General features: G+C 45.2%; 1 protein-coding gene across 1 annotated transcript; it reads left to right on the top strand.

Moving 5' to 3' along the window:
• The first annotated feature begins 32583 nt into the window (after positions 1 to 32583).
• On the top strand, positions 32584 to 43100 carry FGF4 (fibroblast growth factor 4). Its single transcript, XM_066610110.1, has 3 exons — positions 32584 to 32893; positions 37225 to 37328; positions 42924 to 43100. Exons 1-3 carry the CDS (start codon positions 32584 to 32586, stop codon positions 43098 to 43100), a joined length of 591 nt encoding a protein of 196 aa, XP_066466207.1.
• Positions 43101 to 72089: the final 28989 nt, after the last annotated feature.

Genomic DNA, 72089 nt, shown 5'->3' on the forward strand with positions numbered 1-72089 from the left:
GAAATGGGCTTTTTTACAAACAGCAGCCCCCCAAAAGAATCATGTAAATATCTTCAAACATGCAGTGTCTCCCAATGATTAGTTGAAAAGCGGTATATAAATACTGTTAATAATAATGTTAATAATAATAATGATACCTGCATTGATTCAAAATTGATTGATTCACAATCTTCAACTACTAAAATGCATAGAAAAACATAGAATGCGATGCATCGCAACCATATACAAACCATAATTTGTTACAGTGCATGTAATCACTCTAAATCACTGACTGAAATAATCTTTCTTTCTTTCTTTCTTTCTTTCTTTCTTTCTTTCTTTCTTTCTTTCTTTCTTTCTTTCTTTCTTTCTTTCTTTCTTTCTTTCTTTCTTTCTTTGAAATCTTCAGCTGTCTCCCTGGCCTCACAGGATACAGTGGTGGTCATTTCACTGTACCATGAGACAGGCAGGTCAATTAGGATTGGGTTGTGAATCCATTAGGTTTAGTACTTATAATCAAGGGGCCAGGGCTTCTGAGAGGAATTTTATCAGGGGGTACAAAGTTTCTTTTGGGCCCCTTTGCAAAGGGGGAGGGGTGAAACAGTAGGGGAGGGTGGTGACGGGTGAGCAGAATAGGAGCGGGGTGGGGTGAAGCAGGGTGAGGGGAGGGTAAGACAGCTGGAAAAGTCTTAAGTGCCCAGGCCTACCCACCCAGGTGGTATCAGTAGTGTCCCCAGCATCCCGTACGGGCAACAAGTCTGAATAGATAGGAAAATGTCAGAACCTAGGAAATTTCTGGGCCCCCTCCTTTGGCTTCTGGGCTCCCCTTTACACCCTGGGCCCAGGTACAAATTACCCCCTTTACCCCCTCTCCTAGGCTCTGCTAGGTACTGTATCCTGCTAAACCAGAGTGAATGAAAGTATTCTTCAATCTCAATACAAGCATACATTTGCATGCTGTATCACAACCACCCTCCCCCCACACACATGTTACATCACACTCATACCCATTCAGTTTGATGTTTGACCTGGTGTGAGTATGTATGACATGGGGTGGATCCAAACTTACCACTCCACTCTTGGAAGCATCTCTTGGGAGCAGCATCACGGAAGAGGTTCTTCCACACATGGAAGACTTATGTGACTGTACCTCTTCTTCCCTTCATGGGAGAAGCTTCTGTGAGTGCGCGAGTATGTTGTGATCCAACCTATGTTGTATATATATTAAGTATATACAATGTGAGTGACTCTGTGTGTGCGTGTGCGTGTGATGCAATGTGTAATATGCATGAATGTGAGACATGGAGTGTGTGTGACAGTAGCTGTGTGCTTTATGAAACAGTGCATATGTAAGGTATGAGATGTATTCATGTGTGCCTGTATATGCATAAAACATGGGGCATGATATGAGATGTGGCATGTGGGTATTATTGCGCTGCAATATATATAATGGAATAAATATTAACCACTTAACCACTTGCATTTTAATGACTTTCTGACAAAATTAATTTAGGGCGCAATCCTAACCAACTTTCCAGCACTGACGAAGCTGCATTGCAGCCCCAAGTTAAAGTAACAAACATGCCCTTACCTTGAGGAGGCTCCCTTGACTGCCTCCCCACTCACTGCAGGATGCAGTGCACATCACATTGGAATAGCTATGTCAGTGCTGGAAAGTTGGTTAGCATTGCACCCTTAATTGCTTTCACACAAAAAATCTGTGTTCCTGTTGCAGAGAATCATTAGCATGTATTGAACAATTAAATTTAAACCTCTACATACATCAAAGATAGTGCTGCAGCTATTGCACGACTGCAGAGTACTGATGAGTTGACGTTGTTAGCTATCTTCAGTGGCGAATGCTCTCTTCAGTGGTTGAAGAATGCGCTGAGAGGCACATCCCCTGATCCACGCAAGCTTATTCGAAGTTCTGTAGAAAGCTCTTGTACGCACAACTGTATGTGCAGCCAGCTCTAAGCAAAACCAGGAACCCTGCAAATGGTTAGGTGAAGGCCCCCTGCAGATGTTCTAATTAATGCACACAGATCTGAGTGGGGCCTGTCCCCTTCCATGTGTGTTCATCATCCATTGGATACTGCATAATTGAAAAAGGATAGTGTCTATCTAACGGCGCACATGAAATGTAAGTAAAACAGACCACAGTACAATAGTGGGGGATCCATTCTGAAACAGTAGTTTAAGAAGTACTATAGGAGACAAGGTAAGAAACTGGCACTGATTGGCCAGAATACATTGACCTCATTCACTACAACAGCTGGCAGTCAATCCAGGATGCAAAACGGTGTAGCAAAACAATGTTAAAGGAAGTGGCATCAGAGGTATTACTGTATTCTGAAAAATCAAAGACAAAATACAAGGCAGGAAAAAATGTTAGGATCTACTCACTGCATTCGATTGGCTAACTACCACTGTTCAAAAATATATTTGTTTTCAGTTAGGTGACCTTATTAGGAAGCTGCAGCCAATTTTGGCCACATGACAAATGTACTGATACGGTACTTTTTTTTGTAAGCACTTTTCACATGCTCTTTGAATTTTTTTTTAATGTAGATTTAAAAAACCTTCAGTATACATGGACTATTCCAATGTACTCCCCTATAAAATATAGAATTTGATATTGTCCTATACAGAAAAGTCGTCCCCCCCTTTATAGATTACCTTTGTGTAGGCTGGAGCACACCACAATGGCAGCTACTGACCACCACCCATGGGGGGAAAGTGCTGTAACCAGGTAACATCTTTTGACATCAGAGGTGATGCATTTTCTGATGATGATGATCATGATGATGATTAACAGTATTTATATACCGCTTTTCAACTAAAAGTTCACAAAGCGGTTTACAGAGAAAAATCAAATAACTATTGGCTTCCTGTCCCAAAAGGGCTCACAATCTAAGAAGATGCAAAAGAACACCAGCAGACAGCCACTAGAAAAGACACTACTGGGGTGAGGAATGAGACTAGTCTGCCTCATTCATTCAATGTTTTTCCAGAAAATGTGCAGGAGTGTATTTCCCAGCAAGAAGAATAAGCAAAGAGTTTCATTATTGAATCAAGAGAATTGGCCATATACTACTGGGGAGACTGAAGGAGGGAGAACTTCTGAGGGTCATCAGGGCAATGTTCTTTACTCCAAATATTCTTTCTAGACTCAACAGGCCTTTGGATGAAACTTAATTGAATTCCATCAAAGAAGATTCCAGATCAAAATCTTCTTGTGACAGGAATAAAGCAGCCGTGTTACTCATAGCAGAAATGCCCATCGTTTCAGAGAGTTGTAAAAGCCTTGTACAAATAGGGTTATAAACAGTTGGGGATTGCTGAGACGTCCATTTTCTGTGTCAGAGAATATGGAGATATGGTAGGAAAGTAAACACTGCCTTGTTTCTTTACATCCCCAAAATTTTACTGCCTCTAGAGCAGTGTTTCTCAAACTGTGGGTCGGGACCCACTAGGTGGGTCGTGAGCCAGTTTCAGGCAGGTCCCAGTTCATTTCAATATTTTATTTTTAATATAATAGACTTGATGCTACCATGGTATATGACTACATTTGGGGAAATGTTACAGATCTGTACTTTTAACAAGCTACTATGTATATACTTTTAACAATGATAATAAATGAGTCTTACTCCTGGGTAAGTGTGGGTAGGATTGTAGCCTAGGATTGTCAAAAATGTTCCTGCTTGATGATCTCACTTCCAGTCAAGACATCACTTCTGGTGGGTCCTGGCAGTTTCTCATTCTAAAAAGTGGGTCCCAGTGAGAACCAATGCTCTAGAGAGTCTTCTGGATAGGCAAGATACCATTTAATAAATCTAATCTGTTTTAATGTTTGTCCCATTCAGTATCTTCCACTGTTTGCACTAAATAAATCACTCTGGATAGAGAGAGCAGTGGATTCCAATTTGCGCTGGAGTTTGAGAAGAGAATATAGATTGACTGTGTAAGGAGGGATGGAGTTTCAGTCCCATCCTATGAGGAACAACCATAGTTTGGTGGCATAGCACATAAATTTACATGCAATCCCTGGCATATCCAGGTAGGGCTGGGGAAAGACCCCTCTGAAATTCTACAGAGTCACTGTCAGTCTGTACAGATTCTGAGCTAGATGAGCCACTGGTCTGACTCAGGTTAAGGCAGCTTCCTGCCTTAAAATCTATACCATTTTAAGAGAGGATGCATGTCTCCATCACCTCCCCTGTTGTGGGTACATGTCATGATATTCATGACATCAGATTCTATTCGGTATTCAGGAAACCTAGATTCCCTATGGTAGTGTTTCTGCGTGTCAGGACCCACAAGATGGGTCACGATCCAATTTCAGGTGGGTCCCCATTCATTTCAATATTTTATTTTTAATATATTAGACTTGTGCTAATAAGCACAAGCTTATTGTGGTAGCTTGCGGTATTGTGCTTGTGGGAATTGTGGTAGCTTGTGGTATTGTGCTCGGTAAAGCAGCTACCACGTTTTCCAGACTCACAAAGAGAGTCTGGTCCAACAAGAAGCTGACGGAACATACCAAGATCCAGGTCTGCAGAGCTTGCGTCCTGAGTATACTTCTGTACTGCAGCGAGTCATGGACTCTTCACTCACAACAGGAGAGGAAACTGAACACTTTCCACATGCGCTGCCTCCGACGCATTCTCAGCATCACCTGGCAGGACAAAGTTCCAAACAACACAGTCCTGGAACGTGCTGGAATCCCTAGCATGTATGCACTGCTGAAACAGAAACGCCTGCGTTGGCTCGGTCATGTCGTGAGAATGGATGATGGCCGGATCCCAAAGGATCTCCTCTATGGAGTACTTGTGCAAGGAAAGCGCCCTACAGGTAGACCACAGATGCGATACAAGGACATCTGCAAGAGGGATCTGAAGGCCTTAGGAATGGACCTCAACAGATGGGAAACCCTGGCCTCTGAGCGGCCCGCTTGGAGGCAGGCTGTGCAGCATGGCTTTTCCCAGTTTGAAGAGACACTTGGCCCACAGACTGAGGCAAAGAGGCAAAGAAGGAAAGCCCATAGCCAGGGAGACAGACCAGGGACAGACTGCACTTGCTCCCAGTGTGGAAGGGATTGTCACTCCCGAATTGGCCTTTTCAGCTACACTAGACGCTGTTCCAGAACCACCATTCAGAGCATGATAGCATAGTCTTTCGAGACTGAAGGCTGCCAACAACAAAACTTGTGCTACCATGGTACGTGATTGCATTTGGGGAAGTGTGACAGATCTGTACTTTTCACAGGCTATGCTTTTAACAATGATAGTCAAAGGGGCTTACTCCTCAGTAAGTGTGGATAGGATTGCAGGCTAGGATTGTTAAAAATTTTCCTGCTTGCTGATGTCACTTCTGACCATGACATCATTTCCAGAGTAATGATATCACTTCCAGTGGGTCTTGACAGATTATCATTCTGAAAAGTGGGTCCCGGTGCTAAAAAGTCCCTCTGGCATTTTAATAGTTCTGCAGATGTCTACAGCCTATGGCAATGAATTGAAGATATTACTACTACAATACATTATTGCATGGTCCAACTTCCTACACTAGCTTTTGAGCACCTAGATCTGACTTGCTGAATGGGGGTGGGTGGGGACATCTATCTTTTGTCACAGTCTTTTCACCATTGATAAATATTTGGTTTAGTACTTTCAGTCCATGCTTTCCTTGTTTTTCTTTTTTCAGATTCCATGGGACATAAAAATAAAAGAGCGCTTCTTTTGCAAATAGCAGCACATAGAAGACAGAGAGATGATATTTCAATTGCTCACAAGTCCAGCTCTGAACCTTCCCAGGAATGAGGAGAATGAAGATTGATCTCAGCATTGGAGCAGGCCTGTGCTCTTTAATGAGCGACATCAAAAGTAACCAGGCAGAGCAGAGGGCAGGGACATTACTGAGGTTCGGAAGGTTGCACATAAGAGACAAGAAGCGCAGTTCCAGTTGCTGTTTCACACAGGAAGTTCCTGAGTATCTCATCAGCCTTCAGCCCCATTCCAGGATGACTTATGAAGCTGAATTCTGCCCCTGAGTGTTACACCTGTGTCACCCTGATGCAACTAGCAAAAAAGGGTGGGTGTAGCTGATAGCAGAATGGAGAGCTTTAGATGAACTCTTGGCTGATGCATACATTAAAGGCAAATGCTGGTATTAACTTCAACAGGGACAGACTTTCACCTTGATGTTGCAAGTATCAACTATGTTGTCTTGGGAAATGTTGCCTGTGGTTGCCATGCAGTGGTAGCCATTTTGGCATCTCTGCATTGGGAGGGGTGGGGGTGGGGTGGTAGCGGTTAGAATTGGGCTGTGAGCGGAGAAAGTATTTTATACTCAAAGACCCGCTTATATACTTCTTTTTCATCCACATTCACATCTCCTTCAACCATCTCTTACAAATCATGAGTGCAGTGCAGTACCTGCGGTGCAGGTAATTCTGCAAGTGTCGCTCTTTTGTTGCACAGCAGGGGAAAGAAGGAATCAGGAAGAATCAGACACATCCCAGCTGTGAATAAAGTGTGACTATGGGACATGAATCAATGGGACTTAAGCCTTAGATTTTTAATTCATTTATTCCTCACAGCACACCTGCATTGTCTTGTGGCACACTGATATCACCCAGCACCCACCTAAGGTAATTATCCATATGGGTAACAGTGCAGTTGGCAGAGTCCACTGCTTGATATTTATTTACTTATGACATTTAGGGTGCAATCCTGAATCCCGGTTAGGCTGGCACAAGTCCCTTGCGCCAGACCAGGAGGGTTGCAAATGTGCCGTAACGCACATTTGCAACTCCTCAGGAGTAGGCTGGGCTGGTGCAGGGATGTGTGCCGCCCCACAGAACCTGTATCCAGCCTCTGCACCAACTTGGGGAGGGAGGGTTGCATCGGTCTAGTTCGGCCAATGCAAGGGTCTGGGGAGGGTGGGGAGGAGGTGGGAGGGAGGCGTTCCGGGAAGGGGGAGGGTGGGTGGAGGGCAGACCCAGGGACGGGTGGGGTGGGAGGCAGGGCTGGGACCCAGCTGTTACTCCAGATCCCAACCCCAGTTCCTGAGCAGTGTGGAGCGGCTCCAAGCGTGCCTCCTGAGGTGGCACACCCAAGGAGACCCATTGGGGCTGTGGTGGCTTACCCAGGAGAAAGGGGAAGAGTTTCCCCTTGCCTCTTGCTGAGGCACTTTTGGCCCCAATCTTGGGCTGGATACAGTGTAGGCCTCCTGACCTGCCTGTTCCAGCGCAAGATAGGATTGTGCTGCTATTGTGGCTTACAATATAAAACCACAATTAAAACAAGGGCAGCCCAATTCTAACTAGTGCTGGTGCAGCCAGGCCACATGGCCTGTGCTGTATCCAGTGCTCATTAGGAGCTGGCTGGAAGTCTCCTCAGTTTAAGGGGATATTTTTCCCCTTATTCTGAGTGGTTCTCCAGCCTACCCTATGGGGCTACTCAGAACTTCACCAGCTATATAGCTGGTAGAAGTTCAAGTAGTCACATGTAGGGCTGCCTGGAAGGAGGTTAGGATATGAACTATGATAGAAAATCATAATAAAACAAAAAACCAGCATATGATATATCTAATTTGGAACTCTGTGCCTTGCTGACATTAGTTTGTTATGATTTTGTCTGGCTCTATAGGCTTATGCTTTAGCCAACCTACAGCATGGCTCCTACTATTGGGCAGCCCACATTTCCTGAGGTTTGGCAAGTTGAACAAAAACAGCATTACAGCTTCCTGGGAGTAAGGTCAACTAGCCACATGAAGCCCAACAAAAACAATATTGTCAATTAAAATAAAGATTATGTCGCTGGAGGAGGGGAGTAAACCAGCTGCATTGGAGTACTTTGCTTAAGGATGCTAATTAGGCCATTGTTCACCCAATATCTACTTTTCTCCTATAGGTGGCATCAACATTCCTGAAACAGTCAGAAAAATTTACAGCTGTCAAAATAGACTGGAGATTTTATTGAATGGATAGCAAATAAGCATTTGGCTGGTAAGTGGGGCAATGTGTTATTTTGAAGTTTTTTTAATGGCTCTTTTGCTTAAATAACTATTGTGCATCCATTTCCTCCCATTTTTTTTCTAGGACAGAGCAATTCATAGAAACTTTGGAAGTGTTTTTCTCTTGCAACCCACCAAAGGGTATACAAGGATCGACAGTGCAATCCTGGCAGGGCCGGAGGTAGCTGCCATGCAATTCAGCAAAAGGGGATTTATTTCCCTTTACCTATGGCATGCAGCAGCCACCCCAATTGAGCTACTTGAATCTCTGCCAGCAAATCAAGCTACCTGGTTTCCTATGATCTATAGGGAACCAGACAGCTCGGTTCGCTGGCACAGATCCAAGTAGCCCAATTGGCTACTCACATCTATGACAGCTCTTTTGCTGGTATAGATCTGAGAAGCAGCATGGAGCATGTCCGGACCATGCCAGGAGTTCCAGCAGATATTGCTGCTGTTGAAATCCAACCCATCCTGCCCCAATCTGCCCTACAACAACGACTGTGCCAAGGCACAGATTGTTTGGAACTGCTGCTGGTGCACAGCCTCCTCGCCGTTACACTAATGGCCACACTCTGCAGACCACTGGAAATGACAGCAGACCATGCAGTGCGCTGGTAGAGTTCAGGATCCGCCAGCATACCACATAGATAGGAACAGGTTGTAAGTCATTCACCCTTGTTTTGGATGCAGTTCTGCCCACAGTTCCTCATATGCTTCATCCATTGAGATCTGTTATTCTTCCCAAATATGTGTGTTTTCTTCCATACAACATTATCCTTTTGCTCAGATTGCAGGATAGCTAAATAAATCCTATGTAATCTGTTCATTTTGAACAAACTGGGTTTCCATTGCATTTGTTTTTGGGGATGTGGAGAGAGTGATACATTTAAGTTATTTAAGACTATGGGGAGACTTTGGGGCTCGAAGGGCTTTTTCTGGCCATGTCTCTGAGTGGAATATTTTGTGCCTGTATATATAGCATGTGGCAAATAGCACAGCAGTGACTGCACAGTCACTGTCTGAATTCCCTAGTCAGGAAGGTTTAGCTTCATTAAAACATCATTTGCAGCCTTATTGAATGATTCTAGAAGCCCAGAGTTTTATAATCTAATCATATGAGCATAGGCAAGGGATATAATTAATCCTATGTAGACCTTTGGTCAGACTAAGGAGGTTAGAAGGAGAAAGCCAGGATGGTGTAGTAGTGACAGAGTTGGACCTAGACCTGGATGATCCAGGTTTAAACTCCTGTTAAGCCAAGAAGCTTCCTGGCTGACCTGGGCCCAATCACCACCTCACAGCCTCACCTTCCTTGTGGGGTTGTTGTGAGGACAAAAGGAAAGGAGGAACTATGCACACCACCCTGAGCTCCTTGGAGGAAAGATACTATTTTTTAAAAAAGGGAAACGTAAATAAATAAAAATATCCGCTGGCTTTGGGGCAAACTACACGTTACATGCGCAGCAATGTATAATTCTTAACTTCTACATTGCAAAATGCCCTCAAAAGGGGCAATTTGTATAAGAGGAGGAAAAAGGCATGCTTCATTTTCCTTTACTAGCTGCTTTTCTTCCTGAAACTTCCTCCCTACCCCTACCGCCACCACCACTACCATGAAATTCCAAACCCATCTTTGCAAGTGTTGAGTTTGGAATACTGGCAGAGGCAAAAGCAGCTGTGGGAGTGAGAGTTTCTGGTGAAAAGCGATGGAGAGAAAAAGAGTGAAGAATTTCCTTGTCTGTTCTCTAATGCAAGGCTCCCTCTTGAGTCTTTCCAAAGGACAAGGTCTGTCGGAATTTTCTTAGAGGTGACTGAACTGTAACGTTCATTTGTGCCCAGTCCTAACCAACTTCCAGGGTTGATGCAGCCGCAATGAGCCCTGAGGTAAGGGAACAAGCTTACCTTGAGGAGGCCTCCATGATGCCCCCTCCCGCAACAGGATGCAGGATGTGCCCCATTGGCACAGCTACATCAGCCCTGAAAAGTTGGATTGGATTGGGCTCTTGCAAATCACACAAACAAAATGCATAGGTAGTGCACTTGGGCGATCCAAGTACCTACGGATGACATGATGGCCATTCCAGTGAGCAGGGATTGCATTACCCACAGTGCTCCCTGCACATGGAAGCATTCATTGAACTCCCAGCACTCCTGCATCCACCACAAATATTTCCCCCCCCCCCACATTACAGCAGTGATACAGTAGACTGCTCCCATGAGCACCTATTTGCATGAATAAGTCAGTGGATAGAGCATCTGAACCAGCTCTGAGAAGTTTGCTAATAAATATTGCATTTGGAAAAGGCTCCAGACCTTTCCAGGTGATTAAAAAAAAACTCCTCTGGGGTTGCCTCCACAGGCTTCCCTCCCATATTCACAATCAACAGCTCTAGTTTACATCCAGTTAAGTGTCCCCCTATTAGCACATGGTTCTCAAATGGTACAATGAAGGACATGGTTCGGAAGTGTGCAGTACTGAAACATGTAGCAAGATATGAGGAGGAAGGAGTGCCACGACTGTGATCGTATCATTGCACAGTGTTTACATTAAATGCTTGTGCAGTTATGCATCTAAAGACAAGCCCATGGTATTCCGTTTCCTATTAATGGAAAGTGAGGCAGTCATGTTTGTTATGTGTTCATTAATGCTGATTTTAAGTGCTGCTTATTATATGTTGGTTTTATTTTGTTTAATCTATTCTTTTAACCTTGTACTTCCTGCTTTATGTACCTATTTTGTGAAATGCACTGTGAGGATTCCCTCCTCTTTTAAAAAGCAGTATGTCAATCAATCAATCAATCAATCAATCAATCAATCAATCAATGTGATTATTGTAGGGTTATATCCCCAGCTTTCTGCACAAGTATTCAGGACAGTTTGTACGTAATAAAATGAGTACAATAATGCTGTACAAATAAACAATATACAAAACACAGCACATCTTAAAATTGGCAACAACAGTAATGCTATTGTTTTAAGTATTACTAAATACTAACTATATTATTATAGTATTACTATGGGGAGGAGAAGGGCTGTAACTCAGCGGGTAGATCACATGCTTTGCATTCAGAAGGGTACTGATTCCGGTAAGGCAGAGGAAAATTTATGCCTGAAACCTTGATGAGTTCCTGCCAGCCTTTATTGACAATACTGGTCTAGAGATATGTGATCTGATTCAGCATAAGACAGTTTCCTATGGAAACTCATCAGAACACATCATCATCATCATCATCATCATCATCATCATCATCATCATCATCATCATCATCATAACAACTTTATTTTTACCCTGCCTTTCTCCCCGAAGGGACTCAAGGCGGCTTACAACATATTAAAAACAATTTAAAAACAAATAAAAACATATTAACACATCATAAAAAACAGCAGTCAGAGTAAAAAAATAGGTAAAAAGAGCATAGAGCAGCAGCAAGTCATAAAAGAATCAGGCCTGTAAAAAATATTAAAAGATGTTAAAAAGATGTTAAAAGGCCGAGAACTCAGAAGGCCTGTTTAAACAGAAGGGTCTTCAGGCCTTGCCGAAAGGTCTCAAGAGAGGGAGCCATTCTTAAGTCAAGGGGAAGGGAGTTCCATAGCGTTGGTGCCACTACTGAGAAGGCCCTATTTCTTGCAGCCGCCCCACGTACCTCCCTAGGCGGCGGCACTTGTAAAAAGGCCTTCTCTGATGACCTGAGAGGGCGAGCCGGATTGTACGGGAGCAGGTGATCTCTAAGATACCCTGGTCCAGAGCAGTATAGGGCTTTAAAGGTCAATACCAGCACCTTGAATTGGGCCCGGAAATGAATGGGCAGCCAGTGCAGCCGCTGGAGAAGCGGACTGACAGAGTCGAACCGTCTACCTCCAGTAACCACGCGGGCCGCCGCATTCTGCACTAGTTGCAGTTTCCGAACCGTCTTCAAGGGAAGCCCCACATAGAGCGCGTTACAGTAATCTAATCTCGATGTCACCGAGGCATGGATCACCGTGGCCAGGTCTGCATGATCCAAGTACGGCCGCAGCTGGCGCACCAGCCGAAGCTGAGCGAAGGCCCCCCTTGCCACAGCCGCCACCTGGGAATCCAGGAGCAGCTGCGAGTCCAGGTGGACCCCCAAGCTGCGGACCTGCTCCTTCAGAGGGAGTGCAACCCCATTCAGCGCAAGCCGATAGTCCAGCACCTACATTGAGGATTTCCGAACCAGGAGAGCTTCTGTCTTATCCGGATTTAATTTCAGCTTGTTAGCCCCCATCCAGATCCTCACTGCCTCCAGACAGCGCTCCAGGCCCTCAACCACCACCCTGGAGTCTGGAGGAAAGGAGAGATAGAGCTGGGTGTCATCAGCATATTGATGGCACCCCACTCCAAACCCCCGGATGACCTCTCCCAGCGGTTTCATGTATATGTTAAATAGCATGGGGGACAGAATTGAGCCCTGTGGCACCCCACATCTCAAGGGCCAGGGTGTCGAACAGGCATCCCCCAGAACCACCATCTGGGACCGACCCTCCAAGTAGGAGCGGAACCACCGCAAAACAGTGCCTCCAGCTCCCAACTCGGCCAATCGGCCCAGAAGGATACCATGGTCGATGGTATCGAAAGCCGCTGAGAGGTCCAGCAGGACCAACAGGGACGCACTCCCCCTGTCCAGTCCCCGGCGTAGGTCATCCACCAAGGCAACCAAGGCGGTTTCCGTCCCAAAGCCCGGCCTGAAGCCAGATTGAAAAGGATCCAGATAATCCGCTGGTAATCATCAGCAGTAATATTTTAAATCCTGGTTGGCAAAGTTCTGAGAAAGTCTATTGAAATAAATTGTTTCCAAGGCCCATCTATAAGCAAGTAGTAAGGGGAGCAGGTATAGCAAAAGCTGTTGGAGGCAAAGTTGAAGATGCCCTCTCCCAGGAACTCCCAATGGTAGGAAATGCAAGGGGGGAAGAGGATGTCACTTGATATGGAGGTGAGCTCTTGGGCAGGCACGCATAGGAGGAGACAGTTTTCTAGATTATAATCCCATTAACTGAATTATACTAATTGTGCCTGCTTCTTCTCTTCTTATAAAAGGTTTTGTAAGGCACAAACAAGTGGTGCTGAAAAATGGCATTAATAGAGGTGAATCAACAGGAGACCTATTGAACCATATTCGGGAGCCCCAGACTTAACTTTCTATAAACCACACCCCTCTGTCTCACGTTACACCAGAGCACAGAAGCTATTGTACAGATGCTGAATTCCACTCCTGGAATTGCTTATAAGGAGAGAATCTGTGTGTGGGGATGAGAGGTGGGGGGGGGATATAGCCAGTTCTTCCACCTTATGAGCATAGTGACTGTTCCCACAGAGACCTGGTTCACGCATGACATTCTTCCTTCCCAGAGATCCATAGAAAGAGCTGTAGTTCATTGACAGAACACGTGCTTTGTATGCCGAAGGGCCTCAAACACAAGCCCAAGGCTGAACTTGACAAGACCCCTGTCTGAAGCCCTAGAGAGCTACTGCCAGTCAGTGTAAGACAACGCAGAGCTGGACGGACCAATGAGCTGACTGGGCCATGATGGGAGCTACTTCTTTCACTGTGTTTGGCTGTAGGAGTGGACTAGGTCTATGTTGCAGGTTACACACAGGTCCTTCGCTGTCTCCTGGGCTGACTCCAGCAAACATGAAGACTGATGGAGGCAGAGGCATCGGTATCTAGGGGTGGGGGGGAGGTCCGCCCCAGGTTCCAGCCCACAGAGGGTCTCCTGAAGGTCCCTCCCAAGATGGCTGCCCACAAGATGACAGGAGAACCAGAAGGGACGTAGCTGCTTCTAAGCCCAGGCTTAACTGAGGAACGCTTTGTGAGGGGCGTAAGAGCGGCCACTTGAGCAGCAAGGAACTTGTCAGTCAGCGCCAGCTCCAGGTCTGAGCCCAGGAACAGGGGCTCACTGAAAGCTCATTGTTCAATTGTTCACGTGGTCATTGGGGGACTTGGGATGCAATGCAAGCATTAGGCGCAACGAGAAGGAAGAGAAGAGGGAGCCCCCCTGGCGCACAGTGATTGGGAAGTGGGGACAAGGTTGGGAAGTGACTTCTCTTTGAGCAGCAAGTGCGAGGAATAGTGTCTTCATCTGTTCCACAGCTTCCTCAACATCTCTGCTCTCTAAAGACAGGTAATTCAGAAGCTAAGAGGAGCATTAGTTTGCTGTGTTTACAGCATAATTTCATGCTGTGTGTGTGTGTGTGTGTGTGTGTGTGTGTGTGTGTGTGTGAGAGAGAGAGAGAGAGAGAGAGAGAGAGAGATTTCATAGATTTCCTCCCCCTTTGCTCCCCTGGGGTGTGTATGGGGGGAGTCAGGTGCTACTTTTACCTCTGGTTGCAGTGTGTTGATGTGATGCACTTCTGGATGTATGGGGGAGGGTGCCTGGAAAGTTTCTTTTGTACCTGTAAATCAATTCTCCTGTGCAGTGGCCAGGTGCTACTTTTACCTGAGCTGCTTATAGGAAGGGTGGTATAAAAATGTGAATGAATCAATTAATAATTAATATATTTAATTAATTAATTATGTCATATGGGGTGACAAAAATTTATGCGCCCCGCATGTCAAATGACCTAGCTATGCCACTGGGTGGAGGGGGACCAGTGGTAGTTGTTATATAGTGGGTCCATGCGAATAAAGGAAGGCATACAGATAACAACTCAATATGTTCATTCCATCTTCAGAACAGAACCAGGCAATGAGAACACAAGGCAAACACCCCTGGTTTTTATACCCTTTTGCTCCACCCAGATTCCCCATGATTGGTGCTGTTGAAACACGAACTAGAGGGCCAATCGGATGGTAGAATTTCAATCCACCACCCGATTGGCCACTCATAAGACTGGGCCAATCAGTTATGCAGGATTTTGATCCTACATAACTTGCATACATAACACCCCTCCCCCCAAAATACAGTTCAAGATTAACAAACATAGTCCTCTAAGTGGCGGGGCCATACCCGCATTTGCAAGGAGTGGCGAGGCTTTGGTATCAGGACCTCTGGTTCCTTAGTCAGCTCTGGGGTTGGCACAGCTATGGCAGAGGGTCTCCCCATAGGTACACTGACATCAGGTGGCTCAGATAAGTACAGGGAGGGCTCCAGTACCCACAGTAACACATCAGGAGTGATGGCCTCTCCGGACTGTGGCAAGACCTGATGCTGGTTACCAGGGGCTGGAATCGGCGTGGCGGATGCTGAGTTAGCCAGGTGGAGGCGCATCTGGTGCACATGACAGCAGAGAGTCCAGCCGTCTGGGATGGCAACCTTGTATGAGACAGGACCAGTGACTCTAATGATGGTTGCTGGGATCCATGCTGGGCCACTTGCATAGTTCCAGATGTACACTGGGTCACTCGGGCAGAACCCATGAATGGCCTCTCGTATCTCAGAAGTTGGTGGTCTTTCCAAAGTCCTGTCTGGTGCAGGATGAATGCTGTCAGCATTGATGAGGTATCCTAGAAACTCAACTTTCGGGACCCCCAAGATGCACTTCTCTTTCTTTACCCTAAGGCCGGCAGACTGGAATCGATAAATGACCTCGCGAAGGCAACTAGCAAATTTTGAATCTGATGCCCCAGCAATCAGCACATCATTGAAGAAGGGAATGACCCCAGGAATTCCTTTGAGAAGAGTGTCCATGAGGCCCTCAAAAATTCCTGGTGCTACGCAGACGCCAAACTGCAAACACTTGACCCTAAAGGGGCCCTGGTGGGTAACTGTGCCTCCACTGTGTCATCATCAACTGGCAACTGCTGATAAGCCTGGGCTAAGTCCAATTTTCCAAAAACCTTGGAGCCTGAAAGAAGGCAAGGAGATGGCTGATGACCGGCACCGGGTACACATGCTGCTGCAGAGCCTTGTTGATTGTACATTTGCAATCCACACAGATCCTTACATTCCCATTAGGCTTGAGAGGGGTAACAATTGGAGTCTGGCAGCGTGCGTGGGCCCCTGGCTCTAAGACCCCCTGAGCTACGAGGCGATCCAGTTCCTCGTCTATCTTGGGCTTGACTGCAAACAGAACCCACCGTGCCTTCATGCGGATGGGCGTGATGGCTGGATCTAGGTGCAGAGAGACCCGGAGGCCAGTGTAATAGGAAAGGGCCCTCTCAAAACCTGGGTGAACTCTTGGCAGACTGCATCAAAGTCTAATTTGCTGATACTCTGGACCCCAGTCACCTGGATGCCGAAAGGATCAAACCATGCAAGACCGAGGAGACTGGTGCAATGGCCCTCAGTGACCACCAGATCCAGGAGCCTACCAAAGTGTTTATAACAAACCTGAAACTTACCTGCACCCCAAACGGGGTCACGGTTGCCCTGAAAAATCCATAAGGAAAAGTCCAGTCAGCTCCAGGCTGGGGTCTTTTCTAGGGCAAAGATGCTGAAAAGTCTCTGCAGAAATAACAGAGCGCTGATCCAGAGTCCACTTCCATTACACAGAGACCCTTGAATTTCTACTGTCACATGTATCTTTTCCTTGGCTGGCAAACGGACACTCTGGATGGGGTGTACTGAAGTAGTGCAGAGCTCTTTCTGGCTGACAAACTGCCTGGTTCCGAGCCGCCAAACTTCCCACCATTTTCCAGGAAAGCTTACTGCAACAAACACGGGCAATATGGCCCCTCTTTCTGCAGGACCAACAAGTCATGTTGCAGAACTGATAGCTCTGATGTTCATGTGGTTCCCCACAGCTAGCACAAGGGCCTTGACTGGAGACATCGGAGGTTCGCCAGGTCCTGGGTCTAGGTGCTTGTGGTTCCTGGCAGTCATTGTGTCTCAACATACCTTGGTTAATTCGTAGCACCTCCCCCTCTTCCGAACAGTCTGAGGCCTCAAGGTGGACTGCCTCTGCTTTTCTACTTGTGACCGGACTGCGAGAGGCACGAATCTCCCTCACTGCTTCTTCAAATGCCAGCGCCTCCTTGACAGCCTCTTGAAAAGTCATCTCTTCCTTAGCGAAGAGCTTCCTTTGAATCCTTTTGTCCTGAAAGCCACACACAAACCAGTCAAGAAGCATTTCTTCCAGGTCTTGGAATTCACATCTTCAGCAAGATGACAAAGCATAGCCACATAAGCTGGAACAGACTCACTGGCGGCCTGATCTCACTTGTAGAAGGCATGGTGGTGTGCAATACAAGACGGCTGGGGCGAGAAGTGATTCTTCAGGAGAACCATGATGTCCTTACACTTTGTAGCCCTTAATTCTGCTGGAGCCACGAGATTCCGGGCGATTTCAAAAGTGGCAGAGCCACAGACGCTGAGCAAGGTGGCCCACTTTAGGGTGGCATCTTTAACTGTGTTGGCCTCCAGAAAGAACTTGAGACATTCTGCATAAGTGTCCCATAGCTCCAGGGATGCTATATCAATTTCCTAGATGTGACCTTGGGTGGTCATCGTGGCAGCTCAGCAGGCTTAAGGAAGCCGGTCCTTCTTTCTTCGTCTGGGGCGACAATTCCCCTGTGGTGAATCAGCTCTAAGTGAATCAGCTCTTGGTTCCAGTGTTGTTAAGCATGGAGGAATCAAATCCCATCTTCGTCGCCATTGTTATATAGTGGGTCGATGCAAGTAAAGGAAGGCATACAGATAACAGCTCAATACATTTATTACATCTTCAGAACAAAACCTGGCAATGAATATACAAGGCGAACACCCTGGTTTTTATATCCTTTTGCTCCACCCAGATTCCCCATGATTGGTGCTGTTGAAACACTAACTAGAGGGCCAATTGGACGGTAGTATTTCGATCCACTACCCGATTGGCTAGCCATAAGACTGGGTCAATTGGTTATGCAGGATTTTGATGCTGGGGCACCTTCCTTATGAGGAAAGGCTACGGCATTTGGGCTTCTTCAGCCTAGAAAAGAGACGCCTGAGGGGGGACATGATTGAGACATACAAAATTATGCAGGGGATGGACAGAGTGGATAGAGAGATGTTCTTTACACACTCACATAACACCAGAACCAGGGGACATCCGCTAAAATTGAGTGTTGGGAGAGTTAGAACAAACAAAAGAAAATATTTCTTTACTCAGCGTGTGGTCAGTCTGTGGAACTCCTTGCCACAGGGTGTGGTGATGGCGTCTGGCCTGGATGCCTTTAAAAGGGGATTGGACAAGTTTCTGGAGGAAAAATCCATTACGGGTTACAAGCCATGATGGGTATACACAACCTCCTGATTTTAGAAATGGGCTATGTCAGAATGCCAGATGCAAGGGAGGGCACCAGAATGAGGTCTCTTGTTATCTGGTGTGCTCCCTGGGGCATTTGGTGGGCCGCTGTGAGATACAGGAAGCTGGACTAGATGGGCCTATGGCCTGATCCAGTGGGGCTCTTCTTATGTTCTTATGTACATAACAGTAGTGGTGATGGTACCTCCTTGTTGGTCCTGCCCTCTGCTCCAGGACTAGTGGATGCATATGCCATGGGAGAGATTCAAGCAGCCACATTCACCCTCATGCATTTGAGATGCACTCTTGCCTCCACTCTTGGCTTTTTCTTCACTTGTATCCCTTGGCCCTCAGCATCCTGCCAGAGGCCTGCTCTGGTTCCTGGAGCCCAGATCCAGTCTCTGTGCCAGTCGAAGAGGGTGAGTTCACGTGGGTCCAGACAGGCCGGTACCAGTGGCAAGACAGGGTGGCGGGAGGGTGTTATGGAGGCAGGGAGGGTGAGTTTTGCTGGGGGAGGGTAGACGGGAGGACAAACTGGGCTGGGAGGAGGGTGGGACCAGCCATAGCAGCCTGCACTGAATCCTAAACCCCGCCCCGGCCCAAGCAGCCTTTCCTGGACTGTTTGAATTTGTGCCAGTGAATTTGCTGGTGCAGATCCAAGTAGCCTGATGGGGTGGCTGGGGCTTGACATGGGGTAAGGGAAAAAATATCCCCTTAACCCAAGTTGCCCTTCAACCACTTCCTAGCTTGCACCACTTACAGAACAGGCCAGTCAGCGTGCCTGTTCTAGCTCAGGTTAGGTCTGGACTGCCCATGTGACCAAATACACTTCTGCCTCCCAGTCACTTCCTGGAAAGTAGAGCAGCCCTCAAACTACACAAGTTTTCTATCCTACACCACAACAACTTTAATCTGTACAGCATATTTAGGTTGAAGCCTGCTTATAAGCAATCAGGGATCGGATTGGATGGATGGGCAACTTTAAATGAAGATAGTTCTGTATCTCTTATGGCTATGGAAAGAAATCTCAATTAGCAAACTTTGTGTGTGTGTGTGTGTTTGTGTGTGTGGTGGGTGCGGGTGCGGGTGCGTGTGTGTGCACCGTTCAAGGTGGTTATGAATTGTTCTGTTATCTCTTTATGCATACTGACAGATATAACATCAAACTATACGGCAAAGGTTTAAAAAATCAGCAAGAGGCGTCATTTGCTTACAACAACTACTTTGCTGCGTAAGTGGCTGAAGATGAATCATGAAATAGAGGTCACCACATGTGGAGAACATCACTTGTCTAAGGAACTTACTCTGCACTGTAAGGTTGACTTGCAGAAAGCAGAAATTCTCACCAAGCTAAAAAGGTTACTATCTCCCACAAGAAAAAGCAGAAATAACTAAAAAATATTTTATAAACACACACTTTATATTTCCATGTTTGTTTTGTTTTTCTTGATTTCTCACTGAAAGATCAGAAAAATAATGCATTTTAAAAACTGGCAAGAGGACAGGATACCTATCTGAATTCAGAAATAGTTCATTTCATATAGAACAGGGAACAAACAATGTAAGCACAAGAAATGAAAAACAAATCAAGAATGATGATAAGAAGCACAAGAAAAATGTTAATGTAATATGCTGATGAGCTATTGAAAAGAGTGCATTGAACAGAACACATAACAAAAACCCAATGAAAAATGTCTCCAGACTAGTAGTTTCTGAAACACAGGCACTTTCCATATGGAAATGAATCCAACCAATTTTTTCAAAACAGGACGAGAAAGACCTAAGAGCAGTTTGCAGTATCTTTCTCAGAGAGCAAATGTGACCAAGGGCACAAGTTCACAATCCTAGGGCATAATCCACTTCTCTTGCACAAGCCCCACTGGGAACTGAAGCAAGGGCACCGTAGTGCATCCATTTCAAGGAGCTCAAATGATTGCGCCCAGCTAAGGACAGGTCTGTTACCATCACAGATCCCTGCATCCCTTAATAAAGCATCACAGATCTCTTCTATATGCTAAATAAAAAATTCAGCTTCTAGATAAACCCCGATAAAGTTTTCTTAACAGAATTTGCTTAACAGCACTCGGTGAAGTTGGAAAGCTTTGTACATTTTTGTGAGCAAATATTACACCAATAATGGGAACCAACTTACCTCTTTTCTTACAAGGACAAGAGTCTATCTCCCTCTGCAGACCATTTATTTGACTATAAATTAGAGCTTCCTGTATTCACTTTATATAATATTTTTATTTAATATACATTTCAAATATATTTTTATTTACAGTACTTTTAATTGTAGAAACTTATTGTTTCTGGCATTATATGGAACTAATAGACCATGAAATAAACAGAGGTGTAAGTGTCATCTTTAGGAATAGGCTTCAAATGAAGAATTTGGAACTCTGGCTCATAGGATACCAAGAACATGCATCTGAACCATTTTAACAGAAACCAGAATATTTTAGACATTTTCCAAAATTGTTCTGCCCTGCTTTCCAAACAGATGTGTGACTGAGATTTTCAACAATTCAAATACCATCCAGACAAGAGGAGACAGCAAGAAAGAGTGGTAGAGCATTATAAAGGATGAATAATTACTGGAGAGAAAATTCAGAAGCAACGTATAGAAAGACTGGGAAAGGTGTCCTCTGTAGTGCTTACTGACTTCATCAGAACTCTCTGACCACTAGTTATTCCCCGTCTGTCTGCTGGTCATATAATACTTGTCTCCAGGGGTTTGGCTGCTATTCTTAAGACCTAATCCTATGAAATTGGCTCACAACTCACCTAGTGGGTCCCGACCCACAGTTTGAGAAACACTGACCTAGTGGGTCCAGACCCACAGTTTGAGAAAGAGTGAACTAGAAGAATCACCTTCCAAACCAGCCTGAAAACATCAATCATAAGAGCCACTGGACTTGCAGACAAAGCTTTGAAATATTCAGAAAGACAGACTCATTTTCCACCACATTGTTAACAAATGTCTTTTAAAAGAAGCATTTGACAGCAGTATCACCAATGTGGAGAATGAGGTAATAACTCCCAAGATGGTCTACATACAATACACAAAAAAGTGGGGAAACAGTTACTCCCATTAAGGCTGTCGTGACTCTCTAAACACATTTTGTCCCTCTTATTATGGTCTCTTGCTCAATGCTCTATTGTGGCTGGCCAGCCATTGCTATCCTCCACTGCCCCTGTCCAGCATATTACAGCAAGATGAGTTGTCTGAAGTTCTATGGTTTTGATCAGACCAAGGCGTTAACAACAGCAGGCAACAAAGGAGCACAGAGATCAAATAGGGCAGCGGCACAAAGAAGAAAGAGGTTTGTGTGCCCATAGCCCAATTGTTGGCATGTGTATGTGACTGAGTGTGTGTCGGTAGGTAGGGCAGCCTCCACAGGCCTAGCCGGGGTGGGTCTCCCAGCGACGCTTGAGCCATTCCAGGCTTGGGCCCCCAAGTCTGTTCTGCATTCCAGCCTGTTCTCTCCCAGCCGCACCACTTTGACATAGAGAACCAGCCAGACGTGAACATGAGAAAGCTTTGGCAGATGAGTCTCTTCAACTGATGGCCGCCCGGTGGCTTCCAAAGCGATAATCATCAAAAGAGGCATGCGCAAGGGCCTCAAGAGGCATGAGTTGAGGAACGGGCCTGCTTGTTTGCACTGACCTAGTTACATACAAATATGAGGTGGGGGGAGAGAATCTTCCTGACAATATATCTCATGAAAGGTCGATCCATTTACTCGGCTTGCTCATTGAGGGAGATCAAAGGGTGCCCGGACAATGTTTTCCTTCAGTATCGGGGCTTACAAATTATGTCAACATTAACATCCCTTTAGCAGAGTTGCCACAATAGACAACAGATAGTTAGAATCCACGCATAGACACACACTACAAATAAACAAAACAGAGATAATGTACAACTTTTTAGTTCGACATTTGAAGAAGGCCGACGCGGCGGCGTCCAACTGAAAAGTTACGTTATCCAATTATGCATATAATCTTACCATTTTGTGTTTGACAGCGTCTTCTCGGGACCCATAAAATGTATTTCTTTGTTTTAAAATACATATCCTGCTTTTCCATCCCCATGTTTGATACCAGAGGGGCTAATGACCATAAAATTAGAAGCAATAAAACAAATGACAACACAATAACAATTCAGTGTTTGCATGCATCCACATGTCAAGAGGACAAATGATCCAGAGAGGTGGAACTTATAACTGCAAAATCAAGAATAAGTGGTAAAATTTGTGACATTGTTTGGGTGAACTGCACAGCAAAGTCCTTCCCCCTCACTTGGATGGAAAGGAAGGTCCACGTGTAAATAGGTGTGAACAGGGAATCCTTTTCCCAACAAACTCAGGTGCACATGATGACATCCATACAACAAGGCACTGCCACAGCCTTTGTGGCTAGGATGGATAACTTTGTGGGCTGAGCCTAATGAGCTTCCTCAGACTGTGTGTGCTCAGGCCTCAGTGTTCTCTTCAGTCACAGATGTGGATCAAGGTGTGACTTGCAATTGGCAGGCAGCATGAAACCTCAGATTGGCCCAGCCTGGTATTTAGGACGAGCTTGCCCTTCCACCCCTGACTTTGCTGGTCAACAAAACAGTACATTGTGGAATTCAGGCCTGTAGTCCCTGCCTTTAGGAACCCTGAATTGGAGGTGCATCTTTCTGGTTTAGAATCAGGTGTGACTGCTCACAAATCTGGCTGCTGGGAAATTCAAACTCCTACATTTAAAATGAGGAAAGCAGTGCCTCCCCAAGTTATATGAAGATCAGATAGATGTTGTAAAGGAGATCTCTGTAACTTGATGCTGGCTTTTTCTGGGCAGTAATTATATGCAATAGGGCAGTGGTTCTCAAACTTATTAGCACTGGGACCCACTTTTTAGAATGACAATCTGTAGGGACCTGTAATGGAAGATCAGAAGATCATCAGGTGGATGATGTGGTGTTGCCAGCAATTCCATGTTTTGACAGCTGGTTGACAGCTCTGGGAAGGGCAGGGCTGGCTCCACAGCTGTAATCAACCAAGGCCAATGGAGACTCTGATGGACACCTGAGCTTCATTTGACCTTGATGAGACTTTGAATGGACGTGAACTCATGGACTAAAGAGATGGCTCAGCTGAGCCTAACTTGGACTTAACAAGGTAGCTCACAGCTGAGCTGAATTTGGACTTAACAAGGGGCTGCAGGATAAAAGGCAGCTTCAGAAGGAGCAATGGGCTGACCAGAGCAGGACGCTAAGCTAGCCAGGAGCGGGATGCTAACCTACAGGAGAAGGGGACTGCCAGGACTCTGCTGGAGGACACAGAAGAGAGGACTGCCAGGACCCTGCTAGAGGAGACGTTCTGCTGGAGTGAACACTGCTGGAGAGGAGGGACTCTGCTTTAGAAGGCTGGACTGTGCTTTGGAGATTGGATTAGACTTGGACTGGAGGCTTTGGACCTTTAACCACTGAGTTAAGTGGAGTTTTGGGGAGGGAAAGCCTCTGGACAAGAGGACTTGCAGGGAGTGTCTGTGTTTATAGCAATAAATTTGGTTAGTTGCTATAGATAAGGAGTTCTGTGTTCATTTCTTTGCACACCACAGCTGTTGTTCCTAGAGATAAAGAGGGTGTTAATTAGCCAAAAAGCGGGCATTAGAAGGGAATTGGGATATTTGGATGGGACAAATTGGTGTAGTCGGCAGGAGTCGAAAATTAGGACAAGACAGGACCCACCAAAAGTGATGTCATTAACCGGAAGTGATGTCATGGCCAGACATGACACCATCAAGCAGGAACATTTTTAAAACCCCATATTACAAAATCAAATCAATCAAATTACGTAAATTAAAAATTTACAATAATTATATGTTCAAAAATTTATTTAAAATAAAGATGAACCCTCCTGACCCTTCCAAGCAGTTGCTGATCTGTTTTTAAAAAATTCCCCCAACATCCCACAGGCTGCAATCCTTTCCGCAGTTACCCAGGAGTAAGCCCCATTGACTATCATTGTCAAAAGCATATGCAATACATAGTAGCCTGTTAAAAGTAAAGATCTGTGACATTTCCCCAAATGCAGTTACATAGCATGGTAGAATCAAGTCTAATATCTTAAAAATAAATTACACATTAAAATGAATGGAGACCCACCTTAAATTGGCTTGCGACCCACCCTAGTGGGTTCTGACCCACAGTTCGAGAAACACTGTAGGGGTTGCAATTGTATGACTCTCTTTCTTTACAGGGAATACAGTGTGACAGATGCTAGTGGTACAGAGCTATGAATTCACCAGACCAGTTTAGGGTTGCTTTTCTGCTTCATTATTCAATTCATTTTCATTGTCAAAGCCCTCACTTGTTCAGTTTTTCTTTAATTAAAATCACATTTGTCCTTACTTGTTACCTGATTTTTTTTTTTTCATTTTTCTGTGTAAACTGCTTTGTACAACTGTTGTTGTAGGGGAAATGGCCAGTTACAGTATCAGATGCCATTGTTTTCTCACAATGCCCCAGACCCATTCTGTGCCTGGAGCAATGTGGGAGAACACACTGTGTGGAAGCCACTGCAAGGCTGTCACCAAATGGAGCTCTCTCTTGCCTCTTTAAACTTTCAATGGTTTTTGAGCAGTCCACTTCTCTGCCACTTCCCTGTTACAACTTCAGCATTACAGCAAGGTTGCAATGTCCCATTATAGCAACTTCCCCATTACAAAAATAAATGGGTGTAATTAATGAAATGAATGGCCATTCATTTCACAGAAGACACTTTACTTTTGCATTCATTTGGTAATTAATTGGCCCAATTCAGTTGAATTTTTCATTGGCTCTGAAAGAAATGCATACCCCTAAATTCTTTAACTTGTGAAGCATCCCTAAATATGTCCTTTCAGAAGCTGATTTATGTTATCAAGCTGCTTTGCTTTGGCAGGAGTTCAACCCATCATGAAAATGGTTGGGTGATCTGACATGTGATCAACTGTCAATCTGTTCCAGATAGATCACATCAAAAAAAAATCTTATTCCATCAGCCTTAAACAGCATTTATAACCCAGGGCTCACATGGTGATTTATTATCAATGCCCAGACTCAGCTCTGGAACATGGGAAGCCAAAACAAAGTGCCACAGAGAATGAGCAGAGTATTTTTTCCTTACCACTAAATAACTACAATTTACTGACTTTGCAGTGAGATCAGAAGAGTAACAGATTCCAGTGCAGTTATGACTTCTAGATTATGGGCAGTCAGATTATGGCAGCGCATCCAGCGCAGGGCTGGAGGTGGCTGTAGTGCAACTCGGGGCAAAGGGATATTTTTCTCCTTACCCCAAGCACTGCCAGGTCACCAGTTATGACTTCTAGATTACAGGCAGCCCAGCTCTAAGAACATAAGAATATATGGAAGAACATAAGAAGAACAATAAGAACATATGTAAGAACATAAGAAGAGCCCCACTGGATCAAGCCAAAGGACCATCTAGTTCAGCTTCCTGTATCTCACAGCAGCCCACCGAATGCTTCAGGGAGCACACAAATCAGCAAGATAACCTGCATCCTGGTGCCCTCCCTTGCATCTGGCATTCTAAGGTAGCCTACTTCCAAAATCAGGAGTTTGCATATGACTTGTAACCCGTGATGAACATTTCCTCCAGAAATTTGTCCAATTCCCTCTTAAAGGCATCTAGGCAAGATTCTTACCACAGTGGGACTAATCAGATCTGCACCAGCTAAATCGCTGGTGCAAATCCAAGCAGCCCAGTGTAAGGCTGCTTGGGAGGGGGGTTATGACCCAGCCTAAGTGCTGAAGCCAGTCCCACCTGGGCCCAGCCTCCCCACCTGCCTGCTGCTTCTGCTGACTGCCCTCACCCACCCTGGAATGCCCATGCAATGCCCTTCCCAAACCCCCACACCAGCAGCCCACTGTGGGCATGAACTTAGCTTTGCCAGGGCTTGATCTGGCTCAGGGAGGCCTGTGTGCATCCTGGAGCCAGCCTCGCTGACTCCCATGGTAACACAAACATGCTTTTTGGGACATTTGCAACACCTGGAAGCACACTCTAGGAAGCACACTCTAGGATTGTACTCTTAGAGAAGGCGCTCCATGCTGACTCATCTGAAGAAAAGATACTACATTTTAATCCCATTTTTCACCCACACAGCCTTTCCTTCCTTCTTATTGTCACAATAACCCTTTAGGCTGAGAGTGACCCAATGAGCTTCATGGCGATGGGAGGATTTTAACTTTGGTCTCCTTAGCCAACACTCTAACCAACACACAACTCTTGCATCTGTTTGAAAAGACCACACACATAAGCAGTCTTGCAGCTGTATCCACAGCCATTGCTGTAGCTAAATTGCCTTGATGGTTCAGGCCAAAGCTCTCCAGCTTGTCTCCAGAAGTACCCAGTCATTAGCTTTGGGAAGCTCACAAATAGGGAAAGGTGGTGATAACAAAGGCCTACAAAATTGAGGGTCAGAAAACTTCTTCCCAAACTTTATGGTGGTTTGATATGAATTTGGGGTACCAATTTCAAAAATGGCATCTGTTTTGCCCTATCATGACTAGTTTTGGAGATATAGTATAGCCTCATTAGTGAATGTTTCAAGTAGCTTCATCATGAGGAAGCTGCTTGAACCATTCACTAAAGAGGGTATGCCATGCCCCTTTAGAATCTGCACCCCAAATATACCCCGGAATTGGTGTAACATTTAAGGAAGCAAAATGTGTGTTGGTCTGTGTAATCATTCCCTGTTAAGGAATATTGCCCCTGAACATGGAGGTTCGATCTAATAGCCATTGATAGGTTTATCTTCAGTGAGTTTAACCAGTGGTGTAGTTAGAGGGGGTGCAAAGCACAAAGTTTTGCAGGGAGACTCTCAGCAGTGTGCAAGGGCCACCCCTCCCCTTCGGAGCCATTCCAGTATACACCTCCATTTTGCTTCTATCATCTGGAATGGCTCCGAAGGGGAGGGGGAGCGGCCCCTTGCACGCTGCAGTGGGGCTCCTGCAAAACTTTGTGCTTTGCACCCCCTCTAACTACGCCACTGAGCTTAACCACTCTTTTTGAAGGGCAGTTTGAGCTAAGTCAGCACCACACCTTTGGAGGTCATAAATCCCCCCAGCCCCTGTCACTTGCTTGCATGCATTGAAGGGGTGAGAAAATCCTATTCTCTGCCCCTTTATAGGGAAAGCGACAGGATGGTTAGTGTGACATAAGAGCGTAAGAACATAGGAAGAGCCCTGCTGGATCAGGCCAAAGCCCATCTAATCCAGCTTCCTGTATCTCACAGTGGCCCACCAGATGCCTCAGGGCGCACACAAGACAAGAGACCTGCACCCTGGTGCCCTCCCTTGCATCTGGCATTCTGAGGTACCCTACTTCTAAAACCAGGAGGTTGCACATATGGCTTGCAGCCCCTGATGCAGGACCTAGGAGAGGGGAGGGGTAAAGGGGGTAATTTGTACCTGGGCCCAGGAGCCCAAGAAGGGGGCCCAGAAATTTCCTGGATTCTTACATTTTCCAATCTCATCCAGACTCACTGCCCATGCATGGTGCTGGGGGCATTACTGTGGGCACATAGTGGTAACTACTGCCACAAGCCATACACATCAGGCCCAGGAATGCACACATTCCTCAACAGTGTCACACCTGGGAGGAACTGACCTGCTACAGGTTTGGCTTGTGAATCCACTAACCATGAAGGAGTGTAGAGGAGCTCAGGGACTGCAGCTGCTGTAAAAGTCAATTTTGGTGCACACAAGACACTTTCCACTCTAGTGTGAACCCAAATGCAATGATACTAATTTCCTGCAATGATTTTCTATACTTGAAAGATTAGAGAGAGACGTAGGAGTGTGTTTGGTTTTCCGTATCTAGCTGCCAACGCCAGGCAAGCAGGCAGACCTGAGCTTTGCATTGAGAAAACTGGTAGACCTGGGCTCCAAAGACTATTCCAGTTGTTGCCACTTTCCCCTGCCTGTTTTGCCCCCATTCTGTCCATGCCCATTGCCACCCCCCCACTCTGTTTCACTCCTCCCCCTTTGGGAAGGAGCCCAAAAGAAACTCTGTACCCCCTGATAACATTTCTCTCAGAGGCCCTGCCCTGATGAACCCTTTTAAAGGTATCCAGGCCATGGCCAGATCCTGTGGCAAGGAGTGCCACAGGCTAATGACGCGCTGGGTAAAGAAATATTTGGCAAGGAAACTAATAAGTGGATAAGTGGTTTCCAGAGAAGAGTAAATCATCGCTGCAAGTCCTGCGGGATGAAGGAAAGCAGCGTCAGTACGTAGGAGAGTGAGGCTCACAGCAGTGAAGGTGCGAAGGTCTGGGGCTGCTGGGGGGGGGGGAGAGGCTGGTGACGACATCCTCGCTCTGTGTGGGGCTTTTGGCACCCAGGTGAGCTGTCAGCTGGCTGGGGGCAATTCCCTTTCTGCTCTGCCGGAGCAGCGGGGAGCCTGGCTGGCTACAACACCAGCAGATCTTGCCGGAGGCTCTCCAGCGCCTGAGTCACTCGCGGCTTCGCGGTCCGCCTTCATTCATTCATTCATTCGGGGCCATCCGGACTCGTCCCGATGCCCCACCTGTTGCTTCGCAGGACAGCGAGCGAGGGCGGTGGAGGAGGGAGCCGCTGCTGCAGGCCTCCTCATCTCTCCTTGGGCACGTGTATCGGGGGAGGGGGGAGTCAGTGGCGTAGCTAGAAGGGGTGCAAAGCACTGAGTTTGGCAGGGAGCCTCGATTCACCTCCGTTTTGCTCCCCCCTCGCCTGTACTGGCTCCGAAGGGGAGGGAGAGGGGCCGCTTCCATGCTGCAGTGAGGCTCCCTGCCAAACTTAGTGCTTTGCACCCCCCCTCTAACTACGCCACTGGGGAGAGGGCATCCCCTAGGCTTCCAGAGGGACACAGAAAGAAGAACCTCAAGACTTTGGGTGAAGAATTGGGGGGGGGGGGCTGAACCCAGAGAAAATGAAATCATATTTCTCTATTCACTGTATTAAAAACAAATTATTTTCTACCTTATCCTCTGAAAAGATAAGATGCTCCAGGGGGCTTAGAACAACTGCAAGAAAATCCAATAAAAATAAGTGGTTGACTGCAGGCACCATGAGGCATCACTGCACGTGCTGTACACCACAGTGTATGTGCAGTAAACAAAGCCTGGGGTGGCTGGAAAAAGTTTTGGGCAAATATGTGGAGGGCAGGTCCAGGAAGGTCCACTAGCTAGCTACTAGACATGATGGCTGCATGGTCCCTTGAGAGGCAGGAGATGTCTTCATCTCCTGTTTGTGGGTTTCCCAGAAACATCTAGTTGACCCCTGTCAGAAAAAGGATGCTGGGCTAAATGGGCCTTTGGCCTAATCCAGCAGGGCCCTTTATGTGTTTGTTTTTTTTCAAATAAGCAAAAACACATGCATTCAACTATGTCTTGTGCATTCACAGTGCAGTCTTACACACCTCTACTCAGAAATAAATCCTATTGCTTTCAGTGGGCAACTTACTCCCAGGTAAGTTTGTATAGAACTCAGTCTGCTCTAAGTTCAGTAAGTGTTAAGCACCAGAGGTACACCCCCTCTGTACACTGATCACTGTGGTCCCCCATTCACATTGCCTGTGTACTGTATTTGAAAGAAGGGCAGTCGGGACTCCTTTCAAACACCTCTCCAGCATAATGGTGTGACTGGGATGGAGGAACCAGGTGGAGTGCAGAAATGGCAGCCAGCAGGGGTAAACTCATTGACTTGGCCAGAGTACAGCATGACCCCAACAGGGAATTCTATTTGTCACTTGGTCAATGTTGCACCCCAGATATGTTCCTGTGCATAGGAAGGAAATGGTTAATGGTCATTCATTTTTCTTTGGCAAGATCATGCACCAGGTGGCCAGCAACAAAGTGCTAGGGCCACTAACTTTTGAGTTCTTGCAAAATAGAAAAAAAAGTGTTTCTGGGGTTGACAATGACTACTGGCCCTGCAACCCTCAGCAGTTCTCCATCACCTGATCTCCAGCATGTGGTCTTGAAAGGAAAAGCCAGCTCACACAAGCACAGGCTTGGCCACTAAGTCTGTTGATTTCAGCAGAACTTCGGAGCTGCTTCAGATTAAATTCCATTGATAATGAAGAATATTCAGGTGCTTTTGTTCATGTGTTCTTGTTGGAATGACCTTGCTTGGTGTCTACTGACCCATTCTGTCTCCATTCCCATTTTTGATCACATTGTAATATGTCTGTTCACACTGTGTATGGTGTAGTGGTTAGCATACCAGACCTGCACTGCGGCAGTCCAGCTTCGAATCCTCTCTCAGCAGTGGATGACCTTGAGTCAGGTCTCAGTTGAACCTACTTCACAAGGTTGTTGCAATGATAAGAGAATTATGAATTGATTGATTGACAGTTCTGCCCCTATCGTGTCCCAAAGGGTCAGGGCAGATAACACATTACACTTTAAAAATTGCAATAGAAAAGAATCTCAAAGTAGAAAGGGGGTTATAAGCCCAGATTCTCCTTATGCTATCCACTACGCAAGGTTCACCCACTAACTTCACCTACTCCAACCTGACATCAGCCTAAAGAACTGGAGGCCAGTATGGTCAGAAATAGGACTCAGGAGCACCCTGAAGATGTGGATTATGTTAGCAATATTGCAAGTTGCTTTAGAATACTATCTCCCACTCAGTGATGTGGTTTCTGTTCTTTCTTTCTTTTTAAGTACATTATTTCTCCAAGATACTGGAGCAGCCACTTCGTCCAACCTTAGAAAGAGGCAGGTTGGGTGTCTTGCTGTAATTAAAGTAGGTACCAAGTTACACCAACCGCAAGCCTTCCTGACACTTCACGATGCCAGATTTTCCGGAATATGGTGTCTTGGAAGCAGTGGCGTAGCTAGAGGGGGTGCAAAGCACTAAGTTTTGCAGGGAGCCTCACAGCAGCGTGCAAGCCCCCCCCCCCCTTGGAGCCATTCCAGGCTCTGGGAGCAAAACAGAGGCTTTCGTTGTACACTGTAGTGAGGATCCCTGCAAAACTTAGTGCTTTGCTGCTTGGAAGTGCAGTTCAGTGGAATCCACACGATTTACTTCCAAGGTGATGTGTTTGGGATCGTGCTGCCAGAAAAGTGTGTGTGTCCTTGTCCATGGGCAGAAAAGTGACTCCAAGGAGCATATATGTACATATGTAACCAGAGACCAGCTATTCCATGGGGCTTGTTGGCCTGATACTTGAAGAAGCCTCTGTGTAACACAAAACGATCAGATACCAGAAGTATGGTGGAGATACCATTCCATCCATGTGATCGCTGGAGAATTCTGTTGCCTTTCCCTCTTCGCCTCTCTGGAAGGCATTGTGCTTTCTCAGGGTGCCATTTCAACCCAAGGGTGGTCTGTCTCTCCCCCCCCCCCGCACTTGAAAGGTCCCCTTGAGACTTTTTGCAGCGCCCTTCTAGTTAAGCACTGCAGCTCTTTTGCTTTATGACTTTTTTTGGCAAGAATTTTCATTCTTTACAAACATTTCCTAAACCTCCTATGCAACAATTGTTTTGGCCTGCCAGGAGGGGCTGTGTGTGTTCTCTCTGTCTGTCCTCTGTGTATTGTGTGCCTGTGTCTGTCTGTCCCTCTCTCTCACTCTGTGTGTGTGTATGTGTGTGTTTCTCTCTCTCGGTGGGTGGGTGTCTGCCCCCCCCTTCTAGAGCATGTTCCTTGGACAGCCAAAGCTGAAATTCCACAGATTTCCACAAAGTCAGACATTGTTGGGAGAAGGGGGAAGGGGGGGAATAGGCGTGTTGTTGGGCATTCTTTGACTTGTGGGTCCTGTGTGAGCAGCATTTGTGGCAAGTCCTTAGAAAGCAGCAGAGAACGATCCGGAGGAGAGTGGCACATGTTGAACTCCAGAGGTGGCCGCGTGGAAGGCTGGTTTGCCGAGCGGAGCTTCTTGGCGTCTTAAGTGGCCTCACATTCCGCAAGGGAAAGCCAGCCAATGCCCCCCTCCTTCGCCCTCTGCTCAGACCCAGCTGGGAGCGGTGGATCATCTCGGGGTGATCACTTCGAGTTGCCTCCTGCGCCTTGACTGTTGCTGCGCTGCCGCGGAGGCCTCCAGCAGTGGGTGGTGATGTAATAGGTGCACCCAAGGCACATGGATATATAAGGACCGCGGTTTGGGGGGCGACGGGCCATGGCTGAGCGGCGAGAGGAGCAGATCCCCTCTGGAAGTGAGATCAAGTGCAGAAGCTGCTCGGGCTGAGTGGATCCCCCTGCGCCCCCGCCCGCCCGCAGGATTCCTGCTCCATGCAACCTGACCAGAGTGTCTCCAGTTCCTCGGGGGCCTGACCTGCGGCTCCCTCTCTCCCCCCGTCCGAAGGGGTATTTTTAGAGCGCTCGCCTGCCGGGGAGCCACGTGCGCTGCCCCAGCCGCTCGGGATGCGCGGCCCCTCTTCTCCGGCCTGCTGGCCAGTGCTGCTGCTGGCACTGCTGTCGCCCTGGCTGGCGGGGCGCTGCCCGCCCGCCTTCGCCCAGCCGCTCAACGACACCCTGGAGTGGCGCTGGGAGACTCTCTTCTCGCGCTCCATGAGCCGCCTGCCCGGCGAGAGGAGGGAGCCCAGCCGCGACGGAGACTATCTGCTGGGCATCAAGAGGCTGCGGCGCCTCTACTGCAACGTGGGCATCGGGTTTCACATCCAGGTCTTGCCCGACGGCCGCATCAACGGCGTCCACAACGAGAATCGCTACAGTAAGTGGCTTCTCCTCGCCTGGACACCTGGGCAGGTCCAGGCGCTTCAGCGGAGCTCCTTCCAGGGCGAGCCTCCCCCCCTCCTGGGAGGGGGTCCGTCCCTGGGGTGGCCAGTCAGCCCTTCTTTCTAGCTCACATGTGGGGAGGTGGCCCCCATGAGCAGGTGGGGCAGAGACTCTTCTGGGCTCCTGGCTGGCTGGAACCCGCGGAAGAGAAGAGCAGGCAGTGGCGTAGCTAGAGGGGGTGCAAAGCACCAAGTTTTGCAGGGAGCGTGCAAGGGGTCCCTCCCCCTCCTCTTCGGAGCCATTCCAGGCGGTGGGAGCATAACTTGAGGTGAGGCTCCCTGCAAGACTTCGTGCTTTGCACCCCGCCTGGCAGAGTGGAACAGAGTCTCTTCTGGGCTCCTGACGGCTCGCTGGGACCCACCGCAGAGAAGAGCAGGCAGTGGTGTAGCTAGAAGGGGGGTGCAAAGCACCAAGTTTTGCAGGGAGCCTCACCGCAGCCTCTCCCCCTCCCCGTCGGAGCCATTCCAGGCGGGGGGAGCCCCCCCCGCCTGGAATGGCTCCGAAGGGGGGACCCCTTGCACGCTGTGGGGAGGCTCCTTGCAAAACTTGGTGCTTTGCACCCCCTCTGGCTGCGCCACTGAGAGCAGGTTGTGTGACCTAATCCTTCAGTCCCGATCTGGAACACATTTTCCAAGAGGGTTCCACCCATCCTTCCCTTGCTCCTCACACTCAGCTACAGGTGGGGAGCGGCAGGTTCCCATTGCAACTCGCCCCGACGCACTCCGGACAGGCATCCTGGAGCCCCTCTCGAAGAAGAAGAGCAGGTTACTCAGGGCTTCCATTTACACAAGCCCCAGTCAGTGAAACGAAAGGCCGTTCCCACATTCAGGGTTCCTTCCCTAGCAAGCCCGTAGGTGTAGCCCTATGAAACGTGTGGGTGGGTCGTCAGGTGAGAGATGAGGTGCGCATTATTGGACTGTGGGGTATACCTTCAGCCCAGCGCACATAGAAAAGCGCATCACAGTTGATGGGACACACATTGGCTTCTGGCAAAACTGATCTCACTCTGGCTCGAACGTGGTGCAAAATCCATGATGATCAAGTCAAAGGTACCCATTTTCGAGGAAAAGGTTGCTCCTCCTCATAGTTGCAGGGCAAATGTTTTTAAAATACCCCATGCAAAGTGCCACTGTGGAGACCCTGGTTTTGTATTCTCCCCAGTCCAGCATGTGCTCAGTGCTGCCCCAGAGCGAAGCCACAGTCTTAAAAAGTAGCATTCCAAAATCCTGTTTGGGGGCACTTGAGTTGCCTTAGATATTGCTTGTGGAGTTCAGTGCCAGCAAATGCACTCCCTTATTCCCCCCTTCACCCACCTCTGAGTTCAAGATTTGGTTACAGAGAAAGAGAAGTCACACCATCATCACTGGGTGCCTGTCCTCTTCCAGCAGTTGATGCATGCTACTCAAAGTGATACTTTTTCTGTAAACTTAAAAAAAAAAAAAATCAGGTGTTTTCCTCTTCAACACCTGGATGCTCCCAGAGTTGCTTATAGCAGTCACTACTAACTTGCCCCTCATGTAAACCCATGGGGTTTACAAACAGTTAAGCTGGGATTCCACTCTGCCAAGAAGTTAGGACAGTCCACCAGAAAAAGCATCTGTTAGTGACTTAACCCCATGGCCCTGTGGCTCTAATTCTAACTACCCTCCAACTGAAACAATAGGACTGGGGAGGAGGGTTAGAGACAGCACCATGACAAATGTGTCATGTGCCCCTGAAACATTGTTGCTTATTTTAACCAAGACAATGTGGGGGATCACTCTTCACCATTTTTTTTTAAACAGAACACCCTGCCTTAAAAACCATCTCTGCTTTCCTGAAGTGGGTGACATCGAGTCACTTACAGCCCAAGCCTAGGCATATCTACTCAGAAGTAAGTCCAAGTCAGTGACTCAGGATTGCAATTTCAATTAATGTTGTTTTAAAGTACTGAGTGGACCTGACTATAGCTTTTTTGGGCAGGGGGAACAAAAGACTGTGGAACCCAGAGCCCAGTCCTGTGCCTGTCAACTCAGAAGTAAGCCCCATCATAGTCAATGGATCTTATTCTTAGGAAAGTGTGGATAGGATTGCAGCCTTAGATAGAAATACAGGGGTTGAGGACTAAGTAGATGTGATCATTCAACAGCAAACTGAATGAGGACCAGTGTTCACATTACAGCTGCTATATAGAGCCACCTTAAATCACTCCATCTGCAGCTATCAATGCTAAGGAGCTGATGTGGATTAGGTGCTTTGATCCAGGTCAACATAACTCTTTTTCAGATATCTGGCTAGCATGGAGAAACTCCATGGTGGTGAATGCACTGTGTGTGGTGGGCCATACTGAATCACTGTGGGGGTACTAAGTAGGGAAAGCCCCCTTCCCCCACAGAGAGCATGAATTGGTCAAGGTGGCAGCAGGGAAAGATTTGGGGTTGCAGGCTCAGCACCCAAAGAGTGGCTACTAATCTGCCAGCATTGTGCAGTGATTAGAATGTCAGACCAGATCCCTGCTTAGACATGAAGCTCAATGGGTGACCTTGGGCCAATCATGCACTCTCAGTCTACCCTATCACAGGACTATTGTGGGAAAAGAGAGGAGGAAAGAGCCCAGTATGCCACCCTCAGCACCATGGAGGAAGAATAGAATAAAAACACAATAATTAAATAACAAAAGACAATACTTGGCAAAGACTGATTGTATCACTGGCCTGCCTGCAGCCACCCCCCCTTCCAGATGTTTCTAGATACTCTTCAGGTGCTGGACTTGCATCATGCAATTCCTGCCTCCACTGTGACCAAGCAACATGCTCCAGTAAGAGCAAGGACTTCATGGGCCACCCTGGTGGCGCACATACTGGTAGTTATCAGGTGGTGCATTCAGCTCTTCACACACAATACTAGGGGAGAAAGACAGCTCTTTTACTCTATAAGAGAAGTTGAAAAAGGTTTGGAATTATGCTGGAGCTAAGTACCTTGAAGATTCTAGTCCAATATCATTTTCTTATAAGAGTGAATTCTAGGATATGCTGCAGAGTGAAAAACTTCCTGCCATTTCTTGGATCATCTAACTCCTGAATAGCTCTGTCTATTACCTTAGGAACAGAGCTGGACCAAGACCTCCTGGCATCAGAGGCAGTGTGTCAAATGCTGCCGCCCTGGTGATGCACCAGTCTTTGATTCTCCCACTCTCTGGATTGGAAAAAGGGGGGGGGGTGAAGCAGATGAGGAAGTATGGAGGAGAGGAAAAGTGGTTGGAATCACTCTAGCCCACCAATCTCCATCCCTCCACACTTTCTCTTCTGCTCCATCTTCCAGGCTGTGTAGCTGATGGGGGTCACAGGACCCCAGGTAGCACTCTTCCAGAGGCAGTAATGCTGCCCCCACTGCAACTGCCTGGGGTCGTCTTCCCCTTGCTCATCCCTGTGCCCCCCTGAACACAACTGGAGCTGTGCTCTGGTCATATCCGCAGGGTGTTCTGAGGTCCGAGGAGACCATGCACTGCTTCCCTGGGCCTCAGAAGGCCTTCTAAAGACATAAAAACATCATTTCCAGTTTTTTCCCCAAAAACTGGAAGTCATGCTCTAAGACAGCCATTTTCAACCACTGTGCCGTGGCACACTGGTGTGCCACGAATGGTCCCCAGGTGTGCTGCGAGAATTTGGGAGAGAGTCTTTTATTAGCAGGACCAATGGGGGATGTGAGCCCCCATCGACAGCATGGTGTGCCTTGTCAGTTGTTAAAAAACTGATGGTGTACCTTGACCATTTTATGTCTTGTCAGTTGCTGTGAGATGAAAAAGGTTGAAAATCACTGCTCTAAGGGCTTCCCCTAAAGGCCTCAGTTGCTTTTGGAGAGGGCAGGCGGGGGGGGGGCAAGTGAGAGGGCAGCCCTGGAAGGTGTGTCCTGAGGCTACACCAATGCATCTTCCTTTTCTAATTCAGAGTGTGGGAGGAGCAAAGCCCTGCACAGCCTCCTCCTTTTCCAATGCAGAAAGTGGGAGAAGCAGTGAAGGCTAGAGTGTGAATGACTGTGGGAGTCACCCTGTAATCTACTGCCTGAGAGGACTGTCTCAGACAGCCTCATTGGATGGACCAGTTCTGATCAGGAATTGCATCTTAAGGTTCTGTGTTGGAGTAAGTGTTGTATTGGTGTGGTCCTATTGACTTCACTAGCTCTGCACCAGAAGGGGTATGGAAAACCTTTGTCGTGTATTTTAAGAGCTTGTGATTTGACATAATAGATATGCACCTATTCTTCTGATGCATTATTTTTCTTTTATAGGTTTGCTTGAAATTTCTCCAGTGGAAAGAGGAGTGGTGAGCCTCTTTGGTGTTAAAAGTGGACTCTTTTTAGCCATGAATAGTAAAGGCAAACTCTATGGATCTGTAAGTAGCAATTAACTATGGAACTCTTTTTAATTAAGTGCACTTGTGTTTTGATATAAACTGGGAGAGCTCTTGCATTTGATCCCAGCTTTGGTACCCTCTCAAGACATAACAAGGAAATCATTCTCCATATTAGCTTTCCTTACTACAAAAACATGCCCAGAAGGCAGCTATCTGATGATCTTGAATTTGTGATGTAGTGTAGCCCCAGAAGTGTCCCCTCCAGAAAGAAAGTTCCTTTCCCACTGGGACAACTCCACACACAGCAAGAAATCACATGTAGACTTCAAGAGACAGTCACAAAGATGTTATTGGTGCACCAGATGCCCACAAAGATGGTCATTCCCTAGTTGGGCAAGTCAAACTACAAAAAGTTTCAAGAAAATGATACAAGCACTTATGCACATTTTTTTCAAGATACTTGAATATCCTCAAAATTAGAATATTCTCAAACTTCATGACAGACAAAAATAAAGTAGGTCTCCTAAAAGTTCAAAGTATCCACAAACAGAGGAGGTAATACTCTTCTCAAACAATTCCCCCCAGGTTGATCAAGTGTGGAGAGGGGGAGAAGGACTGCACCACTGGCTCCATCCCTGATACCAATGTACTTGCTGCCTGTGCCCTCCAGTATCCGTGCATCTGGCTTTCTTGAGAAAAGGGCTGTACTTGCATATTACCTGCAAGCAGGAACTCTGGAGTTTCAATGGTTACCTATAACCATGTTCCACTAAACTCAATGGGGCTTACTTCTGTGTAGGCATGTATAGGATTGTTCTGTGACATAGCACACCAGTAACTGATACCTAATAGCTGAACAATCATTGACCATGAACAATCAATTCAGACATCTATCATCAAATCTCTTTTTAGAAAGAATTCATTAAAAAACACACACACACTTTAATTTTTAACATTCTGAATCTTGAGAACAAATAATCCAAGGCATTTCATTTTTTGAAGCCTACTTGGTTACTAAAAATAATGCAAGTCTTGTTTATGGTCATTTCCAGCTGTCCTTCTGTTGTGGCCTCTCTGTTTGTATAAGCGAGTGTTGGCAGAGCTTTCAGTCCAATGAGTCTGGAAGGAGATAGCTTTCACACTGACTTGCCCAAACAGAAGAATGGAAAACCCTAGGGGGCCAAGGCCTAAATGCTTTCCTTGTACAAATTAGGTACTGTAACTCTGGATTGATACTTTTTGGGATTATAATTGAGTGCAAGGCTTTCTCTTATTTCCTGTGGCTACACTGATTTGCTTTCAGTAACCAGTATGCTTTCTGAGTTGTTTGCATTTATTTTATTCTTTTTATGGTTGACCAAAGGCTGGATTCACGGCTGGCTCATGACTCAAACAATGATATTTGCATCAAGCAACAGATTGCGGGGGGTGGCAGTGGGCAGATGCCCACTGCCTTCCTTCAGATTGCCACTGATGAAGCCAGCCCCCTTACCTCACTCCTTCCTTTTCACAGGTGCTGTAAATAAAGCAGGAAATGTGGGGCATGCTGGGTTCTGCGCTCTCTGCCTTTTTTTTTTTTTTTAAATGGACCCGCATGGGGCAAGGTGAGAGGGCCCAGGCCCTGAGGATCAGAATGCAGCAATTTGGCCCTCTTACCTCATTCCTTCCTGTGTAGGGTCCTTTAAACAAAGCATAAAGTATCCAGTGCATTTCCTGCTTTGTATAAAAAGCGATGCAGAGAAAAGAGTGAAGGGGCGTGTGGGTTTGAGGAGCTGTAGCGGTGGTGGCAACAGCAGTGAGAAAGGTAGCACTACTGGGCTGCCTCAGGCACCCAATAGTTTTAACCAATCCTGGCCAGATCCTTTGCTCCCTAACTCAAAAAACATAAACACCCTACAGGATCAGAGCAAAAGTGCAATTAGTCCTCCATTCCGCTCCTCATTGTGGCCAACCAGATGCCTCTGGATGCCCGTAACTAGGGGACGAAAACAATGACACTTCCCCTGTTGCCCTGTACCAAGTAGTATTTATTTGAACCTTTGTACCTGAAGGTAGCATATAGCCATGATTACCAGAACCTTGTGAGAAACTTGTCCTGCATGAACTTGCCTAATTTCCTTTTAGAATCATTGAAGCTTCTAAATCTTCAGTGGCAGAATCTTACATGTCAGTGCATTTCATAAAAGACCATAAGAAACACAATATTATTTAGTAATGTGTTTTGTTTTCAGTTGAAGGAAGAAGTGTATATAGCCTGTGCATAGTGTATACTGTAGCTTGAAGTTCTGATTCACAAGCTTCTTGCATTCAACAAGTATCAAGTGTCCGCATATGTTTTCTTTGGATTCCTCTGTAAAATGAATTCAAAATCTGACACAAATGCACAGAACTGTAAATAGAGGTGCTTGAAAATGGTTTTATTTATTTGCCTCAGAAGTATGCCCACTGGGTTCAGTAAGACTTGGGATGTAGTCCTATCTTACTCACACAAAACACCTCTAACGATAGGATCTGATTCTGCACCTTTGAGGTCAAAGAAGGATTCAAATAGCATCAGGCAATGATGCCCAAGCTTTTCTTGTAATGTTTTCCCCAAGCCAAAATAGTTAACTATAGAGTGACTTCTGATTGTGGAACAAGCAGATCCTTGTGTGTCTGCAAAACAATGTATATATATGAAAGACAGATTGCTGACTTTACTACTTGATTTAGCAATCAAGACTATGAGGTGTGTGTGTGTGTGTGTGCGTGCGTGTGTGTTACTGATGAACTTATTGTGAAGGATCCAAGCTGAGGAGCTGCCTGCCATTGGCCAAGAATCACACACCCCAAGGTGTGGGTCAAAATAAAAATAATGTACCAGACTCCAGAAGGTCCTCTTGGCACCTCTGCCAGCTACCAGCAGTACTGTATCTAAAGAAGCATTTTTGTAATAAATGTGCTATTGTGATCATTAACCGGTTGTTTGCCATCAGTTGCCCTCAGTTAGTATTGCTGTCCAATGCAGAAAACCAATCAGATAATGCACTCCATACATAGTTTTCACCTATTTGTGTTATTCAGTCTTTGTGTCTTTATGGGCTGTCTCTAGTAGACAGATATACTGTGCCATGCTTCTCCAGCACTGGGTATGCTATATTTTATATCTGGGGCAAACCATTTTCCCTCCCCACTGTCCCTTGACACCATTGACGGGGTTGCTATGTGGAATATGGAGATGCAGGTGTCATGGACACCTGTTGGATGTTACCTGTGATGTGAATGATGATGAGCAACACAATCCTTCCTTATGACATCTGGTAACTTTTCAAAGTTTTTCCAAATTCAGTTGGATGTTTCTTCTGTGCCATTTCAGCCTGCTAGGCAGCACTCATGCACAGAAAATACTGGGCAGGCTCTCCCACTCTTCCTACAGCAATGCTGCATCATTTTCTACAGCCCAATCCTATGATTGGCACCTAGCATTGTGGCAGCACAGCATGACTGATGGCATGGCAAAACACAATGCCATGTAGTGCATGACTGAGCCACTGCCAGAAATGGCAAGTGGCACCAGCCACACAGCAGTGGCCTATCTGGGGCTCCTGGCATATCAGCGACAGGTAGGCTGAGGTAGGGGAGCAGGAGGGAATGGGAGGTCTGGGGGTGTAACTAGGTGGAGAGGGGGAGGAGGCAGGAGCAGGGAGGACGCAGGAAGGTGTGGATCCAGCAGAAATGGTGCATGCCAGATCATATCCCCCTCTATTTTAAACCTCCCCTCTCCTTTCTCTCCTCATAAGCCACCAAAAGAGGTGGCATATGTCCAAGAAGATACATTGGAAATAGGGTGGCCTAAATGCAAAATCATTTTATTTACCTCCTGCAAGTTATTTGAACCTCCCCACCCCAATGATAAGATGCCATGCATGCCTTTTTGATGCAGACACATCCGTACTGGTGGTGGGGATAGGACTGGGGCCTTATTTTATTAGGTTTATCTTCATTTCTTTGAGTAGCTTCAGTTCTTTGAAAACTGGGAGTTCTTTCTCACTTTGCTGCTGGAGTGCATGTCTCCTTTGATTTTATTTTTTTTAAGCAATCAAACAACAGTATTGCTATTCCAGCTCGCCACCTGTCTCCCCAGTCTATCATGTGAAATCATTCAGTAACTACAGTAGAGCAGGGGTGTGCATTTTCAGATCATCTGAGTGAAATCTTCCCTTGAGATGATGATTTGTCCAAAGCAAAAACATTTTTCTCTTCTTCAAATCGTCCTTAGCGTACCATAAATATTTCGTCCTCCTCCTTCATTTGTAGAGGTGTTTGTTTCCAGTGAGTAAGAGAGGTTTACAGCCCAACTCTTTCTGAACATGCTGGGCTTACTTCTGAGTAGAATAAATAACACTGTTTTCAAACGCCTCTAAAGGTATAAAATACCTCAATAATTTCCATGCTTGGAAACATTCTAGAGCTGTTTGCAGCTGTTAAGCGTAAGAAAAGAATTCCCCTACAGATGAATTCCCCTACAGAATTCCCCTACCGGCACTCTTAAACAGGCACTTTTGGGATTTTAGTGTAAGATTTTGTTTTTAATCTGCAAGATGGAATATGCATAAATTGCTGAGATGAACTTACAGTCTGATCTGGCTGCCTGAACATTTGGCAAGTGGATTCTGGTGAAAGGCTTCGTGTCGAGGTCTCAACCAGTTGACGCCAGAGTTATTCAGCCTGAATGTAGCTCACACGTAGAAGACAGCTGTGGGTGATTGCAGCACATGCAGTCAGATGAAGATATGGCTGAAGGTGCTAGAAAGAACTTTATTGTGTCACCAGTGCAAAGAACCCACGAGAATCTCATCTTGCAACTCTGCACCAAGGCTATAGGTAGCCCTGCACCTGAGCGTGCCCAGTTTCTTACTCCCCATGGTGGTTCACCTGCACAACTAGATGAGCAAGAAGCATTTCTAGGGAAGGAAAAAAGCACAATATTGCACTGGACTCTCATGCTAGCATTATATAGGAGAGGTGGTGCTCTTGGCTGTGGCCAACAGGCTGGTAAGGAGCCAAGTGAGCATAGAGTGTTGTCATTCTCCTGCAGAGTGAGGGAAGCTCTGAGAAAGAAAAGATTGGGGCCAGTGTGCATTTTCCTTGTGTTGCTTCAAACCTTTCCATGAAGTGAGAGGTCATGTTCTTGGCACTGCCCACCTTTCATCAGTTAAGAGAACCCGCTACCAGACTCTTGCCTAGGAAGCCTCCAAATCTCAAATCCGGATCTGCAATATTACACATTTCTATGTGTGGAATGCTGCACTACCCATGCTCAGCTTGAATCTCCTCACATCTGTTGTGTGGATGAACAGGGGTCCCAGGCAGGCTGCACCCAGCCAGGCTGAGTTTGAATGAAAATGTCAAAGACATGTGAAAGCCTCTATGGGGGAATGCCCTTAGAGTGCCCTATGGTTTCTGATGATGGTCATTGTCTTGAGAGTTGTTTGAAGCATCTGTTGATACACTTGAAAAGAGAATGGGAAAGAAGTTAATTGCTAAAGGTGCATAAGTCCAGCGCATCAGTCCTGTTTGCAAAAGCTTTTTCTGCACCTAATTTGTATAACTTCCTCCCTTTTTTCCTTTCTCCCCCCCCCATTCTCATTTCAGAACCATTTCAACGATGAGTGTAAATTCAAAGAGATCCTGCTACCAAATAACTACAACGCTTATGAGTCCCAGATCTACCCAGGGATGTACATAGCCCTGAGCAAAAACGGAAGAACAAAGAAAGGCAACAAAGTCTCTCCCACCATGACAGTGACACATTTTCTTCCAAGGATTTGAAAGCAGTCCCTTCAGACCTACCTCAGGAAAGGGGGAAAAGGCAAGGCCCAGCTGGAGAGCAGGAGGGGGAATTTATGGTGCACTTTTCTTTGAGAGTTTTATGCAAGAGTAGATGTAAGATATTTAAATTATTTAAGTCTGTATATATTGCCAGAAAGTTATTTATAGTTCTGATTTTTTTTTTAATTCCTAAAAAAGAAAAACCCGGCATAAAACAAAACTTCCAACCTAAGCTATTCATTGTACAATGCATCAGTAGAGGACTTTTGCATTGTGGTTTATTTAACATTTTTTTTTGTAAGTTATCACAGGTGTGCTGCTATTATGTTTTTTTTTTAAAGTGAAATCCGGTTCCTATATTTACAATGTTTTGCACTGTTTTGTGTGTTGTACACTGTTTGTTAGCCGTCATGAAATTGTTCTCTTTTTTTTTTTTTTGTAAAGAAACTAATGATAACTGCCAGATAAGGTCTTAGTTTTTGAAAATGTACTGAGCAAAATCTTCCTTAGTTCCAATGCCAGTTTATAGCACCACACAATGTCTGACCTCCTTTTGTGCAGCATTGCTATTTCATTGAAACGGTATCAGTTTACTTCTGGTACAGAAAGTGCAGTGTCGAAGTACCACCCTGCAAAGCTGTTTTTAGAACTGCTACTGCTGAACTCTGAACTTTCCTGCAGTCAAATCTCTTTGGAGCCCCTAGGACTCGATCCACCAAGCAACTGCATCCTCCCTGGGAACAACTGGAGGTTGCACAGCCCCAGTGCTTGGTGAATTGTATCCTTATCAGACACTTTTAAATCTCTACAATATATCCCCAAGATTATGATGATTATAGTTATTTTAACGTTTGTATTAAGACAATACTTTTTTAAACTTAAAAATACTTTCTCTGGCCTAGACAGTGTGTATTCTTTCCCTTTTCTCACACTGTCACACAGATTGTTACAATGAATTAGTGACATTTGAGCTCAGTAATGAAAAATATCTTCCTTTCAAATGTGATAACACTGTTTTGTTTTTTTCCCCCCCAAAATGCATTGTTCTGGCAATGTCTGAATAACTTGTCCTCAGAAATTATCTTTGGGCACAGTCCTAACCAGGTCTACTCAGAAGTCCTATTTTGTTCAGTGGTGCTTACTCTCAGAAAAGTGTGGTTAGGATTACAGCCTTCCTCACTCTTTTAAAAAATATATATTTTTAAGGACAGTCACATTCTAGACATAGCTACATGACTGAAAGTCTTCTATTTACTAATTTATTTTTGTTTATTTTAATGCAATATTTGGAAGGAGAAAAAAATGCTGCTGTCTTCAAGGCTGCAATCCACAACCCAGAGTTTCCGTGGTGAGCCAGAACACACAATTGCAAAAGACATTGACTTGGTGCTTCTGGTAGTTGTGCATGCGATGAAGTGATCTTCTGAATGATTTCGCAGACGTCAACCACCAGAGATATGTGGATCCCTAGCTGAAAATGGGCCTTCTGGTAGTGTGTCCTGGCAATGTTATTCCAGCAATCACTCATCACCAGCACAACTTATTAACATGAGCCCAATTCACCTACTTTCTGGCATGTCCAAATGGTGGTGAACATGGGACCTTAATTGTTGCAGTGTTGTGAGAATGTGTTGCCAGTGATCCCGAGCTCCTCCTTGGCATTCAAATTCCTAGGGTTTTTATTTTTTTCTGGACAAGCTGCAAAAGTTTAAAATCAACTTAATTTATTGTTCAAAAGTACACCTACTCTTTAAGCAGTTCTGTCTGACTTTCATAGAATTACTGTGATGTAAATGGCTTATGGATTGCAGCCTTCACATTTCATTCCCTGACATAAAATTGATTCATGTCTACCTCACTCATTCTTAAAGCCAGTTTTTAAAAAATAAAATCTGCATGGAAGGTGCATACATTTTCCCCCTGTTCATTCAGTGTTATAATTCCAGTGTGGGAGGGGGCACCCCAAATCCCTATCTTTTTTCCCCATATGTAGCCAAAAGTATTCCAGATAGCGTTGGTTGCATCCAATTTGAGCCTTGTCACGTTTGTGCTATCTTTACCCAGTGATTTACTTTTAGTAAGGATAATCATGGTGAAAGTATTTGCAGGCAGCTGTCAGGCTGCAGCACTATATGGTCATCCAGTAACCCTATATTTTTCTTTATATATTTTGTGAATGTAAACCATGTCTTTAAAGCAAAGAATGAAGAGGCAGGTTTAAGAATGATGGTGGGGGGCAGAGAAGGCGAGAAAAGAGGGAAGTCTGAAACTTCAACTAAGCTTTGCGTTTAAAAGCAAAAACTCTGAAAGCAAAATACAAAGCTTATGTGTCAGATTTTTTGAACGCAACATTTAGGAAGCCTCATAATGTTTTAATGGATCACTCACACTAGAGAAAGGCGCTGTACCTCAGTGGTAGAGCACATGCTTGACTTGCAGAAGATCCCCAGTTCAATTTCTGGTATCTTCTGGAAGGGCTGGGAAAGTCTCTGGTCTGAAACTCTAGAGCAGGGGTGCCCAAACTTTTTGGCAGGAGGGCCACATCATCTCTCTGACACTCTGTCAGGGGCCAGGAAAAAAAGTTTACATTTCAAATTTGAATAAATTTACATAAATGAATATATTAGAGGTGGAACTTATATTAATGAATGAAGGACTTGCAATAGCTCAAGGCCTGTAAAAGGCCTTGCACAAAGCAAGGCCAGCCTTTTCTTTGCTGCTGCTGTTGCATCAGATGTGAAACAGCAAGTAGTGGAGGGAGCCCTTGTCTCACAGCTCACACAAGAGGTCAAACAGTTGGCTATCACGCTGAGAGTGGTTGCATCATGCCAACATGGGCTCCAGCAAGTCTCCAGTGGGCCAGAGGCTCATTGGAGACTGGGGGCTCCCTGAGGGCCGGATTGGGAGTCCTCGAGGGCCACAAGTAGCCCCAGGGCCGGGGTTTGGGCACCCCTGCTCTAGAACATTGCTACTAGTCAGTGTAGAAAATGCTGAGCTAAATGGACCAGGAATCGGACTTGTGGCATCAGCAAATAAAAACTTATAATGAGGTATATCTAATGCTGCATCAGGGCATCTTCAGAACTGTTGTCACAGACAGCCTTGCTGGCTCAAAGATGTATGATTTTAGTGGCAGGATGATGCCCTCAAACTATTTATTTGGGCAGGGCAAGTTTAAATATCAGTTCTCCAACTCCTTCCTTCAGAAAACTTCCACTGGTACCAATGGAATCTCTTTGGAAGAAATATGCAGATTCATTGGCTTTTTCATGGTTTTGATTTTCAAGTCTAACATGGTTTCATCCTGTGCACCCAAAGACGCTGAAGTCACAAGGAACATTTACAGTCTGCTTAACAGGTGCAAAAAGTCCTGAACTGTGACTGGGAGATGCAGCGATGTGCATAATAGGAAAGATTAATATTGGTGTATGAAATGTGATGCCACAATGTGCACATTTCTGTTTATCTGAGGAAGCTTCCCATTTTTAAACTCTGGGTGCTAAAGCATGGAGCCAAGAGCATGGGGAACCCGTTGTGGCCCATTCCTAAGACATGCTGTGCAAGAGTGTAAGTACGAGGGTACGACCTGGTGACTGCTGTACCAATGCAGTGTCATGAACTGTGACACTAATGTGGTCCTTATAATGAAAAAAAATGGCAAATCGTACTGCAGGCCATGGCTGAATTAACTAATAAGCTAAATCTGCTATAGAATAAATCCTGGGAAAACTGGGGGGTGGGGGGGGTCCTGCTGTACCATAAAGCATACTTCTTTGTGGTGATCAGGTCTTCCCTAGGTTGGACTTCTTTAATATTCTCCACATCCAGAAATGTGACAGTGTTGACCTTCTTATAACAACAAAATAATGACTGTGTTCCCTTCTATGAGTAGATGTGAAATATTACAGATTGACTCAGTATAAAGGAACACAATGATATAGCTGCCTGAATTGCAGATTCAAAGTGAGAATGGGAGTTTGTTTTTGTGTATGCCATTGCTGCAGAAAGGAAACGAATGCTTTGAATCAATATCTTGCTATGCCCCCAAATATGATTTAGCATGAAGAGGGGCAGGCCTTTTAATCCAGTGTTGTTGCAAGCAAATGTGCCATAACAAAGGTTTAGGATTGCTGTGTATTAGAGTGGGATCATAGCTTATAATTATCACATAACAGTTGCAGCTATCACTGGATGACTTGAATACATGGGATATCCATCATGGATCATTCTTATCTCCTCAAATTCTGAAAGACAAGCTGAGAGGTGATACTTATTCCATGTCCGCTTTTAAGGATTGTGCCAATTTAGTCTTAGGTTGTAATCTTCAGGCAATTTTATGTTTATTTATACAACCAAATTCCGAAGGTTGACAACTCAGGATTGTTATTTTGAACAGTGAATTCTAGGGTTCTTCAGACATATAAGGCTAACTATCCTGGATCATTCACAGGTTCCTGTTATGGAATCGTGGCATTTTTTACCTCATCAGATATAACAATCCTGATAATATTTTCCTGATGAGTTAGCATGGAATTATACAGGGTTTGTTTCACTTGATCACCTGATCTTGCCAGAGGTGGTTGTCCTTTCTCTCTCTCCCAGCTCACCTCAGCCTTTAATTCAGTTCTTCAATATGTAAATCCAGGGTTGAAGTGAGTTCAGGAATTATTGTCTCAGGAATTCTATTATACCAGGGCACTGATCACGGAAACATAGTCATACAGTCCAATCCTATGCATGCCCATTCAGAAGTTTAATGTGACTTACTCACAAGTAAGTGTGTATAGGATTGCAGAATAGAAGCCCAGCAGCCTCCACTGAAAATAATAAGAGTTATTCCAGATCAGTTGTTTAAGGCTTGCAATCTTAGGGAATGCTTACGTATTCCAAGACTGCAGAAAATCTGAGTTCAGCTTTCTTTTTTCCTTTCTTACATTCCTGTATGAAGAACACATCATTTTGCTAGTTACACATACATTTTCAATATTGTGCTTATGAGTGATTTGCATATAAATACTGTACTTATGAAGAATAAAGAATAAATCACCAGTAGTGATGGGACAAATCTGGAACTGAGGGAATTCAAATATATATTCTATTCCATAATAGAGTGGAAAAACTCACTCTATTATGAGCTGAGCTTAGACCTCTCCAAATTCAGGTCTGGTCCATAATGGGCCAGGTCCTAGTGTTACTACCCAGCCCTCCCTGCCAGCCACACCTCCCTAAGCAAAATCATTATCCTTGAGACGGAGGAGGAGCAAACCTCAGGGTGATCATTGGAGACAGAGTCAAGCCTCATCCTTAATAGGAAACGAAGCTTCTGAGATGGTTAGAAACGTCATCTCCTGCTGGAGAGTGTGCAATTGTAGTTTTCTCTGTTTCCCAAACTGAATAATGAGGCAGAGGAAATTATAATCCCATGTTTCCTAGCAAGATATGATCATTTCCTGTTAAGTTGAGGTCTATAATCTGACTTTTGCTAACTCTCTTCATGAGCCCTCCCCTCTGTAAATTACCTCCTTCTCAAACATAAGAATTTTTACTTTCATTTTTTGCTTTGGAAGGGGAAGACTAGCTGGGAAAGGTTTTCTTGGAAAACCTTGGAAATAACTGAGAGTTTGTTCAAACAAAAGCTTGAATTCTCTGCAAAAGTTTGATAAAAAGAAATGAATTTAGAATCAAGCTGAAGCAAGCTCACCCATTGCTACTTATCAGTGAGATCAGAATATTGCAGGACCAGATGTCTTTTTATTTCCTTTTCTTTAAAAAAAAATCTTGCTGCTTTTCATGCAAATGTAAATAAAATGACACCATGCATCCAGTCTCAAATAGCTCTTTACAAGGAGATTCTAGATGCAGTGAGATTTCTGTGCAGTTTGAGATATTTCTGTATGTTCTCCCTCTCATTTAACTTGTGAGTATTCACACATATACAATCATCCTGGTTGCATTCTGGAAGCAACCAATTTATAGATTGGAATCAATTTTTGGACTCACTGACTGAAGTCCCTCCACTCATTGGATGTGCAGGGTTCTTCTTCTGCATCACTTTGGACTTCCTTTCAGTTTTCAGCTGACATCCTCACCCTTGATGTAGTCAAAGGATGAGTACTTGATATACTTGTGTACTGTACTGCAAATGGTCATTTTGGGGGGTATATAGCAGCTCCTGGGGGTAATTTTTAATGGGAAAACAATGTAAACAAACATTAATCCCCCCATGTGCTATGATCCCATCCTGGATTGGGCACCCATGGCTTCTTTTCTTCATAAAACAAAAGACACTCCTGGATTTAAGGACATCTCTTAATGATGCAAATGTCATAACTTGTAGTTTGGCCCTGATGAAAAATAGTTTATACAGTATTGTAATGTTCAGATATTGTAAAACTTTGATATCAATGTAACATGGTACAAGCTTTCAACATTTACCAGATTGTCTGTAGTTTTATACAGGTGTTGTTTGATATTGTGGTGTATGTGCTGTGCACATCTAAATGCATAATAAATAGATAAATGTTTACAATGGACACTGTGTCCTTGTTGAAATGATTTCACATTGAATGGGCTCATGTGATAGGAAACGGAATTATTGTTAATCCATTTTTAGTGTAATCCTGAGTGTGTTTACTCAGATGTGTCCCATTTACTATATTCAATGGGACTTACTCCCAGATAAGTGTGTTTAAGATTGTAACCTTGTCATTTCATCAACTGATTAAAACCTGAAGGCATTTCAAGAAATGGTTGCAACTATATTCTCTAACTCTCAGGGATATGTGGTACAGGGACGGCCCTATGATGGGGCAGGTGAGGCAGAACTGCCCCATCACAGTCCATGGAAAAGCACCACAGCTGCCAAAAGAACATAAGAAGAGTCCTGCTGGATCAGGCCAAAAGTCCATCTAGTCCAGCTTCCTGTATCTCACAGTGGCCCACCAGATGCTTCAGGGCACACATAAGACAACAAGAAACCTGCATCCTGGTGCCCTCCCTTACATCTGGCATTCTGAGGTAACCTACTCCTAAAATCACATACCCATCATGGTTTGTAACCTGTAATGGACTTTGCCTCCAGGCAAATTTGTCCAATCCCCTTTTAAAGGCATCTAGACCAGATGCCATCAACACATCCTGTGGCAAAGATGTGCTTGAGAAAACAGGTGTTAATAGAGCCTCCTCGGGTGTAAGGAGAGCTTTTCCACAGAAAACAACAGGACAGATCTACCTCACCCACCATCCCCGCACTGCACATCCCTGCAAACTTTGCAGTTTCTCTTTGTAATTTCCTTAAATATCTGAGGGCGCAATCCTGCGATGGAACAGGCAAGCCCAGAGGAGCCACAATGGATCAACTCAGACCTGCAATAGCAATATTGATGGTACAAATATATGTGGATCCATGCAAGTGGATCAGACCCATGAAGGGAATGGGGATATGGCATGCACGGGCACTGCTGATCCTGCCCTCCTCCTGGACCCAATCAGCCCATCCCCACCCCATCTCCTCCCCTTTCTACCCCTTCCTTGCCAGGCCCTGTGCCAGACTTACCTGGTGACCAGTGAGCAACCCTAGGACCACTAGCACCAGCAGGAAGGCTCCAGCCTTCCCACTGGCACACTTGGACCTTGTGCTGTCACAGAGCATTTTATGATGCTGCTGCAACAAGCTTGCAATTAGACTTGTTGCTACCATGGTTTGTGACTGCATTTGGGGAAATGTTACAGACCTGTACTTTTAACAAGCTACTATGTATATTCTTTTAACAATGATAGTTAATGGGACTTGCTTCTGGGTAAGTGTGGGTAGGATTGCAGCCTAGGATTGTTAAAAATGTTGCTGCTTAATAATGTCACTTTGGGTCATGACATCACTTCCATAAGAACATAAGTACATAAGAACAGCCCCACTGGATCAGGCGATAGGCCCATCTAGTCCAGCTTCCTGTATCTCACAGCGGCCCACCACACCAGATAACAAGAGACCTGCATCCTGGTGCCCTCCCTTGCATCTGGCATTCTGACATAGCCCATTTCTAAAATCAGGAGGTTGCGCATACACATCATGGCTTGTAACCCATAATAGATTTTTCCTCCAGAAACTTGTCCAATCCCCTTTTAAAGGCATCCAGGCCAGATGCCATCACCACATCCTGTGGCAAGGAGTTCCACAGACCGACCACATGCTGAGTAAAGAAATATTTTATTTTGTCTGTCCTAACCTTCCCAACAGTCAATTTTAGTGGATGGCCCCTGGTTCTGGTGTTATGTGAGAGTGTAAAGAGCATCACTCTATCAACTTTATCCTTCCCATGCATAATATTGTATGTCTCAATCATGTCCCCCCTCAAGCATCTCTTTTCTAGGCAAACGCCGTAGCCCTTCCTCATAAGGAAGGTGCCCCAGCCCAGTAATCATCTTAGTCGCTCTCTTTTGCACCTTTTCCATTTCCACTATGTCCTTTTTGAGATGTGGCGACCAGAACTGGACACAATATTCCAGGTGTGGCCTTACCATCGATTTGTACAACGGCATTATAATATTAGCCGTTTTGTTCTCAATACCCTTCCTAATGATCCCAAGCATAGAATTGGCCTTCTTTACTGCCGCCGCACATTGGGTCGACACTTTCATCGACCTGTCTACCACCACCCCAAGATTTCTCTCCTGATCTGTCACAGACAGCTCAGAACCCATTAGCCTATATGTGAAGTTTTGACTTTTTGCCCCAATGTGCATGACTTTACACTTGCTTACACTGAAACACATCTGCCATTTTGCTGCCCATTTTGCCAGTTTGGAGAGATCCTTCTGGAGCTCCTCACAACCACATCTGGTCTTCACCACTCAGAAAAGTTTGGTATTGTCTGCAAACTTTGCCAGCTCACTACTCAACCCTGTCTCCAGGTCATTTGTGAAGAGGTTGAAAAGCACCGGTCCCAGGACAGATCCTTGGGGCACACCGCTTTTCACCTCTCTCCATTGTGAAAATTGCCCATTGACACCCACTCTCTGTTTCCTGGTCTTCAACCAGTTCTCAATCCATGAGAGGACCTGCCTTCTAATTCCTTGACTGTGGAGTTTTTTCAGTAGCCTTTTGTGAGGGACCGTGTCGAACGCCTTCTGAAAGTCCAGATATATAATGTCCACGGGTTCTCCCGCATACACATGCCTGCTGACCTTTTCAAAGAATTCTAAAAGGTTTGTGAGGCAAGACTTACCCTTACCGAAGCCATGCTGATTCTCCCTCAGCAAGGCCTGTTCGTCTATGTGGGTAGGCCCTGACAGATTGGGCCCTTCTGGTGGGCCCTAACAGATTCACAATCTAAATGTGGGTCAGTGTGCCAGATGTGTGAGAACCACTGGGCTAGAGCTTCAGGGACTTTCTATACTTCCTCTTTGGCTCTATTGCCCTCTTCCTTCTCAAATCCAGCAGAACGGGAGAAAGAAAGGGTCCTAGAGATTCAGTCAAATTGACAGGCTGGCCTTGAGTGCGTTAGGTTGATCTGCAGCAACAGGCGGCATACTAAGCATGCTGAGATATAGCTTTTCAACCCAATTCTATTAGGGCCTTATTGCACTGGAACAAGCATTCCAGCAGCATAAGGTCCTTTACAGCTGTTGCAACATGTGACATGCCATTCAGCATAGCCTGGCTGCAAGTGGCAAGTGACCAGGGTCTGGAGGATGCCCACCAGCACTGGTAAGTTGGCACAGGGGATGGGAGAGAGGCAGGGAGGGGCAGAATGGGGTACATTTGGGGAGGAACAGGGTGGAAATTAAGTGGAGAGGATTGAGGCTGGAAAGGTAGCAAGGGCGCTGCCAATATCCTATTCTGATCTCAGTCCCTGACCTGGTCCACGTAGACTTGTGCTTGTGAAATTGCTGGCACTGGTTTGGTCTGGGTAGCCCCAGCGGGCCAGCACAGCCTTACCAGGGCAATGGAACAGATGTTCCTTCATCCCCAGGAGGCCTCCAGGGCCTAAAACTCCCCTGCGGGATACAGTGCACACCCCGTTAGCACAACTGCATCACTGAAAGGAGAGTTATGTAGGATTTGGCTGCCCATTTTTGCTTCCCCGACTTTGTATAGTAAACACAAGAATAGATTTGGTTTTTTAAGTGTATATAATTATATCCTACATCAGGGGGGAAAAAATCCCATTGAGATGCTATGCAAATTACTAATAGATAAGCAAAGATGTTCATAAAAGGTGTATTTTTTAAACTAGGGAGCAGCAAACAAGATTAATAATTATCTTCATGCTGCAGTTGAAGAGTATCTATTCTAGCATCTTTTTTCAGTGGGGAAAGAAAAATAGAAAAAAATAGATTCTCGCCTATGCCAATTCCCATATATCCCCACATGAGTGACACTAAGCAGATGCAAGCTGCATGCATGTTATGTGGTGTGGATCTAGCAGGTTGGATGTGCAAAACAGATGCACTGACCTGTTGTAAATAACTGGTGTCGACAAGTGTTTTGTCTCTATCAAACTGTATGAGTAACGAACTTGATTGAAAGTTTTATGTCACATGTGGCCCACCCATGCTGAATCTCCCAGAAATTGAAGGTTTTTTGCACCCGCCTAATCTTTTCCAACCAACAAGATCTCCCATTAGGTAAATATGACCAGGGACTTTCTATCCCAGCAGCATGAATGAAGCAAAACTGCTGGGCTGATAATGATAATGGGCTGACATGAGGCAGCATATAAAAAATAGTGTGGATGGTCATTCAAAATATGGCCCAAATCCACAGTAGTTTTTCTACGTCAGCTTCCTTTTCAAGTTCAATTATGTAATATGCTCCCCCACACAATAGAGTGGGGGACAGGGAAGCCCTTGCTACAGGAAGGTTGCTGTTGGTAAAATTGCCAAAGCCTTGGTTCAGGGGAAAAAGGATATTATTTATGGCTGCAATGTGAAACAACGTCTTGTATGTGTGAAGTAGCCAATAACGTTTTCTTGCAGCAAAAGAGAGGGAATTCTCAAATACAGCAGCAAGTGTGCAGCCTTCAACATGCATACGAGCATCCTTGGTTCAGTACCATTATGTGTGCATTTCTATGAGATGTGTTCACCCATGTGTAACATAGTCTACATTACAAGGCAGTTGTAAGGAACAAAATACAATAAAAATTATAAAGTAATTTAAGGAGGTCCAACAATATAGTTGAATTTAAGGCAAGTCATCATAATGAATTCTGTCACTAGGAATACTTTTGAAAATATTGACAATTTTTCATAGGTTTTCAAAATTAAAAATCATTTTTTTTCCAGCTCCCCTCCTCAATTTAATGATTACTAAACTTTAATATACTGTAGCATACCATAGTATTTACTACAGTTAATAAAGAGTAGTAACTCAGCTATCCCTTACGGAATACTCTTCATAATTAACATTTTAAAAAACACTTTATATCAACAAAAGCAAGGGGTCTTCTAGAACAGTTTTTTCTGCTTTTTGTAAGAAAAAGGGAGTCAAAGAGAAGATGTCTAAAATTTCACAAAATGTCCAATGCAAGCATATTAAACAGACTGTACAGTTCTTAGAAAGAAACCATATCAGATTTACCCTCTAACATGTGGAATCACTATCATTCATAGTTGTGGACCCAAACATTTCTCTAATAATTTCTTTTCAGAGTTTTGCTTTTAAACATTGGAATCTAAACATTCTCACACCTTCCATCTCTATCCCAAGGGGACTGGCATTGAGAGTAATTCCCCAGGTGGGTCTAAAATCCATGCTCTTTCAGGATGACCTGCCGTGCATCATTTGACATTAAGCAGCTGTGTTGATCATCAGTTAACAGTCCCAAATACAGTTCTTGGAGCCACTGGAAACGAACAGATGTAGTTGTAGAAGGAATGCAAAAAGAGAGAAAGAGTGAGAGAGAGGGGAGGGAGGTAAATAGTTGCTCACTGGACACTTATGGTGTTTTACTAAGTGACTTTGACACTTTCCAGATTCCTTTAAGCTGTTGAAGAATTGATTTGTACTTCAGAGGTAAGCTGATTAACAGACAGTTTGAACTGTAATATGCTAATGAACACAAACATTGCCAAATCACTTGGAAACAGTGTAAATGAGCAAGTATGAAGGTCAATAATGCATAGCAGGAGTGGACATAAGGAACCCAAAAGATGCTAAGACCACAGTTAGCAAAAAGAAAAAGAAAAAAAGCGGGTGATGCTCATGGAAATATATGGGGAAGTTCTTCCAGAACAGTTCCATCAGTACACTAGAATCCTTGTACCTACATGAGATGGGATTGCTGAATCACCATGAAAACCTTGAATCAGTTGACAACATTATTGGCAATGAATGAATGTTTTCAGGCCCAGTTTTTATTTTCCATTTAGTTAACCAAACCAGAAAAAAAATTCAGTGAAGAATATTGTTATTATATACACAGAAATAACCCTGTATCTCTTTTGGAGAGAGACACACTAGAATTAAACTATAAGCACAAAATGAATTTCCCTAATTAGTAGGTATGATACTTTGAAACAGAACTCTGGACTTTGCTATTGAAGGACAGACATCCATGTAAAAGCCCCTTGGAGATGTTCTTGAAGGAGGCTTCAGATGTACTTTGATGGCTGATTGAAAACTTATCAAGTACTAATTGTGGCTGTACAAAGAGCAAGTCATTTGTACTTTCCTTCTACATGGTGTGACAAATGCTATTTTGCTGCCACATTCCTAAATTTTCCATTGGGTATGGCAGCAAGGTAAAATGTTTTTCGGTTCATAGACAGATAATACAGATGGTCACCAAGACAGAAATGGTTATCTAAATCCAGACATAACCACCAAGAAGGCAGCAATAGGCAGCAGATTGGTAGATAAAAACAAAAGAGAATACAGCTGTGGGAAAGAGTAAGGTGGAGAACACCAAAAAGAAACCCTCTCTGAATTAGTAACTCTACATATGCATAAACCAATAGCAAGCCTTTAACGCTTTGGGTTCTTAACATCTTTTCCATGGAGTCACAGGTATATGTGAAGCACAAATACAGTGTCCTGCTGGGAAACTAACAAAGTGCTACTTTGATATGTCACCTCCTGCAAGAACCTAGCCTAGAGGGTCCAGGTCTGACATATATTGAAGTACCTCTCTCTGCTGTGTTCAAAGCAGAGATTACTTATTTTCCCTTTTAGGAGATTTCAAAAGCTCCACAGAACTGCAGCAGTTAAATTTTATATCAGAAAAGCATGGCTAATATCTACTGTTTCAACCAAAATTACTTCTATGCAATGTATCACTTTCAGGTAAAAGGCACATGGTATCTGTGGTTTATTGACTAAAATATTTATGACCCCACTCGGACATTGAAGGGGGCTAACAATTCTCATAAGAGAGCACTACAACAATTGACAATGAAGCAAAGGAACCCATCCAACCCCAATAAGAAAGGGGTTGTGTTTCAGTGGAAGAGCATATACTTTGCATGCAGGTAGTTCCAGGATAAATTCCTGGCACCTCCAGGATGGGCTGAGAAAGACCTTTGCCTAAAACCCTGGAGAGCTGTTGTCAGTCAGCATTGACATACTGAGCTAAATGGACTAATGGTCTGACTCGATATTAGGCAGCTTCCTATATAACTCTCAGTGGTTGCTCGCACCTGGCCTTTTTCTGTAAAAATATCACAGATCAATCATAATATTATTGTGAAATTTGATTAAGAGCCCAATCCTGAACAGTGCACGCTGGCTTGCAGCTGGTGCACAGTGTCACAAATGTGCTGTAAGGCATGTTTGTGAGCCTTACCGCTGGACCAGCGCCCATGCTAGCCCAGCACTGGCCGGTGCTGGGCTGGCGCCCAGCCTATGCTGCTCGGTGGTCGTATGGACCACTGAGCCACAGCACGGTAAGCAGGGGCAGGGAGGAGGTGTTCTAGGGAGGGGAGGGAGAGTTGGGTGGGAGGAGGGCAGAGTGAGAGCAGGGAGGAAGTGTGATGGGGAGGGAGGAGGTGGGGAGAGGTTGGGTGGGAGGCATGCCAGGGGAGGGAGTGGGGAGGGAGGGAGGCGGGTCCAGTGGAGCTCCGCTCCATCAGATCCAGAGCGTTCGTGTGGGGCTCAGTGCCCTACACAAATGCCTTTACCCTACTACCAATCTTTTGCTCAGCAGTAACTTGTTTAGCCCCATTGTGGGGCTATTTCACTTACCCAGGAGAAGGGGACCTTTGTGCTGCCCACGGTAGCCCATGGCACACAGAATCCAGCGACAGCCGTTTTCTGGGCTGCTGAAGCTTCGTGCCATGGAAGCTCAGGATTGGGCTGCCCGCCATTTCTGCCCAACATTGCATATACACAAGAGGGACCAAATGTGTGAGCTGGGCAAAATGTGAGCTGGCCAACCTGTGAGCAGGGCAAAAATGGGTTTTAAACTTAACAAGACCCTGTGCATTCTGAAGAAAATCTGAATTACATACTTCATCATGTTCCCCTCAGAGTGGAGCTTTTGTTTAAGTTCTTTTGAGTTGACTTTGTCAGAAAATGAACGCATGGCACTCTATTCTATCAATACTGACTAAAAAAGTTCAAGAACTAGGACTATGATCATGATTAGGCTTACTTAGAAACAAGTTTCACTTACAGTGGACTAGTTCACACATTAGTGTTCACTATTTAATGACTTCAGCATCAAGAGATGACCTGCATGTGTGAATGACCCACTACAAGTCAAACACCACTTGTCTGTCATCCTAAATCAAATCAATGCCTTTCAATGCAGTCATAAGAACATAAGAACATAAGAACAGCCCCACTGGATCAGGCCATAGGCCCATCTAGTCCAGCTTCCTGTATCTCACAGCGGCCCACCAAATGCCCCAGGGAGCACACCAGATAACAAGAGACCTCATCCTGGTGCCCTCCCCTACATCTGGCATTCTGACTTAACCCATTTCTAAAATCAGGAGGTTGCGCATACACATCATGGCTTGTACCCCATAATGGATTTTTCCTCCAGAAACTCGTCCAATCCCCTTTTAAAGGCATCTAGGCTAGACGCCAGCACCACATCCTGTGGCAAGGAGTTCCACAGACCGACCACGCACTGAGTAAAGAAATATTTTCTTTTGTCTGTCCTAACCCGCCCAACACTCAATTTTAGTGGATGTCCCCTGGTTCTGGTATTATGTGAGAGTGTAAAGAGCATCTCCCTATCCACTCTGTCCATCCCCTGCATAATTTTGTATGTCTCAATCATGTCCCCCCTCAAGCGTCTCTTTTCTAGGCTGAAGAGGCCCAAACACCGTAGCCTTTCCTCATAAGGAAGGTGCCCCAGCCCCGTAATCATCTTAGTCGCTCTCTTTTGCACCTTTTCCATTTCCACTATGTCTTTCTTGAGATGCGGCGACCAGAACTGGACACAATACTCCAGGTGTGGCCTTACCATCGATTTGTACAATGGCATTATAATACTAACCGTTTTGTTCTCAATACCCTTCCTAATGATCCCAAGCATAGAATTGGCCTTCTTCACTGCCGCCGCACATTGGGTCGACACTTTCATCGACCTGTCCACCACCACCCCAAGATCTCTCTCCTGATCTGTCACAGACAGCTCAGAACCCATCAGCCTATATCTAAAGTTTTGATTTTTTGCCCCAATGTGCATGACTTTACACTTACTGACATTGAAGCGCATCTGCCATTTTGCTGCCCATTCTGCCAGTCTGGAGAGATCCTTCTGGAGCTCCTCACAATCACTTCTGTTCTTTACCACTCTGAAAAGTTTGGTGTCGTCTGCAAACTTAGCCACTTCACTGCTCAACCCTGTCTCCAGGTCATTTATGAAGAGGTTGAAAAGCACCGGTCCCAGGACAGATCCTTGGGGCACACCACTTTTCACCTCTCTCCATTGTGAAAATTGCCCATTGACACCCACTCTCTGCTTCCTGGCCTCCAACCAGTTCTCAATCCACGAGAGGACCTGTCCTCTAATTCCCTGACTGTGGAGTTTTTTCAGTAGCCTTTGGTGAGGGACCGTGTCAAACGCCTTCTGAAAGTCCAGATATATAATGTCCACGGGTTCTCCCGCATCCACATGCCTGTTGACCTTTTCAAAGAATTCTATAAGGTTTGTGAGGCAAGACTTACCCTTACAGAAGCCATGCTGACTCTCCCTCAGCAAGGCCTGTTCGTCTATGTGTTTTGAGATCCTATCTTTGATGAGGCATTCCACCATCTTACCCGGTATGGATGTTAGGCTGACCGGCCTATAGTTTCCCGGGTCCCCCCTCTTTCCCTTTTTAAAAATAGGCGTGACATTTGCTATCCTCCAATCTTCTGGCACCGTGGCCGTTTTGAGGGACAAGTTGCATACCTTAGTCAAGAGATCTGCAACTTCATTCTTCAATTCCTTAATAACCCTTGGGTGTATGCCATCAGGGCCCGGTGACTTATTGATCTTTAATTTATCAATGAGGTCTGAAACATCTTCTCTTTTAACCTCTATCTGACTTAACTCCTCGGTCAGGAGGGGCCGTTCGGGCAGCGGTATCTGCCCGAGGTCTTCTGCCGTGAAGACAGATGCAAAGAACTCATTTAATTTCTCTGCCATCTCTAAGTCTCCTTTTATCTCCCCTTTCCCTCCCTCACCATCCAGAGGGCCAACCGCTTCTCTGGCGGGTTTCCTGCTTCTAACATATTTGAAGAAGCTTTTATTATTCCCCTTAATGTTGCTGGCCATGCGTTCCTCATAGTCTCGCTTGGCCTCCCCTATCACCTTCTTACATTTCTTTTGCCACAGTTTATGTTCCTTTTTATTCTCCTCATTAGGGCAAGACTTCCATTTACGGAAGGAAGCTTCCTTGCCCTTCACAGCCTCTCTAACTTGGCTGGTTAGCCATGCGGGCACCCTCCTGGATTTAGTGGAACCCTTCTTTCTTTGCGGTATACACCTCTGCTGGGCCTCTATTACTGTTGTTTTAAGCAGCCTCCATGCACTCTGGAGAGACTGGACTCTTTTTACCCTCCCTTTCAACCTCCTTCTAACCAGCCTCCTCATTTGAGGGAAGTCCGCCCGTCGGAAGTCAAGGGTTTTTGTTAGAGATTTGCCTGGTATTTTTCCCCCAACATGCACGTCAAAACGGATTGCAGCATGATCACTGTTCCCCAATGGCTCAGTAACGTTTACATCTCTAACCAGGTCCTGCGTACCGCACAAAATTAAATCCAGAGTCACCTGTCCTCTGGTGGGCTCCGTGACTAGCTGATCTAAGCCACAGTCATTTAGCACGTCAAGAAATCCGGTTTCCTTATCGTGACCAGAACACAAATTGACCCAGTCAATATGAGGATAATTGAAGTCCCCCATGATTACAACCCTGTCCTTCCTTGTCACCTCCCTGATCTGTTTCCTCATTTCAAGGTCCCCATCAGATTTCTGGTCTGGAGGACGATAGCACGCCCCCAGTATTACATCGCTGCACAAGCTTGGTAATTTAACCCACAGAGATTCTACGGTGGAGTCGGACCCACCTTCAATCTCTACTTTGCTGGATTCTATCCCTTCCTTAACATAGAGGGCCACCCCACCTCCAACACGCCCCTGCCTGTCCCTCCTGTAGAGTTTATAGCCCGGGATTGCGGTATCCCACTGATTCTCCGCATTCCACCAGGTTTCCGTTACGCCCACTATGTCAATATTTTCCCTTGTCACCAGACATTCCAGTTCTCCCACCTTTGCTCGTAGACTTCGGGCATTCGCATAAAAGCATTTATACACGGAATGCCCCAGGATGGGCTGCTTATTCGCTCCTTTGTCCACGCATCCTCTCATTGTGCCAAACCGTCTATCACATCCCATCACCCTACCTTTCCCAATTTCTTCTCCTACCCTGCCTTTGTCTTGTTGTTCTCTAACCTCCCCATCCTCATCCCATAGGGATGAGGAGTCCCGAACCGGATGCCCCTCGGCTCCTGTCGGCCTTCCCCCAGGGATCAGTTTAAAAGCTGCTCTGCCACCTTTTTAATGTTATGCGCCAGCAGTCTGGTTCCATTCTGGTTCAAATGGAGCCCGTCCCTCTTGTACAGGCCCTGCTTGTCCCAAAACGTTCCCCAGTGCCTAACAAATCTAAACCCCTCCTCCCTACACCACCATCTCATCCACGCATTGAGACCCCTGATCTCCGCCTGCCTAGCTGGCCCTGCGCGTGGAACAGGTAGCACTTCAGAGAATGCTACCTTTGAGGTCCTGGCTTTCAGCTTCCTGCCTAAAAGCCTAAATTTGGCCTCCAGGACCTCCCAGCTACACTTGCCCACATCGTTGGTGCCGACATGCACCACAGCCACTACCTCTCCCCCAGCACTGTCTACCAGCCTGTCTAGACGAGAAGTGATGTCCGCAACCTTCGCACCAGGCAGGCAAGTCACCATGCGGTCCTCACATCCGTCGCAAACCCCCCTCTCTATGTTTCTAATAATCGAATCCCCCACTACAAGAAGCCCCCGACCCCCCTCCCGCCGAGGAGTATCCCGAGTGCGCTCGGATACGGGCCCATCCCCTGGAGAAAGGGTCCCCCCTAGGGGATTGTTTCCCTCCTCTCCAGGATGACGTCCTCCAGTCCCGAGACTTCCCACCCGGGCAGCCGAGGAGCTGCACGCCTGAGGTTGGGACGAAGCCTGATCGTCCCCAGAAGTCTCCCCACGGTCCTCCTCTGGCTGCCTGCGCTTCTCCAGGTTGGCCACCAAGGCTTCAAGGGAGCGGACGCGTTCCCTGAGAGCCTGGAGCTCCTTGCATCGAGGACACACCCATGACTTATGCCCCAGAGGCATATAATCATACATGTGGCACTCGATGCAGAACACTGGATAGCCCCCACCCTGCTGCTGGCTGTCTGACTGCATAGCTTTTTTGTTGTTGTTGTTGTTTTATTTAGGGGTCCTTTTAAAAACCGTACACTGGATAGCAGCCCTTTTCTCTAGGGAAGAGGAAGGGCAGGGTCTGGGGCCCTGGCCTCCTCGCCCTGCTGCTGAACTCGCCCAGATGCTAAACTCTTGTGCCTTACCTGGCACTTAATTCCCGAGGCACTTGGTTCCCAGAGGCCACACAGTCAGTTCATACATTCAGCAATGAATCAAATGTTCTGTAAAAATGTGATGAGAAACCAGATGCGCATGAATGTGTGAACCAGGTTAAAGCTACTCAGAAATGGGAGACCTGTTTGGGCTGGGTGGAAGAGCAGTGTATAAATATTTTAAATAAATAAGAAAATAAAGGTATGAAAGAATCAAAATCCTTAAGGAACTTGCAGCCCAGTTCAATACCCCACTAGGCTGCATGATGAAGGGATGCTGACAGAGCGCACACTGCATGCTATGGTGGGAGACAACCTGGAAGAGGTAAATGAAAATCTTTTTTACTTACCTTCCTGTAAGCTGCCTGGCTGCTAATGGGTCACTTCCGACTTATGCCAGCTATTTAGCTAGCATTAGTTCAAGGAACTTCAGGGGGCTTGTAGGACTGGGAAAAGGGGGACAGGATGTTGGTGTGTGCTGCTGCCATCAAGTTCCTCCCCCTCCTCCCCAGTTTGGCCTGGTCCCCAACCTGATCCTTGCCCAAACAGTTCTCACTGTCACCTTACCTGCTGCAATGTGGACTAGGTGAGCTGCTAGCGCATGTGCAAGGCATGTGCAAGCTATTTGTACTAGTGGCCCCAGCATGCATGACATTGGTATAACTTTTGTGGCTCTGAACCAAGACTTCCGGCAGTGAACCACAAGATTTGCTGCCATAGACTCTGTGTAGAATTGGGCCATTGGGGTCTTTACTGGCAATTGCATCCAATCGAGTTAAATAGATCTGCATAACTATAACAGTGCCGCTAATTACTTCAACTGATGTAGCTCATGCAGTATCCTATGGGTGGTATGTGGATCAGGTCCTATATTCCATTTACTTCTTAGTCCATTTCCTGCATCAGATGCAGGCAAGCCATTGGCAGTGAAAAAACTCATACCTCAATAAACCAGATTGTCTCTAAGCACTCTTGGATACTTTAAACCAGTGGTTTCCAAACTTTTTCAACTGGCAGCTCCCTTGACCAGCAGGGCCTCCCTGTTAGGGCTACAATCATATTAAATTAGGCGGCAATTTATTTTGCAAAGATTCCATAGCTCTTCTGGCTGGTTTCTGCAGCTCCCTGGGGAACCACAGCTTTACACGATTTTAGAAGCACCAGCAAAAATGGACTTAATATGGTAAAACAAAAAAGCTAGACACCCTTGTGCAGCTATTGCAATTTGCTGCTGTAATATGCTTAGGATCAGAATGGCACTGAAATAATGAACTGATGTTGTCTAATAGAGGGTACAGTCCTAACCCCTTATGTCAGTACTTTCCAGCGCTGGCTTAGAGGTGCCAATGGGGCATGTGCGGCATCCTGCAGTTGTGTGTCATTCATGGAGGCATCCTCAAAGTAAGGGAATATTTGTTCCCTTACCTCAGAGCTGCACTGCCTTTATGTCAGTGCTGGAAAGCACTGACATAAGGGGTTGGAATTGTGCCCTAAAACTAGGTTTGTTGATGATTCACCAAGAGACTGTTGCTGCATTCAGTTAATTTCAAGGAATATGGACAACATTCAGCAGAGTATAAGGATGCTCTGTTTTAATTACAAAAATATATATCTGCAATAATGATGGATTCTCTTATTACATTTAATTTTCAGTTTGTTCTTCAGAGCATATACAAGGTTCACTATAGGGAAATATGCATATACAGTTAGCATGTAGCACTTCTGACCCAGAATAAACTCTATGGCTGGGATTCAAAGCATACCTACCTGGAATCACCATTGGAATCAGTTTTGAGGACTGAAAACAAATGCCCTTGCACAAAACACAGAGAACATTTGTTAATAATGCAGAACTTTTCTGTTAGCTAAGAAATGCTAGGAATGTGTCCACCCTTTTATTTGCAAAATCAGCATATCCCTGATAATTGAATTATGGACAACAGTTGCAAAGACAAACAACAGGAATATCAGACAGAGATGTGAACTTTCACGCATCATTTGTTTCTTAACTCTGTAGCCATGTAATGGCACATATACAGTCAACATCAATCAAGCATGCTGTTTTCTCATACAAACATTTTTGAACATCCATTAGCAAAACTCCCTCCATTTCTTTTGTTTAGAAGATTTTGTGTGTTTTTGTATGCTCACACACCCACAAATTCCATTATACCCACCCATCCTTATTTAAAAAAAAAAAAAATTTTAAGTAGAAAAACTGGAAATCTGCAAACCCTGCAACAGAAAAATACATCACTACAGCATTAATTAAAAATAAATAAGGGCGCAATCCTTTCCAGCACTGACTTAAGGGCAATGCAGCTCTGAGGTAAGGGAATGAACATTCCCTGACTTCGAGGAGGACTCCATGATTGCCACCCGACTGCAGGATGCAGCACATGTCCCATTGGCACCACTATGCCAGTGCTGGAAAGTACAGAAATAAGGGGTTAGGATTGCGCCCTAAATAACATAAGGTCGCCCCAATCCAATGTGAGTCTTTTCACTGTAACTGGGTTGGTTGTTACTTTTCCATTACCTGACCAAGTTTGGTGTTTTTGTGTGAAAGCTTCATTATTTAATTCTTATTTCATTATAGCCTGCTTAGTCCATTAGAATAATTTCTTGTTATGAGAAAGCTGCTTTTAAGTATAAATAGTGCAAAGAAGTTAAGTTAGATCCAATATAGTACTACTTCAAAAAGGTTAAATTAAAAAAAACAAAACCATGCACACAGAAAAATGGGGGGGGGGAGGCCTGTTTGAATGTGAGGCAACTTTGTCTGAGAGTAGATGCAATATCTGTTTGCAGTAAATTGTTCATCCTCCCAGAAATGCAACTAAAAAGACCAAGGATATCAAATGAGTTGACATTCAAAATGATCATCATCTGAATGCTTCTTTTATGTATTTCAAAGAAGAACATCTGTTGAATTTCTGATTGTTGCCCTTCAACAATCAAAAGACTGATGCATTCTGTGAATTAACTCTCAAAGTCAGCATCACCCTTCCATATAATCACCCTTCCTACCCTTCATAGTAATACCTTACATGGCTGTTGTGGGAATGACTGTAACAATGACTGTGAAGCACTTTGAACAACTGAAACTTTATACACTAAGTACCAGGGCTTTTTTTGTAATGGAACGAGGGGGGACGGAGTTCCGGCACCTTTTTGCAGGGGCCCCTCCCCTTCGGAGGCATTCCAGGAGGGGGGAGCAAAACAGAGGCAGAACAGACAGGCACAGGATTGGACTCTAAGGCTGCCATCCTATCCACAGTAAGCCCCATTCACTAAAGTGGACTTCTGAGTAGACATGCATAGGATTGGGCTCTTAGGCTGCAATCCTAGGCACTTTCCTGGGAGTAAGCTCCATTGACTAGAACGAGACTTACTTCAGAGTAGACATACCTAGGATTGGGCTCTTAATCCTGGCAGAGATATATATCTGCACCCGTTTTCACATGCTAAGGGCAGGTGAAAAGGGATTCTACGTGTGTATAACGTGTTGTCCAGCCTTGCCAGAGATCCTCCTCGTCCTTCCCCCACAAGCATGCCCTCAGCCAGCCAGTGTTTGCAGCTCCTCTCCAGCAATGCACAGCAGCTGCTCAGGGCAGCAGAGAACATACAGTTGCATGCCAAGTGCCTTCCCAAAGACAGAGTATTCTGATACCTGAATTAAACCATATTTAATCGCTTGTTTGCAAACATAGCTGTTTCTATGTGCACCTAAGGACCCCTCTTGTGTAAGAAGTACTTTTTTGTTCTTACTCCAACAGTTGCTTAGAGTAATTTTACTACATGGAACTCATGTAAGCAATTTTTTGGAATCCATTCACTGCTTCCTCTCCTCGAAGTAGTGCCACACTACATACTACACGCTACAAGTGCACCTGTACAGTATTTTTCCTCATGTGTAGAAAAAGTAACTAGGGGGAAGGGGATGTGGAGATTGATAGCCCAATCCTATGCATGTCTACTCAGAAGTAAGTTCATCTTTAGGGGGGAAGCACATAAAAATATTTTATTTCTCCAATAAAAAATGGCTTTTATAAATAAACATTAACAAGTTGTGAGTTCCTGCACCTTTTTTTTCACAAAAAAAGCACTGCTAAGTACTATGTAAATGCAAAACATTGTTATACTTGTTCAAGATCACCCAGTGAGCTTGGCTGCTGAATGGAGATTTGATGTCCAAACACTTTAGATAAAAACAATTTTTGGGTTTAAAGCATTCATTTTCCTTTTTTAGCTCCTAGATGAGAGTGAAACTTTCCTTCTTGTCAGAATTTTCAAAACCGATTTCTTATGGCTTTGCATAATAATTCAAATTTTCAAATGCTTAGTGCCCAGTATTTAGTCTGGGTTATCAGATGTAGATACTGAGCTCTCAAAAAAAATGACTCCCTTTAGTTCTATGTTTCAGTCTTGGTTTAATTCATTGTTTACATTTGCAGATGAGCATTATACTTGGCAAAGGAGACTTACTGGCTGGATACAACAATACAAGTTCATATTGTGAAGGGGCATTCCACAAACACCTTTGCCAGATGCTGAAGTTCCCTTTGCTTTATTTTTCAGAAGAATGAAATTTGTTTGTGATTCCATGTGGTGAAGGAATAATCCATAGCAGAGATGGTCTCTGCCACCCGACATGGGTCAGGATCATGAAAGTTAATACCCTTGTCATGTCATAAAGGTCAGCATACCACACACCAGTGACTACAATTACAGCCTGTATCAATAAGAACAGTTTGAGGAAGACAGTTCCAAATGATTCCCTCAGGTGCCAGCATTAGCAAGGAAAAATGTGACTGTGAAATTGTTTTTACTCACGTTGGTAAGCCACCTATTTGCCCAGCATGTATATCAAATGCATGATAGAAAACTAACTCAGAATGTTACATTCACACTTTAAAAGTCTAAACATTATTTCAAAAAATTAAAAACCCATTAGATTTAAATTTTATTTCAGCTGTAGTTTCAACATCAAAGGGTTTATTATATGAACAAGAGTGTCCTGTGACAGTTTAGATCCAAGATTATATCTTGACTCTTGGGAAGTCAATTTGCAAGAGAAAAATGCAGGCAAACTGTAAGAAATATTCTGTGTAGATAGGGTTAAGCATGAGCCAAGGTTAAGATGTAGTCGCTACTTCAGATGTTGCCACTATAAAAATAACAACCCAATCCTAAGGCACCCTTGCACTGCTGGAACTAGGGTTCTGGTGGCATAAGGCATTTTATGGAGGTCACAAATGCTACAGGCTGACAGTAGCACCCATGCCAATACTACAAGGAGCAATGGCGGCTTCCCAGCAGACCCTCCATGGCTCCCAGTGCCTGTAAGTCAGAGCGGAGAGTAGGAGGGAGGCTGGGAGGTGGGGTGGTGTGGACGGGCAGAAGGGAAGGGAGGAATGGGGAAGAGATAGGGGACAGGGCTAAAAGGGGGTGATATTGGTGGTAGAGGTACTGGTAGTATCCCATCCCTCCTCCATCTACCTGGTGCAAGGGTCAACTCAGACTTGCACCAGCAAAACTGCTGATATGTGCTAAAGACATAACTGCAGTAAGGGAACAAATGTTCCCTCACCCTGAAGAGACCTCCAGGACTGCCCATTGCAGGATGCATACTGCATTGGCAGGGGAGGGAAAGGATAGAATTGGAGCCGAACTGCCCCATCCTATCCAAGACCTGCACTGGCAGAATGTGTCTGCTGGTGCAGGGCTGCAACAAAGGCACCATAAAGCACTTTGTGGCAGTGCAGGAAGCCAGCAAGCCAGCAACAGTCTTCCCACATGTGCTGGTGAAGTGAGGGAGGCTCCTCAGACAAGAAAAGCCTGGTGCAAGGTGTGGAATGGGGTGGGGAGATGGCAGGGAGGGGATTGAATGGGGTAGGGAAGGGCGGAACAGGGAGGAGTTGGGTTGATCCCCTGGAATTGCAAAGTGAGTGGTAAAGTGAGTAGCCCCATTGTGGGGCTGCTTCCCTTACCTGGGAGAAGGGGACGAACGTCCCCTTCTCCTGAGGCGCTGCCCACAGCAGACTGAGGCATGCAGGATGCGGCAGGAGCTGTTTTTGGCGCCGCTGCAGCCGCGCACCCTGGGCAGCTCAGGATTGGGCTGCCCATTTGGACAAACTGCATTTTATCAGGAAGGACTTTACAGCAATTAGCAGGGGGAAAGTGGACATTAACAGGGTTTAATGTAGTCAAAAAATATGGTAGCTGAGGAGGAAGAATGTTAGCTTCAGAAAGGTCATTTATTCCCTTTGCTTCTACATTCCTTCACTCCATTTACACGCCTGCTAACTGTACTACTCAAAGGTCTTTATTATTCTTGTTTTGGCACACACAGAACAATCACTTTCACAGACAATGACATAACCACTTAAAAAAAAGAAAGATGAAAACTGGAAGCTATTTACATACATAAAAACTAAGAGGCATTAGAAAAGAGGGGGTAGAATTTGCACAGTGTCTGTGTAAATTGGATTTTTCTTCAGAACGTCCTGCAACCATTCAACAAAAGATGCATTTTAGCATTTTTAGCCTGACTGAAGTTAGCCCAACTCCATAAATTACTGCATCCTAGTTTTTTTTTAAAAAGGTATTCCTTTTTCCGCCCTATGAACAAACTTCCACCCCATAATTCCTTCTAAGAAGCTCATGGCAGCCTGGTTGTCTGTCCTCTCCCATTCCATTTTATCTTCACAACAAGTTTGTGAGGTAAGTTAGGATGAACATTAGTGACCAGCCCAAGGTCATCTGGTAATCTTCATGGCTAAGAGAGAAGAGCCAGGATCGCCCCAATTCTTATCCAACATTTTAAGCACGATATCATCCAAGTGTAAGAATGAACATGTTTGTTTATAAATGAAACATTACCTCAGAAAAAGACCAGGCAGTTATGCAATATAACTCACTGAGATACACACTGCAGAAAGTCATGTTACACATGAATAATGAAAATTGACTTATTGCTTCTAACATGACCAGTATTCCCTGAAAACCACAAATATGCCACTAAATCCTTTGTGGGGGAGTTGGGTGTATCCTCAGTTCATGAGAGAAGCCAAACTTGTCTGTGGCAGTGAGAAAGCGCAAGAGAATCCTCTGCCCGTTTTGCACAGGGGAGCAAGCTATTTGAATTGCCTCAGATTAAACAGTTGGCGAAAGAATACAATAAATCACTAATCAATAAAATGACGACTAACAAATGACAAAATTCACAAGAGGTCGCAGTGATTGACAACTGTGGAACCAAAGATAATTCTCATTGAAAAACATATGCTATATGTCTCAAAAAAAAATCTGAAATGACTAAAACAGAGGTTCCCAATCATTACTGTGTTGGGACCCACCTTGCCTGAAACATTACCTTCTGAAAACCAGAAGTAGCTTTTGGAGGCTTTTGCAGGCCATTCTGAGGCTCTCAGCGGTCTGCAGAGGGGGTTGCCAGCCTGGCACAACCCAGAAGAGGCCTCTGGGGCTTGCCCATGCCTCCAGAATGACTCTGATTTAGAGCCAAACAGAAGTAAGGGTGGGTGGGAGAGCTCAGGTCACGACCCACCTGGCATGGACTTGTGACCCACCAGTAGGTTGTGACCCACAATTTGGGAAATCCTGGACTAAAACTACAGCATTAAAGCGTCAAAATGCTTGCATATTTTCTAGTGGGGTTTTTTTTTAATGCCCAGCACTCTACATACCATATAATTTGGGGTGATATATGTGAAGCATACACCATATCATATATCTTTTTGCACATATGCTTAACAACCACTTGTGCTCTCTCTCTCTCTCTCTCTGTGTTTCTCTCCCCCCCTAAAAGAGGTACAAAGGTAGCATGAATTGAATGTATGTGTACATGAATGTAGTACACACAGTGAAATTTCGTTTCAGTTATGTATTGCACATGCAGAGTCATGCACATGAACCCACACCCTACTCCACGAACAAGAATTTTGTCAGTAACTCTGTAAATTAGCCTTCCACTTTACTCTAAGCAACATATTTGTATATAAGTCTTGTTTGTGTTTATCTGAAAAGCTCTTTAATATCCCATGCTAGTAATGATTCAGATGCAAACAACAGCACCAGAATCATTTAAAGTATTATGATTAGGTACAGTAGAGGAATCATAAAAAAAAAACACAGGTGCGTTTGGCACTTGCAAAACCTATGTCAGGTCCTTTCATTGGAGAACGTTGACAGGAGCGCTCTGATCCTCTCCTGTGGCTTTTCTTAGTAACGTTCATGTTGTCCCTGAATCTAACCTCTGAAACTGGCTCTGAATAGCTACACTGCTACTCCAAGAATGTCAATGAATACCTCCTTAGCCACACAGATATAGACTCTGAGTTTGGCCTATTATATTCATAATGCTCCACATTATTTGAATCCAATAAAATCCTTCAGCTTGCTTCTTGATTACTAGACGTTTTCCCTAAGATGGAAAAAGGACATTTGAGTCCCAGTGGGCTCATATACATCTGTCCCTCAAATTATTGCTTAATATCAGGTTTTATTATCTGCTAACAGGAATGAGAAAGCTATTCCTTAATGCATGCCCTACCTAGGACAGTACAAGCTTTTCTTTTATAAAGGTCTCTATGGTAATTGATGTTAATGAGCAACAAACCACAGAAAACCTCTGGGTCACCAGGTAGGAAACCACCACAGAGATAATCTAATTATCCCCCCAAACAAATTACTTTCAACCAAAACAAATTACTTTCAATCACTCTGCAACAGATAAGATCAACCAAGAGACTGAAAGCTGATGACAGCTGGAGCTGAGGAAGGCTTCAATGAGTTTATACACTGATCTCTTTTCCCTTTGGACCCATTTGCTGGAGGACAATGGAGTGATAGAAGAGCAGAGTCATGAAGTGTGCTTCTCTTTCATTTCATTTGGATACATGCAAAAGATCTCACCAGCCCAGTACTGATGGTAATGGCACATATGATTGACAATTGCATGCTATGGCAAGCTATGACAATTAAGCCAAAAATGTGCAAAACACAGAAAACAAGTCTATATAATTCAGCATCTTTAAAGAATTAGCCCAGCATGAATTATATGAAGAGGTGAGAAATCAAATGTAGCCCTCTTGTTGCTTGTTCTGGAGTAGCCCCTTGCACATAGGAGTGGTCACCAGAGATAGATGGCCCAATTCTATCCATCAAGTACAACAGCAGAAGTCATCCTGCTTTCATAAATTCATCAATGCCATCAGAAAAAGTGTGCAGCTGCCTGGAGATCTGGAGCCACAGATGTGAAGGGTCAGCACCTCAGCAAACCCACCACAGTGGAGCCCAGCCTACCCCAACCCAGGTAAGTAGTTGTAAGGGAAGGTGGTAGGTGGCTGTGGGTAGTTTGGGGTGGGGTGGGGAGGGCAAGGGGAAGAAAATGGGCTGCAGGGTTAGATCCCAGTGACAAAGGTGCATGCCGGATTTTATCCCCAATTTGTTTAGCCTGCCCCCTTCCTCTCTTTGGACATATGCCAATTACATGGCTGGCATGGGTCTGAGGAGATCCATAGATGGTCAGAAAGCCTAATCAGTAGTAACTAAAGTTTTTTTTTTTTTACTTACCTCTAGTTGGCTTCTAATCATTCTCCCACCATATCATGCAGTGCATGCTGTATTGGCACAGCTGTAGGCTATAGTGTGGCAGTGGATAGGATAGGGTTAGGCTGTAAGAGGAACAAATACCCCTCCAACATTTCTGGAGCATATACTCCTGCCCACCTCCCTCTACTTTTGAATTATGTAGGATTTTTTTTCCCCCAGGAGCATATGGCATTATAATTTAGTACATGCTGATTTGAAACAGGTTCTATATTTCCATCAAGTTACTTTACACTGAGTCAAAGTGCCTGGACTCATTCCTGTGTTGTCACTGTAGAGCAACAAAATCAGGAAAAAACTAAGCATGGAACTTTC

This window comes from Tiliqua scincoides, chromosome 1 (assembly GCF_035046505.1).
Source record: "Tiliqua scincoides isolate rTilSci1 chromosome 1, rTilSci1.hap2, whole genome shotgun sequence".
NCBI classification, from domain to species: Eukaryota; Metazoa; Chordata; class Lepidosauria; order Squamata; family Scincidae; genus Tiliqua; species Tiliqua scincoides.

Coding starts and splice junctions, on each gene's coding strand:
- FGF4 (XM_066610110.1), top strand. CDS start 32,584: ATGCGCGGCCCCTCTTCTCCGGCCTGCTGGCCAGTGCTGCTGCTGGCA. Junction 32,894..37,224: donor CCACAACGAGAATCGCTACA/GTAAGTGGCTTC, acceptor TTTCTTTTATAG/GTTTGCTTGAAATTTCTCCA. Junction 37,329..42,923: donor AAGGCAAACTCTATGGATCT/GTAAGTAGCAAT, acceptor TTCTCATTTCAG/AACCATTTCAACGATGAGTG.